We start from the raw sequence: 67,498 nt of genomic DNA on the forward strand, positions 1-67,498 counted from the left end.
TTCACTTCACTTTCTTCATTTTGATTTTGACTTCGTGTTCTTGGTTAACTCTAGTATAGGCATCCAGTTGTTGAAAACAGTCAGATGGCGTCGAGCTCGACCCTTTTCATGATTCTTCATCTTCTTTGTTGATTGCTCTCTCTCTCTCTCTCTCTCTCAGTCCCGGTGAGATTTTCTTTCTCCCTCATTTATATCTTTACCCAATTTAATGTAATTTGTATGGTTCTAAATGGAGTAGAATGAATGCTAATAGATGAGCTTGCTTTTTATTATCTGAGCTGTTTATTGCAAAATGAAGGATTGTTGAATGGATGAAGATGAATCTATTTTTTATTGTCTAAGAGTTGTTTATTGCAAATAGAAGTTTTATTTTTTTCAAGTGATTATGCCTAAATCCTAATGCATTCAAGAATCTAGTATTGTATTTTTGTTAACTTTTTCTTTTATATATACATATATAAATAATTTTTTATTTAATTATTAGGTCACCGGTCCAACCGCCGGTCTGACCGGTTGAACCATAAGACCCGTGACCCATTGATATTTCTGATTCACTGTCCGGTCCGGTTTTAAAACATTACTCTTAGATAGATTACACTGTCACTAATACTAATACTGTATTGACAAATTCAATCAAATTAGTTGGGATTGGCTAAACTTAGGGTATGTTTTGATAACATTTCAACTGAAGTTTGGGTGGTCCAACTAAGGTTTGGAAGAAAACATGTTTGGATAGAAAGTTTTTCAAAAGGAAGAGCTTCGGAAGAAAAAGCCACGTTGAGATGGAAACTCAAAAATAGAGCTTATCACGTCGGGCGGTCACGTTGGGCATTCATCACCATCTTTCCCTCACCTGACGCACGCGTGCCAGTTCACCCTGAAGTCTATCATCTCTTTCATCTTCAATTATACAATAATTTAATGATTGACAATATAAGATATGTGAAAAAAAAACATGTTTCATTATGTAGTTTATTCTTAAATTATTTTTATTATTTCTTGAATAAATTTTTTCTTTATTTCTCGTTTTAGCATTTTTTTAATTTATAAACACAGTTTAACTTTTATAATGTAATATTTATTAATATATTTAATATTTTGTATTTCACAAACAATACTTAATTATACATATATATTTTTAAAATATTTATCATAAAATTCTTGTCCTTTTTGTCCATTATACATCTAAAGTTTATCATTTTTTCTAAAAATATCAAATGAGTCACAAAATATATATGTGTATATAATAAAATCATATCATTTTTGTCATAAAAATATTTATTTTAGCTTTTATATAATTAAATATTTTATTTTTATTATTTAATTCTACTTTTTTAAAAAATAATATTTTTAATTTATCAATGTTTTTTATATTTGTAATATATATTTATTAAAATATTTAATTTTATTCAATATTTTTCAGTCAAAAAAATATACTACAAGAAAACTCACATATATTTTAACTAACTTTTAAAATATATCATTCAAATAAATTTTAATTTATTTAATTGACTTTTTTTAAAAAATATTTAAATATATATCATGTTAAAATTACAAATTTTTCTCATAACCTCATACTATTAGTCTCAATTGATTCTAATATCAATTATGAATATTGTAATTAAAACACACACTTAAGAGCTAGCAGTTCAATGACCAAATCAAAATTGTTTATTCATGCAAATGACTCAATCGAATCAAACGAGGTTAACTACAGTGATATGTAAATGAGGGGGAGGGCAGTGGGAGAATTCGAGTCTGTTTTGGCTTTGCGATTGCTCTGTGATTTCTCCCTCCTCCACGTCTCCGGATAAAGCCCCTCCTGCCACGTCACGTACCCCAAAGCCGGCACCTCTTCCCCTCCCTTCACTTGTGAAGCTCTGTCCCATTTCTTTATTCGAGTTTTCCGGCGCCTCTATCTAAATTTTCTCCGCATTTTTGGATTCCCTATATGGCCGTTAAGTTGCCCCGCAACAGTTTTGTATCCTTCAGGTTAATTTCCATCCTATTTCTCTATTCATTTTGTCTCATCGAATTTTGGTCCGTCAGATTGCTTTGTTCAGTAGTCTTGGACGCTGCTAGGTTTTAACTCGTCTCTTCTTTTATATGCAAGCTGTGTTACTTAGCTTATTAGATACTGATGAGGAAGAAAGAAGGCGATTTTTATATTTTTTCCCTTTTCTTTTTTAATGAAGCTATTGATTGATATGCACATGTATTTGTCTGGATTTCACAACCCCGAAATAGTTTAGCTGCATGAACAGCTGCACTTTTTTTTTTTCCACCCACGGTCTCCCTTGATGTTAGTTATTCCAAAAAACTCTTCATGCGTGCATTCAGTGTATGTCATCATTAATTGCATTTTTTTTGGCAGTTCTTCAAATCCTTCCGCGTCACAGAGTCCACACGATTTCCCTTATTTGGGCCAAAAAGCGTCTGATTTGCATTGCCTTCTTAGTAAGTGGGGTAGTTCAAGAAAGAGTTGCCTCATTAGACACGCTTTATTGTCGAATAATGACTGTGGACCGGGGGTTATAGAAAACACTACTTAACGTCTTCTAAACCTAAAAGGAGAGTATTCCACCTCCCATTTGCATCTGCTGATGATGGTGTGACTGTGAATGGGAGCCCCCAAGCAAAAGCCAGTACAGACCTTGAGAAAATGAGGATGAAACTGAACAAGTCATTGGAAGACGAAGATATTTGTGATGGACTTCTCCAATCTTTATATGATGCGAGCAGGGTTTTTGAGCTTGCAATTAAAGAGCAGAGCATGTTTTCAAGAGCATCTTGGTTTTCAACTGCTTGGCTTGGAATAGATCAAAATGCGTGGGCAAAGACACTATCATATCAGGTATTGTCATTTATGCTATTCAACAGTTGTTCGGGTATATCATGTGTAATGCATGACTTACCTTTAGTGCCTTCGAAATTTGGACAAATATGCCCTGCAATAACCTGGAAATTTCTTGTCTGATTCATGTGACGTGTTTGATAAGTGTTGAAAGTAAGAAGAGTCATCTTAAAAATTATTGTTGGTGTTCTGAGAGAAAACAAACTATCATATGTCAATATCCAAAGCATATGCTTATGGTCATGTGAAGAAGCTCTTCTTAATCATGTGCCTAAGGGCGTGGATATCAAAGTCAATATAGTGTATTATCTATTCTTATTGCCTGTCAGTATCCTTGAGTTATATCTAGGCTAGAATGTCTCAGAAAATTTCTCAGTGAGAAAGCACAGAGTGCATCAAAAGGCAAGAACCTAACTACCATTCTTTACTGTTAACTTTCAAAAGCACTTGTGTGACACAGATACTGACAGGCAATAAAAAGAATGACACGTTTCATCAGAGTCCTTAGTAATTGAATTGACCAAACTTTAGGGGGAATTATTGAAGTAATTGGATTAGCAGTTCTTCATTGAGTCCTCTCTTCACAACTTTTCAAATGTTTGCAAATTCATGCTTGATATTTCCATCTGTTAAAGTAATGCTTTATCTTTCTTGTACAATAAATTGAGTTGATAGTTTTTGCACTTACGAAAACGCTAAACGTTCACATTTGTGTTTGTTCTTCTACTCTGGGTAATTTAGTGTTGTCGTCACAGTTGTTAGAACTTAGGACCAATTAGGTCCATCTCACGTTCTAGATTATCATTCCTTGAGGAACTATCTTACTTGGACAAATGTAAAACATTAATATTGTTTGCATTAAGCTAGGTATTGTTGATGCACTTTCCTTCCATCATAATTGAATGTGGTTAATGTTTCTTCTGTTGCCAGTGTTTTAAAGTAATGTCACAATTTTCCCACCATTGCATTTGTCATTTCTCAGCCAAGCTAATTGTTTTCGCACATTTCTTTTTTTTAAAAAAAAAAAAACTGGGAAAAATTGTTGCAATAATTCTCTCAGGCTGCTGTGTACTCCTTATTGCAAGCTGCAAGTGAAATTTCATCCCAAGGTGATCATGGAGACAGAAATGTCAATGAACTTGTTCAGCGGAGGTAATGTGGTGCTTAGTATTATATGTTGATTTTTTATCAGATATTGTTCGTGTGAATCTTGGGTAAAAAAAACTACACTCCCTTATCAGAAAGAAATAGACATGTTATTTGGCAACATGTCTACAAACTGTTAGTGTGCATCATAATGATGAATCTGTATTTCATAACCGATGCTGCTTTATGTATTCAGTGAAATCAGCTATTTATTATGATAATAACCATCTGGCATAAATTTATGTTTGTATTTGTTGAGGTTGAAAGCTTGTGTTGTGCCTTTCAATTGGAAGTGCTTTTGGAATGGACTAGTACTGAATTTTAGTTACTTCAGGTTGTCACCCTTACTCAAAAGTGTTTGTGCATATGTAAGTTTCTTTATGAATGAATGAATCAGTTTCTATTAAAAAAAAAAGTTTGTGCTGGAATTTGACTTTTCTGCTTGTTATTTATGTATTTTTGTCATGCTTGTGTTCTTAATTAATCATTTCTTTATGTCTTTTTATGTTTAATTGAATATTGTACACTACTTTCTAGCTGATTTGGGGCTTAAACTTGTTTCAATGTGCATTGGTCCAGTTTACTGAGGCTATCTGCTCCCCTAGAGAGCTTAATCAGAGAAAAGCTATCGGCCAAACAGCCAGAGGCACATGAATGGTTTTGGTCTGATCAAGTTCCTGCTGTTGTGACATCTTTCATCAACAAGTTTGAAGGAAAAATTTGCTTCACAGCTGCCACTTCTTTGTATGTGCCACTATTGTGCTTTGATATATGGAGATACTAGCTTTCATTGCTCCCCTCGTTTTATTTTTGAAGACAATGTGGAAATGATCTTTTAACTAAATTCCCAGGTCTGGAAAGAAATTGTCTTCAGGTTTTGACAGCGGACATGATATCTCACTTCTCATGCTTGCACTAACCTGCATTGCTGCAATCACCAAACTTGGACCAGCAAAAGTTTCTTGTTCACAGTTCTTTTCTATGATTACGGAGATAACTGGTGGTTTGATGAACAAGCTGGCTGATTTAATTCCTATAAGTCAAGCTTATAATTCTCTAAAGGAAATTGGTCTACATAGAGAGTTTCTTGTTCATTTTGGTCCACGAGCTGCTGCATGTAGAGCAAAAGTGGAGTGGGGTTCAGAAGAGGTTGCATTTTGGGTAAATCTTGCCCAGTTGCAGTTGCACAAAGCTATAGATAAGGAGAAAATATGGTCAAGACTGACAACATCTGAATGTATCGAGGTTAGTTATGTTTATTTTTAACTTTGAAGGCAGCTGACCTTGGTTTTGACTCCCTTCTTAAGGTAGGTGGTTGGGCGGAGAATCTATGGTAGGGGCTCAAGACAAATATGAAGGAAAAGGAGGAATCTATTAAATTAAATAGAACAAGGATCTCACTCTACTGAACTTAGTAGCCAAATAGGAGAATCTCCAAGGGAAAAACAAGGTTTATTAATTTCAGATGTCCCACTGTCATACCAACCAGGATATTTATAACCAGAAATTACAATTAAATAAATCAAATAGTGCAGATAATTAGCCTAAAATCAGGAAATAACTGACTAGCATGTTGGTACCCCACTAACAAAGTGAAGGTCCTATTATTCAGCTACTAACAGTTACTAATAGTAAAACAAAACAATAATTAATTAAAATAACAGTAAGGAATTAATTTAAATAAGGTAAATCCCTCATAATCTGCATAACAGCATCTGATTCTGTTATCTTCCTTCTCTTTCTGCGTTGATAAGTGATTATAGGCCTGTTATGCTGACTTGGACCCTTATCATTACTCCCCCCTGAAAAAACGACTTGTCCTCAAGGCAGAAAATGGGAAACTGTTGGGCAAAAAGATCATAATCTTCCCAACTTGATTCTTCCTCTGGTCTGGATGCCCATTTGATTAATAGCTCCAACTAAGAACCCTTCCAGCAATGAGATATAACAATTTCAGGTTCCAGAACAAGCTCATAATCAGGGGAGAATGGTAAATCTGCTGGAGGATCAAGAGGGGACTTTCCGTGAGGTGGTCGCAGTAATGAAACATGAAAAACCGGATGAATTTTAGCTATTGATGGTAGCTGCAATTCATAGGCCACTGCTCCAATTTTGCGTATGATTGTATAAGGTTCAAAGAAACGAGGCGAGAGCTTGTCATACTTTTTATAGGACAATGAACGCTGCCTGAAAGCCTTTATCCTCGAGAAAACCGCATCTCCCACCTTAAAAGAGAGCTCACGTTGATGATGATCTGCATAAGTCTTCATTCTTTGTTGGGCTTTGTTCAAATTATCCCTAAGGAGTTGTAACATATGATCTCTAGTTTCAGTTGGTCAGCAAGCTCAGCAATGTGAGTTTCACCCTTGATGAAAGGATGAAGTAGAGGTGGGTCCCTACCATATGCCACTTTCAAAGGGGTAGTATTAGCAGAAACATGGAAACTAGTGTTGAATGAGAATTCAGCCCAACCTAAGAACTTACTCCATGAACGTGGTTTCTCATGCACAAAACACCGTAAATATGTCTCAAGGCAATGGTTTACTACTTTCCATAGTCTCGTCTTCTTCCTCTGCAACAGTAATAGAATTTTCTGATATGGGTTGCCCATCCTTGTCGATCTCCATGGTGAGAAGGATGAGGATTTGCAGCGATGCCTAGGCCGGAAGACGTCTACACAACAGTAACAAAGCCCCTTATCCCTGCGATGCTGCTGTTTGGCATTCGAGAGCAGAGATTGTGGCTGGATGGTGTTCGTTGGTCTCGGATTCGAGAAAGACGCAGGAGAGTTTCTTAACATGTTGGGCGAGAAGGCTGTGGCAGCACCCGGTTGATTATGTGCGAACCTATTGGAGCTGTTAGTGGACCGAGTTTGGGTCAAGGAAGAGCTAGGCTTTGGCCCACGATGCAGCTGTAATTTTTTCTCATATTCTAGTGCTAAACTAGCAGCTTTATACATTGTGCGAGCCTTTTGAATATGCACATCAGATTTCAGGTCATCTCTGAGTCCTTCAAGAAAAACGCCTAATAGACAGTGTTCTAGCCAGTTATGAACTCGTGCGACTTGTTTAGCAAATTCCTGGCGATACTCTTGCACTGATCCGGTCTGCTTGATGGTGGCTAGGTGTTCATCAGGATTTTGATACTTTGGAGGGGCCATAGTGTTCTTGCAGTGCTTTAACTAACTCCTCCCAATAAATCAAGGCATGTTCTGAATTTATCCATGAGAATAAATCCAAAGCATCTCCTTCTAAATAAATGGAAGCCACATCAACCTTCAAATCTTCTAATGTTTGATAATACCTGGAATATTTTTCAACCTTCAGAATCCAATCACGTGGGTCACCTCTACTAAATTTTGGGAATTCAATTTTGTTGTGTGGTGGACATGGACCCCTTCTATAGTCTGACTCTTCATCACTATCTTTGTCCCAGTGTGAGCGTCTATGATAGCTTCCCACGGGTCTTTTTCCTTTGCTGGCAAATAACTCAAGTGCTCCAACCTTCTCTTTTAATAAGTCAAGTGTTTCAAGTCTGGCTGCAATGCGGATTAAAGGGTCTGATGCAAATGGATTTTCAGTATTTTGACCTTAGGTGGGTTGTTAAAGGAGTTGGCATGGTCAGTTTCATTTCCGGAGCGTGTGGTCACTATAATGATCGAACAAGGCTCGGATATTTGGCAGGGGCTCAAGACAAATATGAAGGAAAAGGAGCAATCTATTAAATTAAATAGAGCAAGGATCTCACTCTACTTAACTTAACAGCCAAATAGGAGAATCTTCAAAGGAAAAACAAGGTTTATTAATTTTAGATGTCCTGCTGTCATACCAGCCAGGATATTTATAACTGGAAATTACAATTAAATAAATCAAATAATGCAGATAATTAGCCTAAAATCAGGAAATAACTAAGTAGCACGTTGGTATCCCACTAACGAAGTGAAGGTCCAATTATTTAGCTACTAACAGTTACTAACAGTAAAACAAAAACAATAATAAAATAACAGTATGGAATTAATTTAATTAAGGTAAATCCCTCATAATCTGCACAACAGCATCTGATTCTGTTATCTTCTCTTTCTGCATTGACAAGTGATTATGGGTCTGTTTTGCTGACTTGGAGCCTTATCAATCTAAGCCCAAGATTTAGTTAGAATGTTTAGAGCCACAGCCAAACTATCATGACAAGAACATTCCATATGATGTCCTTGCAATGAATTTTTTTGTACGAATTTTGTTTTTTGTTTTCCAGCTTTTTGTTTCTGACTGTGAATTTATTTTAATAACATTGAGTTGATATTTGTAGTACATGACTTAGTATTAGTCTTGGAGAATTATGCTGTATGAGTGATATTTTGCAGTCTTTCCTAAAATTTGGTGGGCCTTGAAACAGAAATGTGTTGCTAAATTTCTAATATTGTCAATTGTTGATCCACGATAACACTGAAAGGAAGGGGTGATGATGATTTTAATTGACCACCATAGATGACTCTATACCTCTTGAAGCATGCTGTGCTTTGCTAGAATTTGTTATCTGTAAATACACAAGCTGTGATTGAATGTTCGTGTAATGCAGGTTTTGGAGAAGGATTTGGCTATATTTGGTTTTTTCATTGCTTTAGGCAGGAGTACTCAATCCTTTCTTTCTGCAAATGGTTTTGATACCCTAGATGATTCAGTTGATGATTGCATCAGGTATGGTTTTGTTCTGATTTCCCTTTCCCTTTTTATTGCTTTGTGAAATTCTGTGTATTTGCTTAACTATACTGTTTTTGTTTGCAGGTATCTTATAGGGGGCAGTGTTTTATACTACCCCCAGCTCTCAACAATAAGCTTGTATCAATTATTTGTTGAGGTCAGTGTGTATTGTCTTTACATCGGATAGATATTCCTCATGATAAGTTATGTCAACTGAGAAAACCCTTTAATTTCAAAGGTGGTTTGTGAAGAGCTGGAGTGGCTTCCTTTTTACCCAGGACACAACAGCACTGCAAAACAGTTAAATGTGCATAGAAGTAAACCAGAAGTTCCTCCAAATGCTGAAGCAGTGTCCCAAGTATTAGAAGTTTGCTCTCATTGGATGCAGAGCTTTATTAAATACAGTACGTGGCTGGAGAGTCCTTCTAATGTGAAAGCAGCTAGATTTCTATCCATAGGGTAAATGCACCAAGGTTCAGTGATAGTTGAACAGAAGTATGACATTTTGGTTAAAAAAATTGTTATGTGTAACCTTATTTTATGTTAGGCACAAGAAGTTGATGGAGTGCATGGAAGAACGTGGGATGATAAAGTAAGTTTTGGATAAAATCTGCATTTATGATTTCCCCCCTCCTAATCACCCACTGACACTAGGATTCATGCATCGGAATTATGTATGTTATTTGTTCAAAATAAAATACGTGAAATTCTGGAAAACACAAAAACCAAAAGCTTAGTAAAAATTATTGAGAGACATCAGTTTGTTAACTAAGTTGTATGTGCTTCTCTCATGATCATGCAGTATAAAAACATCAAAGTTGTTCATAAAAATGGTAACTTGGATTAATGACTGTGCTGTATATTCTTGTTTATGTCTTACTGGCTTCATAACAAATGTGGGAATTTTCCCAGCTTCACATCAGCTTTCATCGTTGATATTTTACCTTTTTGTTATCAAATATGCTATATTGTTGGATTCTATGCTACAGAAGAATTTTTTCATGGTGAATGTTCATCGTAAAAAAAAAATGAAAAATCCAAACGTGTGAATAATTGTATGGTGAAGATATAATCAAGGACCTGAGTTGAGATCTGAAGCAACATATGTTGCATTTTTACCAAATCCTCTTTGTACTGCGATGAATTTATTTTGTCTCCAGATCTAAGACATAATGATATTTTGAATATGTGCTCTCTGCATGCCCCTCTTAGTAGTATTAAACAAATCCTTTTGGCAAAGTTCAAGACATTCCCTAGAAAATGAGCCATGGGTTCCAGTATCCCCCCCCCCCCCGCCTTAAGGTTTTCAAAGATTCATTCAATACAAAAAAATTGAATCTAATAGATGAGGAATTACTTTGGTATTGAATCACTGCAGTTTTACTTTGAAGCTGGGTTTTGCACCAGAGTTTTCTCGTAAAGCCTGTATACAAGTACCATATAAAGTTGCTGGTTGATGTGTTTCCACGAATTTACTTTTTACAAGTTACGTTGAATTACCTCCAGTGGAATTAGTAAGCTATGTCTTTTTGAGTCTATTGTAATTAACTCAACTTCTAGGGTCAATGTCATACATTCTTCTTATTTGTGGGATACTATACTACTGTAAATTTTGCTTGGCTTTAGGCCTATAAATAGAGGTTCTCCTTTCAGAGAAGAATAAAACACTCTGCCTTTGTTTTCTCCTCACTTTTAGTACCTTTCTTTCTTCCTTCCTTCTTTCCTTCCTTTTGAATGAAAGGGGCATATATTAATCACAGAAGAGTCACATTGGGCAACCCGAAGTGATAACTGGGTTGCAGAAATATTTAGTTTCTTAATTATAATAGTACTAGGTGGTAAAAAAGGGATGTGATTTATGTGAAAGTGAAACTCTCCGCCCCTTTTTACCAAGTTTTGCACATTCCAAAGACTTCCTCGGTTAACTGTTTGGATCACTGATTTCGTTTTATGAAATATGATGCAGGGATAAGAAATTAGAGAATAATTTCAAGAAATTGTTTGAGAGAAATAGATCAGCCATTTGCACAACTTCAGAAGAGTCGGCTTCTTTTGAGGAGGTTTCGTTCTTTTCCCAAAATCTGGTTCGAGTCATATGATGCTTCCAATTCCAAACTGATAAAATAAGTACTTTATCAGCGATTACCTGCAAGCCTGTAAATATAGACGTTCTGCTGCATGGAAAGCTAGGGATATGTTAGTCAGGGGACTATGGGAATTAGTATAAATAGAGGGAAGGGGAAGTGTAAGTGGGGTGACATGGATTGAATACTAATTCTATAGTCTAAATACAATAAACAGGTTTACCATGTATCAAATGATATCACACGAGATGTTCTGGGTCCATTACCTTGCATGGCTAAGTATTTTTTTTTTTTAAACTAAACTATGAGCATTACTAAGTAGCATGCATAGCTGGATGAGTCAGTGACTTGATCTCTTATGATTATATACAATTACAATCACTAAGCAAAATGATGTAAGATGGTTCCGAATTTTTGTTTTGGTGACACCCCATTTATGTCCTTATGTTGTGCCTTCTCAATGGCATTTAATACCAGGCATTGGAGAGCGTTGAAGAAGCTGTGCTAAGACTGGAAAAATTGCTTCAAGAGTTGCATGTATCAAGTGCTAGTTCTGGGAAAGAGCATCTAAAAGCTGCTTGTTCTGACCTGGAAAAAATAAGGAAGCTTAAAAAAGAAGCTGAATTCCTTGAGGCATCTTTCCGAGCAAAAGCAGATTCTCTTCAACTGGTATGCTCTCATCATCTTATGCCTATTTGTCAATTTCTGATAATATTACATAATGTATCAACCTTGTACTTTTACCATAAGTCTTTCGAGCCTGTCCATCTGTTCATGTAAGTCCTTGTTGATTTGCCCTTGAAGTTGGGGTCTTGGTCTAATGTTGAAGTCTCCTTTTTCTTTTGGTGGTTTTAAGATTGGAAAATAAATTTGAGGTATTCAGCTTGCGTTTGTGCTAAAGAAATGGTGAATGCTAACAGAAAATTAATTTTTCTGCTTAAACACTGCTGTTCGCTTCTTACCAAACTACCCAAAGTGTCTTAACACTTTTCTTTTGAAGTAATTAGGTGTTATGAGTTGTTTTAAATCATTTCTCTTTACTGTATTTTAATTTTTTTTCATGCTTACTTCCTATCATCCTTTTCTTGTCGAGAATTTCTTTGTTATCTTGTCAACGTACATTTGTTATATTGATTCAGGGAGTTAATGATGGTCAGTGTCATACTCCGGTTGATGAGATTCAAGGCTATGTTAAAGGGAAAAACCAAAATAATGCTAATGTAAGGGCAGACCGAACCAAGAGGTGTGAAATTTCTGTACTGATTTTAGCTTCACCTATTGTTTCCATATGTCCATATCAAGTGATTAATTTTTCAAGGGCATAAATTTAGCTGTTATTTGACATTTTTAGATTTAACTTTGTTGAAGAGGTATATTTTTCTTTTTCAGAAATGTTGGCAAGTCTCATGGGTTCTGGAGCATCTTTGTAAATCCTGTAATCAGAAAACCTGATCGGGAATCTGATGCAGATACTTCTGTATGCGTAATCTTCATCATAACTATCTTTTTGGTCGATAGTTGGAGTATTGTACTGAACTGTTTGGTGTGCTTGGGTTTTTGTTGCAGGAGAATTATATTGAACTGCCTACTTCAAATGTTGGTGTTGTGGACTTAAAATCCAGTGAAATCCGCCGCTTTGAACTTTTGAGGAATGAGCTGATAGAACTTGAGAAAAGGGTTCAAAGAAGCACCTATCAATCAAAAAACGATGAAGTATGTCTGGAGTTTTCGACAACAAATAATTGCAATTTCATGATTCTATATTGCATGCAAAAATGTCGAATAACAAAGTACTTCATCTTGATGTCTATTTTGTCACCTTGCTTTTTGAGTTGTAGACTTGAAGCTAAACCTTTCCTTTCTAGTAGGGGTTGAAATAAAATTTATGAGGCAGATAATTATTCTGTACTATCTGTTGCTTTGTGGCTTCATTACATGCATTGTTGGTATTAAACTTCTTTCCTGTCCTTGTCATGTGCCATGGTGATGTCAATGTTCTCCTTCTCTGCTCTTTGTTGTCTTAATTTGACTCGTGTGCATGTTCATATCATTGGTATTGACCAGTCATGACGTTTTTCTACGTCCAAAAAAGTATTCCCTTTTTAATCTTTGTACAATCCTTTTATAGGATACGCTAGTTGTGGAGGATGGTGCATATGGTGAGGAATCTGGGGGTATTCGCGTGTTCCAGGCTTCGAAAAGAGGAGATATTATAGAAAAATCTATCAGCAAACTAAAAGAAACAGGAACGGTATGATTAACTCTTAGGCATTTCCTTCTTAAAATATCATCTTGGTCTATTAAGCGTATAAATTGGTCTGTCTGGATTATGAAATTGATGGGATGATGTTAATTGCTCAATTTATTCTTGTGTATTGAACCCCCCCTCCCCTTTTTATTTTCACCTTGCTCTTCCTTTCTCAGTTTCCAAATGCTAAGCTGTGTAGAAAGGGTGGAAATGTTGGCGTTCCCCCTTATTTGTTGTCCCAAAAAATGTGAGCATTGATGAATGATTGCCCAATGAGCAGGATGTCTGGCAAGGAACTCAGCTTCTGGCTTTTGATGTTGCTGCTGCCACAGGCTTGGTTCGAAGGGCCTTGATAGGTGATGAATTGACAGAGAAAGAGAAGAAAACTCTTAAAAGAACCTTGACTGACATGGCTTCAGTTGTTCCAATTGGTGTTCTAATGCTTCTTCCAGTGAGTTTTAGCATAATTTGTTCTCATATACAGTATCTATATTTAGGATCAGGCGACCAGCTGTGTCCAGATTATTTTTGAATGCTCCATCCTGCTTAGCATATTGTGACTTAGTGTGACTTACTAAGGAAAATGCCTAATGTTACAGGTTACTGCAGTTGGGCATGCCGCCATGTTGGCTGCTATTCAGAGATATGTACCAGCTCTGGTATGTACCCATATCTCTGGGGCTGCATTGTGCATTCTCTTTTTCAGCTGCTAATTCTCTACTCGAATGTGATATCTCCTCATTCTGGCAGATTCCGTCCACCTATGCACCGGAAAGGTTGGATCTCTTGAGGCAGCTTGAGAAAGTGAAGAAAATGACAACTGCTGTTGGGGACTCAGATGGGAAAGAGGATGAAGCTGACTCATGAGAAGCAATGCATATTTATGTACAGCTATGATTACATTCTTTGGTGTACAACTCGAGTTCGCCTAGTTCCCGATGCTTGGATTCGGCTTCCACAGCAATGAGATATGTCCAAAAACTGCAAAATTTTCATGGTACATCCCGTTGACAACATCTAGTGTAAATTGTGCTTATAGTCCTTTTTTGTTTACATATCAACTCTGCTCGGTTTCCATGATCATTTAGTCCTATATATATGTCTCCCTGGCGAGTTTCTAACAAGCTGGACGAGTTCAACCTTGTAATTAAGATGTAGAAAGTTGAAGAGCAAAAAATGCTTGAAGAATTTAGTAGAACTTTTTTCTTAAAAAAAAAATACCAACTTGGCAGATTGTAGCATTCAAATTAATAGATTGTAATTTATTGTTCTCTCTTGTATATTGCTACATTGTAATATGAATTAATCTTCTATGAAAAGTCAAATGGCTTTAGAATCTTATTGGAATGTATCGAAACTAAATTCGAAACGTCGGAGAATTATAGCTTTTGGCGCAAATGATGATTCATGGGCTCGTGGTATTTGTACGTTTGAATTTAGTTATTGCCCCTCTAACTATCATCCATTTACTGATTTGGAAGTGGAAGATGGTGACACAGGATAGGTAATTTGTTACTTTGTTTTGAAGATATTTCAGTTTTTATTCCAAAAAAAAAAAAAAGGTTATTGGTGAACCCCGTTTAATTTATCATTGGATATGAAGATGTTAAATCTTGGCGAGTTGATGCTGTGAACCTGTACGAACATGCGTTTTCTCTAGTTGGGATTTGAGTTGTGTGCTTCTGCAATTAACAGGTTGAAGATAATAGGAAATTATGATCAAATTATCTTTACATATATATATGCATATCAATTTGAATTTTGTCCAGCGGGTTGTTGGTCACGTAGGTTTAATAATCAGCTAATAGAAAAACACAATATGGAAGTGAGAGCGCAATATACAATGGGGATGACGCCTTTTGCTTGAAAGTGGCAAAAAAAAAGGGTGATGACATGCAAGGCTCGAATAGTTTTATGGTTTTATTGATGCTGACTGGAACTGACTCGATTAATTTGAAGGATACGACAGAGATCATGGTCCCACAATTTTATAGACTCCATGAATCAGTTTTCTTTTCCTTTTTTCTTTTTGGCATGAATGAATCAGGTTATCATTTAGTTAGCAAATTTCCTTAAAAGAGCTTGGAAATATAGTGTGGTGGTCAAAATTATTGAAGCATAGCTCCTGTCATTTAAGGAAGAATCTGTCGATAGTCTTATCTGTTCAGTACATGGTAGGTAAGATTTACACATCAAGTTTAAGTGGGGATCTTCCAAAGAAGGAATATCGGATCAGCATTGATTCATAACAATTATGATAATTGCTGCCCTCAAGTCAGAGATACATAACAACGTTGCCGAAGCTTTCTGGTTTCATTCTGAGTCTAAAGCGGCAATTATTGGATTCGGTGATTATTGCGCCCATGAATGTAATGCGCTCATCTTTCATGTAAATCACTCAAATTAAATTTACATGTTTTAGAACTTTTTTAAAAATAAATAACGTTATTTTATTTAAAAAGCAGAATATAGGGTTAAAATAATTTTATTTTAATTATCAACTTAATAATAATGATATTTTCATTAAACAAAGTTATATTTTAAGAATTTGAATGGTCCGAATAAAAAATATGAACGGTTGAAAAGAATGAAGATGATGTTGGTTACTTGAATAAGCATGGGTTCAGCAGAACTCTAAATATCATGCAGGTGGGAGGTCTCGTCAGGCATAAATGACGAGTCGCACACACATGCCCATCAACCACGGCTGGTCGGGTCCATGGACTAAGTATATGTCAAAACCAGAAAGGCGTGCGATGCATTAACAGGCGTACATGCGAACCGCTAGGTACTGAACTGTGTTTTGATGCGGTCAAGTGCAGAGAGTGAACCATGGCTGTCTTGTCCGCTCATTGGCTAACCAGGTTGGTTCGGTCCTTCCAAGGAATTGGCCTAGCCACTCGCGCACAACATTACTGTTTTAATATTGTAGAACTGGACCCGGCCCGGCCGGATTAGTGCTCATCAGGAGTGCAGTGGTCGTGTCGAAAACCTCATGACATTAATATTCCAAAAGTAGAAGCTCTTAAAAGTTGTGAAGCTATTGTTCCAGAACAGTGATGGGTGCATTATTGATTATTCTTTTTCTTTTCCTTGTGGTGGGGGAGTGGAAGTACCTGTACCCATCACGAGTGCCATGAATCATTGAACGAAAAGCACTTCGTTGAGAGGTCACGTCCTGATTTGCGCAGCCCTCAGTTGTCGTTTTATGCAACCATATGGCTGTATGTTAGCTGCTTAAAACTAGTGAGAGTCAGTGGAAGTGTGCCCACCTCTCATCCGATATAAACCTCAGCTTTGTCCTTTATATGTGAAATATTTGTCTCCTTTAAGCGTTACCAAGTGGATTAACTGCAGTATTTTCGGCTCGAGTTTCAATGGTAGTGTATTTTAACAGTTTACATCCTCGGACGACTTAGTTGCTACAAGAGTGCGTTTTACCCTGGTAAACTGTATCAACTCCATTTTCTGCTTGCTTTTAAGGGATATGTAGTTAATACTTCGCAAAAAAACTCACAATGTCGGTATTTTTTAAAGAGTGATGACTGATGATAGTCTGACATCTAGTTGGCAACTGGCAAGCAAGAGCAACGCACATTTACCATCAAAAGTCATAGTTTTGATGAACAATATGCAACATCCAATCGCCAAGAAGCTACAAAAATAAGGGACTACGGACTACGGACTACGGAGTAGCGAGTGTGAGCGCGAGCTTTCATTATATATGAAGTACACGAAGTTTTTATCATTTGGTGCAAAAAGAGTATAACCAACAGACGTGGGCCATGGTTCTGGTGACGCGCGTGCTTGTGTATTAAATGTCGTGTTTAGCTTTGCATCTACTTGAATTTCATCCACATGCTTTAATGCTGCCAACAAAAGAAGATAAGCACATCCATAAGCAACCCTCTCTTAAGTGATTACTTTCAGTTTCACCCACTATCATCGTTGTCGTAACATATAAAACTGTGACAAGAAGATTTTTGCAGAGTTAAAGGATCTTGTCAACTTCAGATTACCACTTGGAACGCTGCTGCAAGGAGAAATCTCTGCTATACATATTGGACAAGGAAGCTCCACAGAGAGAGAAATGGGGTTTTTAATTTGTACGAATACCATTTTATCTATCAAAGTCAAGTCCTTTGAAGAATTCAACACAACACACCCACCGCCCCAGACCCATACCTTGTTCCTCATCTTCATCAATTAATGATGACCCCATTCCCAAAATCTTCGTCCACAATCCCAACAGTACTCTATACGACAATATATATGCACGCCTAAATTGTTTCTCTTGTTTACTGACGTCGTTCATCTTCCTCACTCTACTCTCTACCTCCACTTAGGTTACTGCTTACCATTACTGCTATGGATTCGGAGTTGGTATGTGAGAATCAGGGATTTTCCTTTTCTTCCTCTCATCCACTGCAATTTTCTATTCCTCTTGCTTTATTTGATTTTCCCTATTTGCATTAAGGACGGTTAAGTGGGCGTACCTGACAAGTGTGTTAAAAGGGTCAAATCAAAAATGTCACATCCAAAATCTTCATCCTGGGCGATTTCTCATCTCGTTGACAACCTGTTGCAATCGCACATATCCATATATTCTATTAATTACCTGCCACTCCTTTTTCATCATGCGCTCGCATCAGAAACAAATATCCATATCTTCGTCAATTCTTTTGAGCAACCTTTAACGTCGTATACCTTCAACTCATCACCAGGTTCGATTGGATGTATGATCTTACGGGGAAATTGTCTTGAGAGGATGAAATGGTTTGCAATTGTTCAGCGACGACGGTGCTGAAAAGTGACTTGATATGACACAAAAATAAGAATAGTCCGTGGGATGATTTAATCCTTACAGTTTCCAACTCCATGTTGAATCCCGACTTTAGAGTGAGATCTGAATTTTGGAAGTGGCCTGACAACTTTCTACAGTTAATGGAAATAAACCAACCATAGTTGACTTCCTTTCATCACACTTTTAGACCAATTTCGACTCTATGAGCTGGGCAAAAGACTTTTTAATCATGGTATATGATCAATAATGATATGATTAATGGTGTTCATAAAACTTACATGGCCCACAGAATAAATCAAGTTTGTTATACCCAAAAGCCTATTACGTGTCCAGCACAGTTGGCACACCTGACAGACATTTAAAGTGGATGCCAAAACAGAAAATGATTATTTGAAACTAAATAAATATTATCGTCCGTGGGATATGTACATGAGCTGATTTTTTTTTTTATTTTTTTTACCTCTCTCGTGTTCAGCTTTGCATCTTATTTTCTTAGCGATGCTGTTCATTAAATCCGAGAGAGCGAGAGAAAGATAGGGAGGCAAAATAAAACAGAGAGAATCAAGCCAACTGTGTCGGGGTCAAAGTTAACCAATAGTTTCTTGGATCTTGATTGATGAAATATATAAAATATATGCTCTTGCGAGTGTTCTCTGTCTTTCTGAAAAAATGAATCAACTTAATGAAGATGCAAGTACGTGGCCGATTAATTAAACTCCACATGGTTCAAATTAAACGACCTGCTCAAAGTTCCAGTTCACCATATGGACGGCCTTCATAAAGTCTTATATTATTATTCTTATGGCAATATTATATGTATTAAATCCGTTGCTTTAATACGAAGAGCCAAAACGTACCGGGAACATGTCCCTCCTGGCATTCACACCTCAGTTGATATGCTTCATAAAAAGGAAACAACAAAATCCCAGAAAACAAATAAATAAGTTGCATGCATCTTCTTAAATTAATTAAAGACAAGAAAGATACTACATAATCTTCAACATTAACCTATCTACTCTTATAATTAATAACTATTGCTTTCATGTTAATGACAGGAACATTAATGCATTAGCTCTGATCATAAGGGATATCTTACACCTGAAGGAAAAAGGAAAATCTAACTTAGAAATATGATTGTTGACGTACCATGTGGGGTTGAGGACTAGAAGCATAAGAAGGCTGAGGATAATCATATTGGTAGAAGTGGTGATGGGTGGATGATGATGATGAGACGTTGGAGGAGTGATTATGGGATGTGGAAGGTCCCGATTCGTCTGGTTCTGCTTGGCATTCCATGTTTACTCCAAACAGTCTAAGTACCTTACTAGAGCTGTTTCCCGCCGCCGCCGCCCTTTGAGCCGGGGAACCTCTTCCTGCAACAATCACAACGACGACAGCCATTTTGAATACTTCTTCATACTTCATAAGTACATCTCCACCGTGACACCAAATAAGAGCATTCAAATTCGATTAATCGCTGGTGAAGGAAACAAATTAAAGCCAGCGGGTTCAGGTTCTAATAAGATGAGAAGAGCACAGATAAATAATCACGCTGAACAGGACACCGACCAGATTATTGGGTGATCTGATCAGATATACACAGATTAGTCGGTTGCTCCTTCTTAGCTTATAAGAGGGAAATTGAATAGCCCGAACTTGTCGCAATATTAATTGGAAGGTATTCTTGAAATTAAAGCACAATTGCATGATGGTAGATGTACCATAATTATGTTTCAAAATGAGAAGAAAATGAAAGACAGATAATACATATATGAGTGATGAGATATATAGACGAGACCTAGTGCATGAAGAGTTTGAGGTTGGTATGGCAAAGGCTGATGCTCGGGACGAGGCTGCGCAGAATAGAAAGGTGTAGGTGTGGTCCAGCCTACACCCACACCCCCACCTCTGCAAGTGGCATCGCCTGCGACGGCCATATGCATAGGTCTGGTAACTGGTGGACTGGCAAGAGGGTGGCGGCGTCTCCAGGTTATGAAGAGGCGGTGAGAATCTGTGAGGTGACGGTGAAAGGAAACGACGTCGCCGGCGTCGAGGCGCTTGTCCTTGACGTATCGGCTCCAGCCTTTGGTCAGGACGTAACTCTGGCTACTGTTCCAATAGGAGTAACGGAAGCGCCAGCACTTGCCGGCCTCGTCCTCGAAACTCAGCAAGACGCCCTTGGCGTCCCCAGCCCCACCGCTCAGAGGGAAGTACTTCTCTGCGTGCTGCTTCGGGATCACCAGACGGTTCAGCTTCCCCACGTCGCTCGGCGTTAACGCCTTCTCGAACATCGCTTCCTTTTGCTCCTCCTCCTCCTCCTCTGGGTTGAAAGCGCGCGTGCACGAGTTGATGTTTTGGATTGCTTCCATAAGGACGATGCCTTGTAGTTGCTGCTCGCTTCACTGCAGAATGTCCAGGGGGACTATTGGTTTTATGCACATTTTCTTCTGTCCTCTTCTTCCTCAATTAATTATTCACTCGCGAGAAAGATACACAAATTGATGAGGATTTTATGGCGCTGGACAGGTAAGGGGAGGTTCAGATGCGGGAACTATTTGAAGGAGCTAGCTACCCAAGGTATGACGATGAGAGAGAGGCCGAATGTAAGTCAGCAAGTACGAGGCTTTAAGTTTATAAGCCATGAGTGTAGTCTGATATGAGGGCGATGAAAAGGCACATTAAAATTTCTGAGGAATTGCATGCTTGTGCAAGCGTAGCGTAGCTCTAATTCTTGCTTTAAATATATGTCCAACATATGTATAAATAATAATCACAATAAGTAGGTTGGATGAGAAGTTAAGTGGAGGGAGAAGATGGTTCAACATATTTGAATAGCATATTCGTGGGACTCAGACGGATTATAAAAATGAATTATTAGAACTAATTGGACCGAACGTTTACGAATCTTAAAAAGAAAGAGGGATTCTACGGGTGAATAATTTAGCGAAATTGAAGACATCCCCCATGTTACTAAATTGGCAAGCAAATCCATTGGTGGGGTCCTCACCTTGAGAAATAAATAATTTGAAACCCGGTAAGTTTTGAATCTGCGTTAGTCAGAAATACCAGGTACTGATCAAAGAAATATATATTAACCCTGATCGATCACTTAGGGGATCGAAGCTATAAAATAAAGCACTACCTCTGCTGTTTCTTTTCCATTTCACGGCCGGCATCCCTCTACCCACTTTACTCTCCATTCAAAAACATCACACTCCTACATTCAATACTGATCATTTTTACCTAAGTTTCACAACAATCCCAGAGTGTGTGTATATATATGTGTGTATAAATGTTTTGTTGGACCTCGACTATTGTCTGTGAATTGAAATTAGAAAAAGAGATCCCTTTTTCTTTTTTTCTATTTTCTAAGTTGATGTGCAGTGCTTTGAGCCTTTGAGGGGCGGCCAACATGAATTAATATTTTATGAGATGGTCATCAAATATAAAAGAAACAAAACCAGGAAGAGGAGGTATTCCCCTTTTACTTTGAATTTGTACCAGTATTTGATACAAGGGGGTCTAGTTCAGGTCGCCCCAAAATGAATGTACATATAAAATATCTTTAGGGCGGAAGAATTTAATTCACGTGCATGACAGCATAATCGGTGGTTGGCCATTCCTAGTTAGAAAAGAAAGCAACAAAAGAAACGTTGGGCTTGAAATGTGTTGATGATGGAGGAGAAAAATATCTAGCTCCAGCAGAGAGATGCCTTTCCAATAAGCGCACACAGAGATAATGAGATAAGATTGTATTTAATTTGTCCGATTGAAGAGGAGACACCCACCTTCTGGGCAGTCGTGTTTGAATTCCCTCCTTCTTTACACTTCCATTTATCTCTGCCTCACGCTTTCATCACAGGCACACTATTCTCTCTCTGTCTGTATGCACATCTGAACCCATGATTTTTGTCTTCCCATTCATTTTATATTAGATAGTTGTGTATCATGCCATTTGTTTATGTATTTATTTCCGAGTTAGTTGTCTTTTCTACGACTTAAAAGACAAAACCAGCCTCAATTTCCAGGTAGATTCAGACACCCTTTTGTGCCCTACAAAAAGGTTCTTTTAGTTTAAGTCCATGATAGAGAATAAAGACAAAGACCACAATTATAGCTAGAGCTCATGGAGCTCTTTGTTTATTTTCATTATTCTGTAATAATACAGATGGAAAGACGACAGTGTGGTTGCGTCATCATGCGCTCGAGCCTCCAGGTATATATTTGCTCTCCTCTCCGTCATGTCTACCTATATGCAAAGACACCAACACATGGAGTGCATTTAATAGCAAGCAGGCAAACAATAAATAGAAACCCATGTACAGAAGAAAACCAGAAAGGAACTACCAGTTCTGCAAATGATAAGACACTCTTGCATGTAAAAGCGATAACTGAAATTTTCCACCAGTTGTTCAAAGATGTTGCTTGGCTAAGTGCAGGAATCCTTGACCACGAAGAAACGGCCAGGCTGGGCCTCAGTGTGAGGAATCTGCCATGTCATAGCATTTCATGAGTGGTTCATTTCTTTATATGGAAATCTCTGACAGTTTATTACAGGAGATAAAGGAAGAAGACAAGCCCGCTTGATATATATAGAAAGTAGGGTGACTGCACAAGGGAAATAGGGTAATTTACGAAGTGACGGAATCACTGATTTAATATTTTTCAATCCTGGGTATTCCTCATTCCCCAAGTAAAACCCCATCCCAACTGGGGCTTTGCTTTTGCAAGATCTATACTGTCAGTGATGTTTAGTGTAGTCCATGACGACTGTGTCTTAGTTTTAGCAATAAATTATTCACAGCTAGGGGAGGGGAACATATCTAATTCATAAATGTAACAGTTGGCGTAGATTAAAGTGTCTGTTTTTTTAATTACTTATCTAGTTTCTTTCAATGAGCAAAGCCAGCTAGCGCGGTATTGTGAGAAAAGCTATATTATTGGCTTAATGACGAAATCTTTTGTCGTGTACGATATCAGAGAGTGTTCTGGATTGTAACATAGTTGTTTGGGCAGCAGTAGGGATATTAGGATATTAGGGTTTAATTTACGATGTTAGAGTTATCTAGTAAAGATATTTACCCATTATAATGAACTTTGATTATTTGGAATCTCTTGAAAATCTTTCCAACAAATAGATATAGCTGCATTGGACCATTAACGAGCGGAGTGAGCTTGCAAATGAGGAATAGTTGAAGCATGAAAAAACTGATCCTTGCTGGAAATAATTTGAGAAAGAACCATTTATATTCGTGTATAGTGTACATTTTTATCATTGTTTGGAGAATCTTCTACTTGCAAGGGAGGAGCTTTATCATTCTTGGCTCGCTTGAGACTTGTTCTTCCATTTATTTCCTCAATTCATCAACTATCCTTTAACCTCATAGGCTGTCTTCTTAACTTTACCATGGTTCCTCATAAGTTCGTAAAAATAACAATTCTATTCATGTTGAAATCAATCCAATTTATCAATAACTTGATCTATTTCCTCCTAAAAGTCAACATACTCATAATAACAATGGGTACCATCCTCATATTAATCAACATAATCATGTCAATAGCTATTAAGATGCTCATATCATTGTTGTTCAATGGACTCATATCGGTATTGATCTTTATATCCATATTGCTTATGATCAGCATGCTTAGATTAGAGATAGTGATGCTCATAATTGTCACAATCAGTTTGCTCATACTACAGACGGCTTGTGTATTTGCTCTTCATATCCATATTGATAGCTCTCTAGCCAATAAGTATAATGTGATGGATAAACATATTGTTATTGATAGCCATTACATATGTATCACTAAGCATAATCCTCTTGCTATCGAGTATATCATGGTGGATTAACATATTCACACCGATAATCAGAATATGTGTATCTTCTATAGCTCATATTGGTAATTAAACGTCATAACAAGTTTTTTATTTCTTTTTTTTTCTCTTCTTCTTTCCTTTTTCTCTCTTTTCCTTTTCTTCTTTTTTCCTCATTTTTTTTGGAATACAAAAGGTTCATATCAATAAAAAAAATGAAAACCCTACCAAGGATATAATGCCCAAACATGCAAAGAAATTGCAAATATTTAAGATCTAGCAATAAGCAAACTTGTGAAAGGCAACAAAGACACTCTAATTTGTAGCGTTGAACAGTGCATTAATTATTCCTTGTTTGAATCTTTAAATCTTAGTGAAAAAGTTATACTTTCCAAGTGATATTGGCAACAAAAGTTGTAATAGAAACCTAGCTCTAGTAACAATTGATGTAAAATGAGCAAGGAAATGGGAAGAAGAGAAAGCAGAAGGAGAAGAAGGATGGGGAATACTGAAACTCTTATTAATTCTATGTAATAATAATCAAAGTTGAATAAAAATAAAAACTTCGAGCTCTGTTTAAAGGTCAAGTCCTAAAATAATAGAATAATAACTCAAATCCTAAATTTTAAATTTAAATATAATCTTAAAGATGCTAATATCTACAATAACAATAAAATAAATAATTAGATCCAAATCTAATGGATAAATATCCTTGTTTAAATAACCCTAATATTTTAAGTTAAATCCTAATTATATTTTACCATATATTACACCAGATATATCCAAAACATCTTGTAGCAAAAGGCCAGGAATGGTGTATGAAATCTAATGCATGTTGATTTGCATTGATGCTGCACCTGATAGTGTATCGTACTTGAGCATCAATAAACAACTCAATTATTTAATTACTAACTCGAAAACCCCACTGTCTCCTTATTTTATTTTATACAATAATATTGCAGCATAACAACCCCCAACCCCTTCTCACACTTGACCGCTCTTAATCACAGCGCGCGCGCTCATTAGCTTCGAAGAAGTTACGTCATTTCTTAATATATCAGAGAAAATAACAAAAAAAATCCTCCAAAATATATAAACAACAATTTAATCTCTTAAAATGTCATAATTTTCATAAAATCTCTAGAGACTTTGCTGTCATTAATGAATTTATCTAAATTATCAAATTAATTTTGTTGAAAATAATCAATTTACAAGTTTTGTTTAAAATTCATAATTTTTCTTCTTATATTTACAACAATATAATAGTAATTTGTTTAAAATCCCTCCAAATTGCCCTTCTTATATTTGTTGTTGCATTATTGTGAATATAAAAAAAATTATGAATATTTAAATAAAACTTGTGAATCATTTATTTTCAATAAGGGCAATTTAATAATTTATATAAATTTATTAATGAGAAAAAAATTCTTAGGAACTTCAGAAAAATTATGACATTTTGAGAAACTAAATTATCATTTATACATTTTAAAGGGATTTTATTGTCATTTTCTCTTATTATGACTTAGCATGTAAGGGAGCATCTAAGGGAAAAATATTTACATCGGCAATGCAATTTTAGAGAAAAACTGCTATTAAGGGAAATCTGATCCGTACATGTTACATCATACGCCAATTAATGGTTATATGTGTAGACTTTCGTTCATTAATCAAGATTTCACAAATTAAATTATTATCAACTCACTCTTAATTAATATACTTACATATGTTACTATGTATATATGCATGAATTAGCCTAACTATTTTGTTTTTTTTTAAGTATATATGGCACTCCTATGAATTTATTTATAAGTTATTTTTCATATGTTTCACTAAAACTAAAAAAAATCTTAAACTTTATTAATCTTATCCATACCAAATATATGTGTTTTAATAACATATTTCTCTTACCATTTTTAAGAGATGGTAAAAGAAAAAATTTGTGATGAAACTTTAATAATATGACTTATAAATATGATTAAAAAATTTTATTTCTCTACAATTGGTGGGGGTATATACTAAGACTTTTTGTCTACTACTATAGCTAGATATATCCATAAAAAATATATATGTTTGGGTTAAAATATGATTCTTTCCCTGAGCCTAACTATTTACACTCAAGTCCACCGAAATCTCTTAGAAAGAATGAAGTTATAGAAAGATTTGGTCAAGTACCCACCACTTTGATCAGAAATGCAAAAGTGGAAAACATAGGAAAAAACTACAATTTGTGGCCCTAAGAAAGCGGAGCATCAACCATGAAGAAAACTACCACTTGGTGCCTATTAGATGAAGAAGCATTCAACATATTCAAATCCCCATCAACTTAAAAGCATCCCAAATGCCTCAATACTTAATTTAACTAAACTAAACACATTTTTCTTCATGCATCTAGTAGAAAGTATTGGAGTAGAGCACCAACAGCTCCTAATAGAATAGTAACAACGTGCAAGAGCATTTTTTCTTTTAGTTTTTCATCTTATACTTTCTTTAATTTCTCTTTTATCTAAGAAAATTGTTGTTAAAGACCTCGGAAACTTACCACCATTTAATTTGAAAGTCAAGTATATCACACCTCTTGAGGACATGCTTTTTTGGCATGCTCGCACACTACAAACAATATACATACTTTATTTGTTAGTTACTTCCAACATGTGTACAGGAAAAAACTTCATAAAACTCATTAATTTTATTTAAGAATTCAATAAAGCTCTAACCTCAATATACATAATTTAATAATGTACCTTTACTGACCAAAATTAAGGAGATAAAAGGAAAAATTTATGATAAAAAATCAATAATATTATAACTTATAAATAAGACTAAAAAACTTTTAATATATCTGTCTTACAAATAGGATTAAGGGAGTATAAGGAAAATTAAAAGTAGTTGAAAGGTGCAGCTCCAAGGCAAGCAAATGACCAAAAGCGGAAAGATGGTGATTTGCAGAAGTTGAATGAAGTGAATGCCGCGTGCAGTAGAAAATTTCCATTTGTGTAGCTCCAACACTTGAATTTAAAACGAGAGAGTGTGGGGGACCCAAGTCTTTAGTCCATCCACTTTGAGGGATGACTTACTTGTCTTCGTTCGTATGTGGACCATTATGGCTTTGGTAATGGCGCTCCCAAATTAATGCAAACTGGCCGATATGTTGGACTTTTCATCGTCTGTACGTAGCCTTGGGGACTCAATTCTACAGCCTCACCGTCCCACGCACCTTAATCACTTTCATATATCTCATCCCCAAAATCACTTTCATCGGTTTACATTCAACTAGCTGCTACTTGCTGTGTAGATTTCATTCATTCAATCAGATTGCAGTAGCAGCGAAAGTACGTGGAAAGCGTTAATGTTGGAGTGAATTTGAGCAGGCCAGATGGCAGGAGGCGAACGCGAGTGCTTGAAATTACAAGGCATTCAAAGGGTTGATAATTACAAATAAATAATAGTGTTGAATCAAACTAAAGAATGATTTAGTAAGTTAGAATGCAAGCGTTTATTAATCATCAAGTGGCTTATACAGGGGTTGATCCGTTGCCAGGAAATAGATTTTGTCGATATATGCATGCTATAAGGTGCTTTCGGCTGATTGGAAAGACCACTAGCCCTGGGTAAGCATCATTCAAGATGAGATTAATTAAGCATGTGAAACTGTTTCTTTTTTTTTTTTTTAAGAAAATTGATGCCGTGATATCTCCTTTTGGATACACAAAGGGCAGAGACAGCGATTCACAGCTCCGGTGGATTATGAAAACTATTTAAAGAAATTCCATTTAGCCTGGGCTTTAACAGTTGACCTCTCTATTTGCCTATCACCAATTATGGATAATATTGCTTTTTTTTTTTTTTACAGATGTTTCGTACTTAGCTTGAAGTCTTATTGTTATTAGTGTTTCTCACACGCATATTTTGAAATATTCAAAATAAATAGACGTTAAAAAGGAAAGATATGCTCCAGAGACAGCATGTGATTATATAAAATATGCTTCAAGTTGGTTGCGGATTCGCAATTGCCGAACGTAAAATGCTTGTCATTTTACGAAGTAAAAAAAAGAGGGGGCTCAAACTGAGGGATATTCTGATTAAATATATTACTCAATAAATAATACCAGATTATAAAAGGTAAAATTTACCACCTGAAATTTTAGGTACAATAGTATTATATATCCTGAACTTTTTTATTATGTAAATTAATCTCTCAACTTTTAAAAATAGTGTTATCTACCCATGTCATTAATAAAAGTTAACTTTGACCAAAAAATAATAAAAAATAATTTTAAAAATTACAGATATTGATCCCAAAAATCATTAAAATTGATCAAGAACTTTTTTATACTTTTCTGTAATTTTTGATATCATTTTTTGATTAATTAATAGTTAAAACTAACTTTTGTTAATGGCAGAAGCAAATTGCATTGTTTTTAAAAATTTAAGAAATAAATTATATAATAAATGAGTTTAGGATCTATAATACTACTGGATCTAAAATTTAGGATATAATTTATACAATAATTCAATTATAAATGATAACTTAAATGTTTATATATTTATTCATTTTTAATCGAATAATGTAGTTATTCCGATCAGTATGTTATAATTTAGTGTAATTTTATGGTAACATGACCTCAACCTCCGCATCCTTTTACGGGGCAAAAAAAAAAAAAAAAAACACACACACACACACACACAATATTTTATTGAAAACATAAGATTTTACAAAAAGATATTCGTTAAAAAAATATTAGTTAACCTAAAAAATAATAAACTAAAGTGGGGTGATGCTGTATGATTGAGTTTGCTAGCTGTTACTATTCTTGCGATCGAATTCAGATAAATGAATGCAGATAAAATCGAGACCATATAAATATAACGATCACACATTTTTTTAGCCAAAAAAAATTAATTAACGAGCACACTAATAATTTATATTGACGCGCAGTTAATTTAATTTTGAAATGTAAGTTACATACCTTTCGTTTTATGCATTTAATTACTACCTTGGAACATTTTTATGAGAGACACTTGACAACTTTCACATGAATTATTAAAAAAAATCAGTTAAAATGTGAAAAGTACTCTTACTCAATAAATTATCAGATTCGTACAGTCTTGTCTCTCCATACATAATTAAAGGTATTTAAGGGGGAAAAATAATAATTAATGCCTCTGGAAATGTGTAAAATCTGTCTTAAAGGGGACTTTAAAAAAATTCTAAAAAATTATACTCCCTTCAGTTTTATTATCACTTTCAACATGTTACATTAAGATTAAAAAAAATCTTAAATTTAATTAATTTTTTTTAAATTTTATAAATGTCTACCTTTACCTCTTAAAAGTGAAGATGATCATAAAAAATAGTGAAGTGTTCTATAATAAGATGAAAATTAATTTTTTATATACAAATAGGACAAATGAGTATATAATTATAAATTATATGGCATGCATTTTGGGTATATTATTGCTGCCGCGGATAAATCAAAGCGTCAAAAAGAAGGTGCATGTAACCACTGCACCCAAATGATAGTAGTATAGGTCCCTTGAACATAATTCTAAAATTCAATTTTTAGAAGAGTGTGTATAAAATATCGTTTATAAGAGAATAATTTTTTAAGTGAGGCTTAGATTCTTTTTAAAAAATAGCCTCATGACTGCCGGTTTCTGGGATATTTGAAGAGTGGGGAAAATGACGCATGTGAGGAGCAGGTGCCGAATAAGAATAACACGTGGAGGGGGGCACGTGGTGAAGGAGGGTAGGCATCGTGTAGTGCGGTAGTCGTGGGGAGTGGACCTACTTGTGGGACCAGGCATGGACCGACTCATTCACTCTTAAGGCCCACCACCACATCAACTTTCCAACCCGGCCACCACGACAACAAGAAGCTCCTTTCATTACGTGGGTTGGTTGTACAGACTGCATTGTATCACTGTGTTACAATAATGTTTTTTGTCTATAGAATTTGACAAGAGTTTTATGTTGTCCAGAAACTAACAATACACAATCCTCCTCTTTAATTTTATTCCAGTTTGGAATTGACTATCTGGCGGAGCTTTTTTCCACACTCAACACAAATATATAATAATACCAGTTTAAAACGAAGGCACGCATTTGAGGCTGTTGTGAAAAAAATTAGATCCCGACTTGGAACTCGTTGAGCAGGTAAACTCGACTAGTGGATTAGACAGGCACGCCAGCTGCATCCAATTTTTTTTCCCCCTTTTAGCGAATGATAATGAAGGGAATGCCGCGTTTGGTGAGGGTACTTCAACATTGCGCCTATGTATGGAAATACTTCTGCGCGTCCTCCATACAATGAACCGGCGGACGCATGTTAAATTCTGTCTTGATATCAGTACTAATCATGCTGTCTAAAATCCTTGAGATGCCTCTATTATTTTACTAGATGTAGACAGATTTAGAATTACCCCAAGATAACATTCAGGAGTTCATGCTGGCTCTTGAGATTAAATTAACCGTGTTCTGTCTTCTTCCAAAACGAGGTCAGTGAAAATGATTTTCTTCCACCATGCACGTGCACCAGTTTTAACCACCGATATAAATGTCCAGCTACTCTCACCATTTCACCCACTTGTTCCTCCTGGGATTACGAGGCAAATTTGATTACGGAACCCCATTGTTTTTTTTTTTTTTAAATTCATGTTTCTATCTTTTTATCTGCATCCAGATAGATCATGTTTATAGCACATGTCATACAAATTATTCCATCAATGACTGTTTCAACGCAGTTGCATGTCGTGCGAGTTTGAAAATATGGTGCCTCACTGGGCCAGGTCTTGATAATACTCTGAGATCCAGCTCGATATGATATCTACCTCCTGCTCCCTCACGTCTTTCAACCACTGTGGATCTTCCTTGGTGGAGAACCTCAGGTCCACGTGATGAGCCCCTGCTCCCAAACACATTATATACATTACAAGCCAGCACATTGCCCCAAAAAAGCAAAATGGAAAAGGAAAGAAAACGGCTGGTGGAATATACACCTTGGTTGGCAACAAGAGCGACCACAGTGTGTGAAATATTCTTCAATACACTGCGGAAAGAATTGAGGTTGATTAGAGTTAAAAGAGGGAGGAATGTGAGAGTGGATAGTGAAGAAGGAGAAAAGGGAGGGTACCCTCCACCACTCCAGGGGTCTCTCAAGCCATTAAAGAAGATAATGTTGCTGCCTGACCTTCTCAGGACTCTCTCTATGCCCTGCACAAGCACAAGGAGGTCATTGAATAATAGAAATTAAAGTGAACAAGTGAATTGAATTGAGAAGGAATTACGTACGGGGCCGCCAAACTCAGTAGTAATCCAATGGGGCCTGGGCTCAACGCCGAAGTTTGTGTTGCAGTAAGATACTCTGTCTTGGTACTTCCACTCGTAAGCCGGGAATATGCTCTTTTCGTTGCTCCCTCCCTCCGGCATTACCATTTCCGTACAGGCCTGCATTTCATTCATCATCCTACTAAATGGGCCTTTTAATAAACTTCACGCCCCAAAATGAGACCCAATACTTCTAAAATTTTATGACAAGACAGGCGCATCCCTTAATTCTGAACGAAGTTTCTTCTTCATATTTTGACTTTATCAGGTTTTCACAGACTCAGAGTGTACTTACTAGTGTTATGTAATGCTGTCAATTAAACCGGCTCTTAAAAAGTCAGAATTTAAACGAGCTAATTTTATAAAGCTTAATTACACTTTATGTTTTATTTTGATCAACCGAACATTAACTTTCAAGGGCCTTCAAAGCCTTAGCCCTAAATATTTTTTTATTTTTTAATTTAAAATTTTAAAAAACATATTTAAAATTTTGAAAAAGCTATTACACATGACATTAAATAAATTTAAGTATAATAAAAAATATCATCACAAAATTAACACCGATAACAATCAGATTTTGCCGCCATCATCAGCGAAATCTTGATAATTTTCATTGTCATTAACATCAATATAATCTCATCCTTTTCTTTGTGGAGCCTCAACAATGACAAAGATATTGAGCTTTTCATATATTCTTTTTTCATTCCCATGAAATGAGGTTAGGGTTTTAAAATTAGTATAGTATTTAATTTTTTTTAATATTAAAAATTTAAAAGGATTAGCCTTTTTAGCCTGAATTGTCATTTTATACTCTAAAATAGTGACCCGGCCCTAGATTTTATCTGGCCTAAAAGGATTGGCTCGACCCTTATTGACGGCTCCAGTATTATGTAACACAATTATGAATCTTATCATTATCATTATAATATTTTTGTCTTAGAATAAATCGTTTCAAATTCCGAGGCTGAAACTACTTATTCTGAGACTTTAAAATTTTTTTATTATATAAAACAGCTATCCTTTAATTATTATATTTACATCAAATTTTAAATTAGACCTCGTAATTAAATTGAAGAGAAAAGGTGATCGTGTATAAGGTCTAAGGATTGGACTAACCAACCATTGGTCACGTTATTGAGCTTACAAATTGGGAGTGACCATCGGCACGACAAATCCAAATAACTGAATGACTATGGATCACTTTTCGTATACCATCCAAGTGATCCAACCCAATCTTCATTACCCATTATTTGCAGTTCATGTGTCCAGCCATTCTGGTCATCAAAACCTACAAACTAGTTCGACTCATCATCACACCAACAAAGATCGATCCAATTGATAAAGATTTAGTTCATAACTTATAAGATTATAGAATCAAATTTCACCATCGATGTGAATATTTTGTTGGTAGGCGATCTATAAGTGCTTTTTGAGTTTGGAGGCATGTTGTAACTTTCTAATTTTTAAGTTATAAATTAATGTTGGAAATTGATGTTTTATTGACGATTTAAAATTTGGGTTGATATTATTTTGAGTTATAACAGGGGAATAAATTTGTATTTGAGGTTAATCACGTGTTTATGTACTTAATTTTTCTTAAATTAAAATTAGGCCTAGGATTATATATTAGAGCTAATTGAGGTCCAAAATAGGTATTACATAGGATTGAGTCCAAAAAGTTGGGTTTTAAGTAAGGAAACTTTATCTGTGCTATATACCGTGATACATGGTTATAACATTTAAACACTCGTTCTATCATTCAACAAAACTGAAGAGGGAGAGTTTGGTGAGGCTTGAGTGTGAAATTTATGAGGCTCTACTAGGACATTAATTTCATGGAGGTTAGGGCTTGATCTTAGTGCCTTAAAGGCTTGAGGTAACCTTCCTTCTACTTTCTATTATCTATTCCTAGTTAGATTATGCAATGAGTAAGCTAGGGTTTTTGTTTTTAGGGGTGGCTAGCCAATGGGTTTGAGTTTAAAGGCTTGTTTGAGGCAAAATAAATGTAGTTTGAGTTATTTTAATGTTGTTTATGACCATAGGTAGCTTAAATCCAAAATCTTAGGCTTGATGGATAAACTTTGATGATAATTTTTGGATTGTAGAGGTTTAATTCATGAATCAGATGTATAATGATGATTAATGGGACTACGTTGATGATTTAAGTATATGTAAGTGTTTTAGGTTGATGAGGTTAATTAGCCTAACCATAGAATTAGAGTGTGGTTAGTCTATAAACACTTTGCTTAACTATCATTAGCATTGTATTAGCAGTAATTAGTGTCAAATTATATGTAGATTGTGGTGCTAGTATCGTTGGCAGTACTAATTCATTTGTTTAAGGAGCTCTAATAGCAATGAGCAAAGGTGACCATTATTAGCACATGGTGGTGTATGTGTTTATAATTGACTATGTGTAATTTCATTGTGTTTGGAAAAGGCATGTTTTAATGTTTAGTAAAACTATTGCCAAATGGGATAATATGTATGTATATATTATGTTTGGTATGAAACTTTGTGTTTGAAGTATGAAAATTTGTTCGAATATGTTCTTTTGTTTAGATATATTTGTAACATGCATTACATGTTAGGTTTTGGAAATTTATTGTTAGGGATTTTGTTTGGAGATTACTTACCATATGGTAAACCCTTATTGGATCCAATAAGTGACTACTAGCTTAAATTAACTTACCTTTAGCTAGAGGAGTTGGTTCTGAGCATAGACTATGGAAGAATATAAGGTATAGTCATGCACTTTCATTGTTCAATTTTTTGGATAACGTGTCTGGAAACATATTGTATGTCCCACTTTGTAATAGCCTTATTAATTAGTTACATCACATGCAACGATGCATATTAATTTTGGTTATTGAAATATTTGTGTTTCATTCTCCATGATTACAATTTTTATAAGAAAGAATCCAATTGGAGAAGTGCCAGTATATGGACACCATTAATTTAATTGGCCTCTTTTGTTTTGGGGACATGTGTAAATTGCCAACTTTAGAGCATTTCTTTTATATTATGAGCATGTGACTCCTTACTTTGACTAGACATGTAATTAGCTGCTATTAATTAGTTTTTAACATCAATTCCCTCTTTTGGGTATGCTCAAATGATTAAATATATGTTTGAAGTAAAAGAGTATTTTTTGACTATTTCTGTTATCATTTTCTATATTAATTGTGTCAGGCAATTGTAATTCAATTATAAGAGTTTTGAATGTATGTGTCATTGTGTGGATTTAAATTGTTGTTTAAAATGCTGTGATGTGATCAAGTGTTCTACACTTTGGCTTGTGGCTTTGGGTTTTGGTTTGAGAAGTGTAAAAGTTGTTTGAAAGTATATTTTTGTCCCAAAATGTGATTTTGTGAATAAAGTTTTCATTCATAGGAGTTTTTGTATCAAATTAAAGCTATTAGTTAGATTATTTAATAAGTTTCATGTGAATACTTGAATCACTTGAATCAAATATATGGGTGAAAAGGTATGCACACTTAAAGTTAAATTTTACTATACATATAGTCATCATACTGATATGGCACTATGAATCACGACGCAGGTGTTGTTGGCCACTGTGCATGGCATAGGGAGGAGAATATCATTTCTATGTCATGTGCTGTGGCATTTGGCTATTTTTAAGGGAGAGCCTTTTTGTCTATTATGCAGCGAGGATGGCCCCTTTTTGACAAAAATGCCCATGTCTTTGAAATTTATTTTCAAAAAAGTCCTTTAGATCCTTTTGCCCCCTTTTAACTGATTTTTGGACAATGGAACCTTATAGGAACCATGCTTCCCTTGTATTTACCTCTTTTTATCATTTCTTTGGATTTAGACACTTGTTTTCAATGAGATCCTATTAGGTACAATTTAGTTAACTTAGTTTTTTCACTTTGGACTATTTATTTCACTTATTTAATTCTTGAATTACTATGGTAGTTTTATTTACTATGTGTAATCCTTATTACCATGGTAAATCCTTGTCTACTATAATGTTTTAACTATAAGAAAAGCTCATTTTATTATGATAAGCTTTTATAAAATGATATTAACTATCTATTTATTTATTATGGTATTCTCTTTTCTACCACGGTAAGATTTTAAATTAATACCTAAAGTTGATGATCTTTCCATCATGGTAAACCTTTATTTACCATGGTAGCATTTGAAAAGTATAATTTTACTTTTTATTATCATGGTAGATATTTTTTATCTTGGTATGTGTTTAATGTATAAAGCTTGTTTTTGAAATTATATAATTTGTGAAAAATTAGTATACTTTTAAAGTATTATACATGTCTTGACTTTGGTGAGCCCTTAAACCCAACTCACCTAAATTTTTATTTTACCAAAAAAAAAAAGTTTGATCTCGTCATTGGACTTGTTTCAAGGATGCCCAAAAATATTTTAATATAAATTTTAAGGTTATTGTAACTTTTATCCAGTTAGTAGTTTAATCCTTTAATTTAATTTTTATTTATTTAGTTCTTATTGTTTAAAGAGGAGGTAACACTATTAAAATTTGTTAACATAGATAAGAGAATGTTGATGGTAGCTTTATAGATTAATGAAAAGAAATGTAATTATTTAGGTAAAAAAAACATACTAAAAAAATTTTAAGAATAAGAGAATAAAACACAGCAAAAGAAATCATATTAATAAAAATTAAATTAGTTTGAGGATTAATTTATTCTTATTTAACTGCATAAACATATCAAATTACTCATATATTTTATTTATTAAATTAATTTGAGACCTAATTTGTGTTTTTATAATTTAAATGACTAACTTGATAATCTAAGAAAATATAAATACTTAAATTAATGAAAAAAGTAAATTTAAAGAAACAAATGAATAATTAAAATAAATTTAAAAGATTAAAAATTTTATTATCCGTGAATGTAAAAAAAAAAAAATAGGGATGAAATAAAGATTTTGGTCATTTAAAGTTGGGAGTGGAGTGGAGCACCTGCCATTGCCATCCGGCGAGACCGTGAGGATCGGAATCATCGAGGAGGTCAAAACACGTGGCAGTGCCCGTGTAATTGTAGAATATATTAGCCGCTGCATACAACTTGGCAAACGTGTCGTTTCCTCTTGCTGAATTGTCAATTGCCTCGCACATCTGCGCTCACGTACAATTTATTCTCACAATTATCTATGTCTCTGAATGTGAACTTTCATGCACGTACGTGAAAATACAAGTAATTCCATTAGTTAGATTGATTAATCATGGTTAACGGGCGGTACCTTTTTCACGGGATAAGCTGGCAGGGGATTTATAAAATTGGAAGGGGCAGGATAATCCATCATAGCCGTGAATATGAATGCCTGACGAAGCCAGCCTGTCAAAGCATCCGAGCTTATATAATTCCTGCACCCGCACGCGCGCAGATATATCACTAGGAGACCAAATCGTAACTGGGCTGCATCAATAGAATGACGTCGAACTCACTTGCATATTCCGAAGGATTTGCGCAGCATTTCTGTCCCCCCGGGCTTGTTACCTGCCTCTCGTATGTCTTCCCACGAGCCTTTTATCACCTTGTAACAGTTCTCACTCTCGCTCTGTGTCAACGTTTCAAATTAAAGCGACAACAAGAAGTAAGTGATAATGAGACATATATACACTGAATGGATACGATATATATAGAGAGGGAGGGAGGGAGGGAGGGAGAGGGAGAGGGGAGAGACCCTGAAGTCCTGTGTGATGATATCGTTGAAGGTATACGGTGAAACCAAATCCTGAAACTGGAGGATTGGAGCAGAGGATGCTAAGGCTCCAAGGGCAACGTGGGGATACTTCATCCTGAACCAGGCAGCCAGCACTGCCAATATCCCCATTTGTGAGGGGTCAAACAGGAATAATTAAATAGGTAGAAAAATGAAAAACAGGATTAATTGATAGAAACAAGTTGATGTACTTCCTCCATAGGATCCTCCGAACACTATAACAGGGGAGTCACTGGCAGACAGATTCTTCTTGAGATCAACGATGAGGGTGGCATAATCGGCCAGGGCCTGCGTGCTGCTCAGATATCCGACTTTACTGCTATTCCCGTACGCTTTCTCTCTATTACCCCCGAATGGAATCGATTTTCCATAAAATCTGTGCTGCTTTTTGTTTTCTAAATCATTCACTATGAACCCAAAAAAAAAAAAAATCATGTCTTATGAATCACTGACTCAGTTTCTTCGCGGTCATAGATTTACCTCGATGAAAACTAGAAGGGCTTCGAAATGGGGAGCTGTTTCGAACATGAAGCCTGTGTTCTGAGCGAACCATTCGATGTCTCCTTCATTTCCTGTGTAGACAAAGATGGGAGCTTTGTTGGAGGCACCTCCCCAATGAGTGTCGTTGATGAGATATCTTTGCTGAAACCTCTGGTAACTCTGGGGATTGAAATCGAAGTGATCCAGTATTTGAGTGTAGAACTCTGTTCTGTAAAAGTATAATCCATTGTTCTGGACAGGATCAGCAAGCGACTTTAGACGAAAGGCTGAAGGGAATCTTGGTGTGAAATAGGCAAAAGTAAATCCGAAATACAGCGAGCAACAAAAAGATATCCAAAAGACTTTCTGCTCAGGGCCTATTGCCATTGCTTTTCTGATCACGCGGGGGATGAAGGAAAAAAACGCAAAGCAAAATATCCCAGAGGTGTTCGAGTGGAGGAGAATGGACCGAAATAATGCCGGGTTCGGATTAAGCTCTTGAGAAAGAGAGAGACGGGCCACCTATTTCCCTTTTTTAAAAATATTAATTCCCATTATTTTCTTGGTTCCAATTTACTTGCATTTACTTAAAAATTGATGACGACTTGCGCAAAGTCCACTGTATATATTGAACATTCTCATCTAGAATATGCTTTTTATTGTTTACAAACATAGAAGATGCTTTTTTCTTTTATTATTTTTATCATTTTTGACTTGTTTTCTATGTTTTTTTCTAAAATATATCTTTAATTCTTTAATTTTTTTAATTTTATTTTAAATTAATTTCATAAAGTATCTTTTAAATTATTTAATCTTTAACACCATTAATTTCATCAACAAAAGTCCCTATATTAATTTTTTAAATATTGACAAAATATTATTAAATGTTAATATATTAAATTTAATTTTTTAAAATAATAATGATTGATATAAAATTTAATTATTTGAAACTAATAATATTAGAGTTAAATAATTGAAAAAACACTTTATAAAGTTAAAGAATTAAATTGAAACTTTATATAAAATTAAATAATTAATTATATACTTTAGCTCTTTTTTCTTTTTGCCAGAACTGATTTCTCTTGTTCCGGAGTCTTTTCAAAAGCGCATTATTGTATATTCCTATTTACGCTTAGATGATATATCTTATATTATAATTATAAATATGTATAAATATCTTGTGACTATAATTAATTAGGGAGTTTTTACATATATAACTCATATTGTAGGATCAAACTAAATAAACAACCTAATATTTATTATATTTTATATTATAATCATTTTATTATAAGTGTCAATGATATATCATTACATATCAATTATAAACTCCTTATAAATTTTTAATGATAAATTCTTTATATATCAATATGAAGTGGCTATACTCTCATATTTTCAAAAATTTGATCCATGTTTCTTGGATATAAGAGTTTTTTTGGCTAGTTGGCCAATTTATCTTAATTAGTATACTAAAAATAATAGGAGTATTAGTTTTTTGTTAAATAAAATAATTTATAAACAACTTCCGGGGAATATTGTTTATTTTAGGTCAAACTTAGAAATTATAAATTTCATTTTGACCGAAATACATGTAACCTTATAAGTACATAGCATAAACATGAGTATTTTTTGTTCTAACAAAAGAAAAAGTTATACTTCTTTTGTTAAAAAATATAAGACATTTTTAATCAAATCTCACCCTTAATAAAGTAGTTACCTACTTTTAAACTAAATCTATCTTTTTATATTTATCCCTATTAAACATCCAATAATAAATATAGAGTCATTATTAATAGAAGCACTTTTGAAAAAAGGCAATGATTAGACCTTAAAAGATTAAAAATATCTTACATTTTTGAATATGTAACTTTTCAAAAAATGCCTAATATTTTTTAATGGAAGGAGTATATGATTATGTATTTTTTTTGGGGTAAAAGAGTAAATTAAATTTTAAATTATAAATCCAAGAGTATGTGGGATCTTAAATTTGTTTTTGTGCAGTGTTTTCTTTCAATTTTAAAAAATGGTGTAGTTTGACCTTTATCATTAACAAAAGTTAACTTTAATTAATTGACCAAAAAATAATCCAAATGACAAAAAAAATAAAAGACATAAAAATTATAGACAACAACCCAAAAAATTACAAAAGAGGGGCACAAAAATTTATTGATCTTTTTCAGTAATTTTTGGAGTTTTTTTCTATCATTTTTTAGTCAATTAATGATCAAACTTAACCCTGTCAACATTGAGAGCTAGATTGCTCCATTTTTAAAAGTTAAAAAAAATATTATACAGAAAATAAGTTTAGAATTTCAGATGCTCTTAGACATATAGTTAAAAAAGGCAATTTATTCTTTTGCCACTTTTTATTAATGATTAGAATTATAATATATTTTTTCCTGACTTTATCATGAGGCAAGATTTAAAAGTGTTCTTTTAGGTCTTTAATATAAAATAAGGTTAGAATAATTAATGATATTTTTTATTTTATTTCTTATTTATTTATTTATTTATTATCAGTTGACTTCTTATATAGTAATTTATTTTAATTATTATTAATTATAAAGAAAAGTAAAATTAGAAAGTTATATATCTTTTTTTTAGGGTTTTAAAGTTATAACTTCGCCTTGCACTAAGGCATTAAGCATGGGAGGGAGTATGATTTTTTATAATAAGGTGAAAAATATGTGTTTAATAAAAAAAATACTAATTTAATTAAATAATCTATTTCAGTTTCTTAATAAAAAACTAGAAACGATGCTTTGCTAAGGAGAGTAGTGAGGAGAGCGTGATCGTCGAGGGCCGTTTTCTCGTGCAAACATTGTATGTTGTGCCGAATTGAATTGTTGAAACGCGTTATTTACTAGGAATCATTTAACATCCTCTTGACGTCAATGAATGTGTGGGGTCCATGTACAAGAATTCTTTCCCGTAGTGCAAAAGGTTCTGTGGAAGTGCTCGTCCCAATATACCACTTTCTAATTTAGATTTTGATCAACTAGACCCTCCTTCTCTGCCCGTCTGTTTAGGCTTGCCTTTTGATCGACGCAATGGGGTCAACTGATGACTGATCACATGCGTGGTTTGTCATCAACACCTCGTTTTACACACAATCGTGTTCCTAGCTAATTGATCTTTTTTGTCACCATTCACTGTAGGATTAGATATGTGCGCCTTTCCAAGTGATCATCTCATACTTATCCCTCACGAGATAGCGTCCTTCCCATCATAATGGAATTGCTTAGTGCTAACGCGACTTAATGATATCCACTTTCACTTTGATGGATTAGTGGGCGACAAAAGATCTACAATAAGTATTTTTATTTCGTTCACAAAAAGAAGCAAGTAAACTTGAATAAATGTGTAGCATGTGAGGAAGAGATGGATAATTAACCCTGGGTTGTGCAGGGGTCTGTTTCTCTTAGAAATAATTTGAAGTGAAAGTATAGACATAGGTGCTGCTAAAATTGGGTTTCAGCTCAAGTGCGAAAACAGGACTGTCCGAACTTTCCTTGTATTGAGGCTGCAAATTAAACCTGGAAAAGCCGGCCAACACAGGACCCGGTCGAGAAGCAATGGTGCCAACTGGAAAACCAAACATGGATTCCCAGAATAGCTTGCACATCTCACGAGAATACTTTCCTTTAATATTTTGGTGTGCCCGTCTGAATACAAGTTTAACAGTGCTCTTTTCACAATCAAAACAAGTACTGAAAGATATATTTACATCAGTACCTTCCATCTAAAAGTGATATCTTTAGTTTTTGGCCTTGAAAATCACTACTTTTGGTCACGTTTACTTTAAAGTTGTGCATGCGTTAAGATTGGAGGTATTTTGGTTAACAAAGGTTGGAGTGAAACAGCAGTAATCAAGGTTGAAGTAATTTAGCCTATCAGTCCTTGGTATTCTTTTTTGCTGTTGTTCCCGTGAGTAGGGTCGGTCTGCACGCAAGACATTTAGTATGTGTTCAGTTTTTAATTTTTCAAAAGTTTATTTATTGAAAGTTGATCATTTAACAAAAGTCAATTATTATAATAAAATTTGTGTTTAAATATATTTTTTTAAAAGTCAATTTAGTAAATTAAAAATTGTTTGGATTAGTGATAATTTGTATTTTTGAAATGTGCTTTTAAATATACAATGACCAAGAAAGATATTAATTTATGATTATTTATAATTTTTGTTATATAAATATAATATATTATAATTAAAAAATGTGAAAATTTTAAAATAACATAAAATTTAATAATTTAAATAATAAGAATAAAAAAATAAAGTTTAATATGTTGGGAAAAATTATGAAAATTCACTTACAAAATTAGGTAGCATGGTCATTTACAAGATTAGGAAATCCACTTACAAATTTAAAGAGAGAAAAAAAAAATAAAGGATATCATAGTCATTTATAAAATGAGGTCCCTTTTTAAATGCTTCAACTTGTATTTGGCATTTCAAATCTAACTCTCACTTGCTTTTAGAAATTCACCGTCAAACCCTTTCTCAATCTACATTTTAAAAGTTATTTTGCCTTATTAAAAAAATTCCAAACAACTTTTAACACTTTTTCTTATTGAAGCTGAAATTCATTCAATAACTAAAAAAGTCACAACACAAGAACCTAAATAAACAAAGAAAACAAGGAGCAATCAATCATTATTCATCTCTTGTCCTAAAGTGAGGTGGGGAATGATCAAAAATACAAACATGGCTCTTTATCAAATGGGCTTCCTTAGTAAGATAATGAACATGACTAATAACATCTTTAAAGATAAATTTAATAGACAAAGACCACTTCCTAAGAAATAAATTACAATTATTTTGAACAATCTTGTAATATGAATATTTTTCATGGTGACCTCTAGTGATGAGATTGATGGCTTCCATACTATTTGAGTAGACCTCAATATTTTTGAAAACATTAGAAAAACAGAATTTTAAGCCTTCAAAATAGCCAAGACTTCAGCAACGATAGATGGATAGCTTCCAAATTCACAACATAAACCCACTAACCATTTCCCTATGTCATCAATGATGCATCCTTCACATGTAGCTATACCACCAAGTCTAGAAGATCCATCAACATCAAGTTTGACAAAGCCTTGTGAGGGCTTATGCCATGTATTTGCACAAGTATTGTCAATATGAGATAACTTTAGTTTACCTGCGTATTTATGGTTAGCCATAACTTTAAGGAAACTTTTGTTTAAATCCAGTTGAGTGAGTTGAGCTTGATTGTCAAAAGGATTTTTGCATCTTAATGTCTAGAGTTCCCAATATATATATATATATATATATGCAAAGATTGTTGCCCACGAGAGTTTGATTGTATAGGGGTGTTTAACTTATACTTCTCTCGATTGGCCCGATATTGTCCCGATCATATTGGGATGGCTTTCGTCTCGGCTTGAAAATCATCAGAGACAGAAAAAGGTTTTGGGATGAGACTAGACACGAAACCACTTTCGAGATGTCTCGTCCCAAATTTTATATGTATATATATTATTTTTTATTTTAAAAATATAGATAAAATAACTATATTAATATAATTTATACTTATCTTAATAATATCAAATATAATTTCAATACGTGTAGTTCTTATTTAGAACTAAATTTTTTATATTAATAATTTTAATAACATAAAATAAACAGGGTGATATCTTTGTTTATGATATATTAATTATACTAATATAATTTATTCTTATATCCATCTATTTAATAACTTTTATTTATATCATATTTTTTACTTTATTTTTAGAAAAGTAATTAGCCTAGCACATCTCAACCAAAGTAGAAGAACAATGATTTAATATTGTACTTGGCTTGCTTGTTGTTGTTATTCTTATAGCCTAGAGATTAATTATAATTGCTATTATAATATGTAGTTGTGATTAATGTAATTCAATAATTGACTTTAAATTATTGTGAATTATGTACTTATGTTGTTTTGATTTTAAACTTAATAAATTATATGATTTAAAATTTTAATAAATGTTATTATTCAGATCTTGTTCCAGAATTGTCTGATTTATCGAGATAATAGGACGTCCCAATCTAGTCCTTGTCCCATCTCGATTCTTAACAAATGGGACAACTTTTGGATGGGATGAGTGGGGCAAAAATTTAATCTTGATCTTTTTTTCAAGACAGGACATGAGACAAAGGTGTCCTGATCCCATCCTGTCTCGTGAACATCCCTAGATTGTACTGCTATTTTTTAGGGAGTTCTTTGAGTTCCATTTGATCTACTAAAGGTAATCATGCTGTAAAAATTCAAGCCAACACTCAGATTTCACTACTTATCTCCACGTGTCTTGGCTAATCTGCAAAAACAATGTGCACTGCATCATCCTTCCTATTGCATCTTGTAACTCCTGGGTTAGACTAGTAAGGTCACCCTTACTAATCCTCCCAAAACCCGCAAAACAGTAAGATCAATCATTTGACAAATGTTTCAATTCAAAATAACCAAGTTAGCATAACTCCAAATGGGAGAAACACTTGAACAATTGGGAGAAACAAATTCCAACCATTTTAAAGTTACAATTTAACAATAATATATATTAAATAAAAACTCATTATGTTATTTTATATATTCATTATAAAATTACAATAATACAACAGTATTAATGTCTTAAAAAGTTAAATATTAGATTAAACAAAAATAAAAAATTATGATGAAAATACAAAATTAAATTTTCAGCGGCAATTTTAAATGTTGCCATTAGAAGTCTCACTTTTAGCGGCTACTCTAAAAAGTCATTTCTAAAATTCTCACTTTCTATAGTGACTTTAAAAAGGCACTGCTGATTGTCAACTTTCAACGGTGACTTATATGTCGCCGCTGAAACTTAGAACATATTTATTATAACAAAAGTTTTTAAAAAATTATAACATATTTTAAAATATGTTGACAATCAACGACGATTTTAAAAAGTTGCTGTTGATTGTTTACTTTCTTAAGTCGCTGCTGAAACTTAAACCTTTGGCAGTAACATGCATTTGTCATCGTTGAAAATCTGACAATCAATGATGACTATATATTTTTATTGTAAAAAGTCACCCTTTTAATGGTGACTTTTATTATCACTGTAGATTGTTTATTTTAAACTGTGATTTTTAGAGTCAATGTTGAAAATTATTTTTTTTGCAGTGTTTGTTGTGATTCTCAAGATTCTATTGCAATGTTTTTAGTAATACAAATATTCTGCAGGGATGATTCCACAAAGCTCATGAACTATACAATCTAATCAACAAAATTAATTCCGCAATGCCTATAATCAAAACAGGAACTTAAGGAAAGGAAGTGATTGATCTCAAGAAAATAGTTCATTTTGTCCAACAAATCTAATAAGTAAAACTATTCTTTCTTTCTTATTTTAAATTAATCTCCTACATCATCAGGCAAATTTTCACCACTCAATCTAAAAAGTGAAAGATATTCTTTTTTTCAATTTGTAATAAACTTTCTAGATGATTTATTAGAGCAAACCAATGTAAGAAAGAAAGGACATAAAAAGTTCAAAACTAATGAACTTAAAGAATGTCACTGTCTGGAATCAATTTTTTTAGCCAATCCAAGATATACTAGTGTGTTAAAATGTTTTTTCCTATACCAGTGAATCAGACTTCTTGTCTTGAGTTCCTGGGCGCTTCTTTCTTGGTCTATGCAGAGATCATCAGATAACTTGTAAGGAAGACAAATGACGTACGTCTGCCACTTGAAAGCAACGTGGAAAGTTATTGTTGGGGCTTCAACGAATAGGAGAGGCGCGAATTTCTTTGTGGTTTTTTTCTATCCTGCTCCGTGAATGGTGTTGGAATATTGGCATTTGAAAGGCAAGTACCAATTTAAAGTCGTTCAGACTGTCGTTGGATTAAGGCAAGTTTTTATATTTATATTCCAGCAGGACATTGTTTACACCTTTTTTTCCGTCCCATTTTCACCATAACTTGTACTCGGCGTATTAGTATCAGCGTCTGTTAGATGACATTAGAGATCTCACGACAAATTTCAATGTTTCTTGTACTATTGCATAAGCATGTGTACTTTAATTAGCATTGATAAAACCCTATACTTTAGCTTATGTTGAAGAGATGTTGGACAGAGGGTAATTCATCCGTGCTGATTAGCCAGGGTGGATATATTATCTGTCACAGAACTTAGAGCCGAGCGATCCCGGATTCCATTTTGATTATTCCTAGAGCCCACTGCCGCATCCACATTTGGCGTCACACACACACACACACACACATATATATATATATATATCAATTATACGTGATTTGTTGACTAAAAAACAAAGCCGACACATGAGCATCAAACGAAAGCGCCACGTACTGGCCTAGGACGGGGACCGGGCGTTTCTTTTTAACTACTATTAAGTTAAAATATATCAATGTATCTGCAAAACCCAAGATGAAGTAAGCCGACCCCGTAAGTTAATGGTTGTCTGTATTAGGGGAGACTAACCATACCCATCGGCTATCGCAATATGAACTAAAATAAAGGTGGGTTTCCGAACCCCGTGACATCGCATTGAATTGTTCTAAATAAACGAGTAGGCTAGCTTTAGTTATCATCATACTTCATACATTGAACTAAACCTCTTGTTTACATTCCGACAGATCTAGAGACCAAGTCCTGTCCCGATTTTATCCATATCTCAGGCCATGGCAGCCTCTCCTTCACTCTCCTCAGTCAAATCAAGGTACATAACAAGCCCCACGTGCAATAATTTTCGAGTAATTTGATGTTCACCTTCGCAGTAACTGAAGTGCTAGAGCGATCTTGCTCTCTAAATACTCTACATTTATACATCAATCAACTAGTAAGCATGCGTTTTATGGTGAAGGGCAGGTTGGCAGGGAAGGTGGCCCTTATAACCGGAGGAGCCAGCGGGATCGGTAAACGCACCGCTCAAGTGTTCGCTGAGCATGGAGCCAAGGTAGTCATTGCGGACATTCAAGACGACTTGGGCCAGTCCGTAGCCCAGTCGATAGGCCCATCGCACTGCCTCTACGTCCACTGCGACGTCACTGACGAGGCCCAGGTCAAGAACGCCGTGGACACGGCGGTCAAAACTTTCGGGAAACTAGACATCATGTTCAACAACGCGGGCATATCCGATCCCAACAAGGCCAGGATCATAGACAACGAGAAGGCCGACTTCGAGCGCGTGCTGAGCGTGAACGTCACTGGCGTGTTCCTGGGAATCAAGCACGCGGCGCAGGCCATGATTCCGGCTCGTGCCGGAAGCATAATATCGACGGCGAGCATAAGCTCGTACGTGGGAGGGGCAGCTTCGCACGCGTACTGCTGCGCCAAGCATGCCGTGGTTGGGTTGACTAAAAATGCAGCAGTAGAGCTAGGCCAGTTTGGGATAAGGGTGAACTGTTTATCGCCATACGCGATGGCCACCCCGTTGGCGACCAAGTTTGTTGGGGTCAGCGATGAAGAGCTTGAGAATGCGATGAACTCGCTTGCTAATCTGAAGGGGGTGACCCTTAAGGTTGATGATGTGGCCAACGCGGCGCTTTATATGGCTAGTGATGACTCTAGGTATGTGAGTGGCCATAATTTACTCATCGATGGGGGCTTCAGCATTGTTAACTCCTCCTTTCACATGTTTCAGTACCCTGCCCAGTCTTAATTTGTGTCTCCAATCGCTGTTACATTATTGCCTGTTGGCTGTTGCTTAAGCTCTGTTTACTATGGTTGCGGATTATTTGAATATTGTGGTCTTTATATTGATCGTGGTCTGTGGAACTAGCTAACCGACTTTTGCTTTATTTTTCGTTTTTCACTGTATTAGTATTCATGTACAATAAAGATTCTTTATTTTGCGCATGATAATCTTGGCCACAGCCCTCGAGATCAAAAATTAAGCAGTGCTGGTCTTGTAATGCAGAATCTTTGGAGGTTACTCGGAAGTCCAACGCTTTTGGAACCAAATGTCTGTGAATAATATAATGGAACCGGAAATTACATGGTTACGTTAAGCTGCGCTTTCTTCTCGAAAGTGATCCCACCAGCACTTAGCAATAACAGCAATGACAGTATGGGACTTTCATAAGTGTGACATGGTGGGTCTCCTAGCTCTAGAAATATTTCTAGGTAGATTTAGATTAATCGATTTCTTAAAAAAGAAAAATCAAAGGACATATATCTTTAAATAAAAAAGAGGATAATGAGAAAATATAATTAAAAGGAAAATAATCTTGCAAGTGCACGTTAAATTTCAGCATCTTTAAATCTCTATATATGTACTTATTTACTTCAAAAAGAATTTTAAAGAAGAATAAAAGTGCGCAGCATACCCCCCCTTTTTTTGTCTATCTAAAATATAAACTTCATTATATCAATCGTTTTCTTCTTTATTTGATGAAATGTTATGTTGATTTTAAAAAAGAAGAATAAAACTTCACTATCAATAACACTCATCCATATCATGAAAGGAAGGTCAACAATTTTACCGGGGCAGATGTTGCATCCCTGTTTTTATTCGCCTAGGATAATTAACTTGTTCTGGAGATATGAGTTATATTGTCCTGTGTCCACGAGCAACTTCCTGCAACATTGATAGGATACCTTGAAGTTGAAGGCAGCACTGGTGGAATACATGTTTAATAGGTAAATTTGGTGTCATACAATTGGGACTATACATATGTATGGACTGTGAGCAATTAACTAGCCAGTAACCATTATGCGTAGTAATTTGCCTCTTTTCCACTTCCGGGGAGAGCAGTACTCGTAGAGATCCTTTTCTTTTCTTGCATAGCATGTAATTATGTCGTATCAAAGACAATTTTAGAGGTATAGTTGAGCTTAGCTAAACATGGGTATATCTTTTAGAGATAATTAAAACATTGATTTATTATATTGTAAGGGACTAATTATTTTTATTAGAATCAATTCCCAGGTGGCATCAGAGTTCCTTATATATATATATATATATATATAGAAAGAGTTCTTGTTTTTTCTTTTTTTCCTACACAAGAATATTTGCTTTATTGTTCGTGAGTCATATGGACGATGCACATATATGCTAAATCCTCCCAAGCTGTCTCACCTTTTTACAGTGAAGCTGAAGCTTTTTTTTAGTGTGTTTACAGGTGTGTTTCTTCAGGTATTTCTCATGTGCCTTTTCTTTTTGACTTTCTCCCTCTGGTTAAAGCTGTGCAGAATCGTTCCCCTTCCCTTGATTGGGAAGGTTTTACCTCAGTGGATAGTATTTTATATCATGAGCAAACACTAAGCTTTTGTAGCTTTCAATGGATCCCACGAAGTTTGAACCGTGCTATAGATTGGGTCTCTCATGCAGTGGGGAAGGGGTGTGCTCTTCGGATTGGGTACTCAGCCCCCACCTCCATTGGCTCTTCTCCTAGATTGAGACTTTTTGGAATCTAGGATGTTTTCTCTTTTTAGCACCTGAGTCGTTAGCTGCTTTTTTCTTTGGTTGCTTCTTGTCTGTACTGTGCGTTCTGTTGGTTTTAATGTTAAGTTCTCTTGTTGTTGGCCAAAAAAAAAAAAAAAGGAATACTTGTTCAAATGCAGCCAGAATTATTACTATCCCATTGGGCTGAAAGCCTAAAAGTTCATCAAAGCAGAGTGATACTTTTTTATTTTTCTTTTTAATACAAGATGATGCTTCTTATTATCTATATCTATATAAATTTGATATGTCTGATTAACCATAAATGAACAGTGATTTAACAAAAATGCCTTTGGATTTTTCCTTTTTTTAAATCTTGTACTATTGTAACATTGTCAGATGGTACTTTAGATTTTTTTTCTTTTTTTCTTCTATTTGTTACCATCGAATGGTATAGTACCATTTGACATTTTTATATTTTTAAAATTTGTTATGAATGTAACATTTCCTTTCTTTTTCTTCTTTTCAGATGAGTACGGTACATACGAGACTTATACTTGAAAATGAGAAAAATATTTTATCTATTTTTTATCTTAATTAATGATACATCTCTTCTATTTTTGGAAATTTATATGAATATTTTTTAGTATGATAGTTATAAAATACAAGCCTTTCTTTTATTTTTAAGATTTTATTTTCAGCCACTTGACCATTAGTCGATCATTAAATCACATGTGTTGGACTAAAATATCCTTATTTAAATATAAATCATGTCCAAAAATCATTTAAATTACCAAAAAAATTAATTTTTATTATTTAAATGTATTTATTTTGTATCTTTTTTTAAAATTAAATATTTAAATTGGCCAAAAAATATATTCAAAGATGTAGTGTATGGACTTAATGAAGGAAAAAATAAAATAAAATAAATTTTAATAATCTGGGATAGTTAAACCATTTTAAATAAACCTAAAAGCAAAAAGTGTCAAGAGTCATGCTTGACTGAAAAACTTTTATATGTTTAATATTTTAAACTCGATATAAATTGAGGCTCTATAAATAATGGAGGGAATGTAATATTTTCATAAACTTCATTTTTTAAAAATTGAAGTAGTGTGGTTTAAAAAAGTGGTGTGTAAAATCTACCATTAAAAAATATGAGTGGAGTCTACATTTATAAATTTTAAAAATTTAAACAAGATGTAAAAATAATAAGTTTTTTCTACTTTGAGAGATCATGTAGGATTTTATACTAAAAATTGATGGTAAATATAATATTTTTAATAAAATAATAAGTGTTAGATATACAAAAAAAATTTTATATACTCTCTTTATTATATAAGACATTTTTTGAAGGATTGAATGTTAAAAAATATAATATACTTTTAATTTTTTAAGGTGTAATAATTATCTTTTTTTCAAAATTACTTTATATTTATTTTAGGGTGAAATATCGTATTAAATAGGAATAAATATGAAAAAATAAAATTAATTTAAAGATAAGTAACTATTTTATTAAGTGTGATATTTAGTTAAAAATATTTTATATTTTTTTAACGGAGGGAGTATTTATTACCAACACATGGTTACAAATCAAAATAGTTTAAATGAGTATATATAGAATAAGTTTTTGTTCATAATCTTCAAATACATAAGGAAAAAAATCCATTGTTCTATTATATAAAAGTTGATTATGATTTAAACACCCATGACAAAAATTGACATAATTATGTGCCTCAAGTATGGGCTATAAATTAATCATATAATATTAATAAATTTATCTTTGACTGTACACCTAATCATTTCTCAATAATCATTGTATTACTTGCATATACATATTTGAAATATTATTTTAGTAAACTTACTTCTTTCATTAAAAAGGTAAAATATTTTTTTTGGGTTATTTTTTAAGAGTTAGATGTTAAAAAATATAAAATATTTTTAGTATTTAACGATGTAATCATTAATTTTTTTTAAAAATGCTCATAATAAATAAATTATTTTATATTTATTTTAGTATAAAACACCCAATTAAATAATAAATATAAAAAATGATATTATTTTAAAGATAATTAACTATTTTATTCAGTTGAAAATATCTTACATTTTTTAAAAGATGGAATATGTATTTAGTTTTTTAAAAATACTAAATAAATTAATTTATATGACCAATAAATTTAAAATATTAATAAAAATTTAAAATAATACATTAAGAATAGTAACTATTAGTTAATAATTAGATAGGTGAAAATGAAAATTTAAAAATAGAAGACATATTCGCATTTTGTAACTCTTAACAATTAATTTTTTGAGAGATTCATATAAATTTTTAAAATAAAAAATATTTATAGTTAAGATAAAAAATAATATATTTTACTTTAAGAATATTAAAATAATTTTTTAATATTTATTTTTATTTTTATTTTTAAAACTAAAATATTTTCATGCATCATCAGCGCACATGGCATAAATTTAGTTCTTAAGGTGCTTCTCGGGCTAAAGCCCGTTGATATAAATAATACTTGGTTGTGGCCCGAACAATTATTGTTTTCTTGATCGCACAACGGCACAAGCATTGTGAAAATTCATTGGGCCCATTTCTGTGAGCCCAGATACGGCACGTTGGGAATAGGTCGAAGCTCTTGTCCGACCCCTCATCTTGCAGGTTTCCTATAAGATGCGAGAAAACCCTAATCGTTGAAGTGACGGAGCAGCAGTAGGTTAGCGGATCAGTGCCTCTCTGCCTGCACACCTAGCGATCATCGAACAAGCAGTGTTTCGCTCTCTCTCAGACTCACCATGGGACGCGTCCGCACCAAGACTGTGAAGAAATCTTCGCGCCAAGTGATAGAGAAATATTACTCCCGAATGACCCTTGATTTCCACACAAACAAGAAAATCCTGGAGGAGGTGGCTCTCATTCCCTCCAAGAGGCTCCGCAATAAGATTGCGGGATTCTCGACCCACCTTATGAAGAGGATCCAGAAGGGTCCCGTTCGGGGCATATCCCTCAAGCTTCAAGAGGAGGAGCGCGAACGCAGAATGGATTTCGTGCCCGATGTCTCTGCCATTAAGACAGATCAGGTTGAGGTCGATAAGGAGACTATTGATATGCTCAGCGCTCTTGGCATGAGCGAGATTCCAGGGATTATTCAAGTCGATCCTGTGCCCGTTCAGCAATCCTTCGGATTTGGCCGTGGTGGTTTTGGCGGAGCCGGCAGGAGGTTCTGAGGCCTTTGTGTTGCTCACGCTGGTTTGGTCAGAGTTTCAAGTTCTTTTTGTCTTTTGTTTGTTTAATTTATGTAAGGAATTTGAAAGTACTTTGCGTTTATAGTGAAGGATGTTTGTTAGCTGTGGCTGTTATCAGTTTTTGTGAACTGTAATACTTTTCCTCATACTGCTCTGTTTTATTTTACATTCTTCGTTTTGTTCCTTTCTGGGGCTCTCATACATGGTATTTGATTGGTTAGCCTCTTAGTTCACTAATTTAGTGCTCAATAAATTTAGCTGCAGAATTTTTATTTATTTTTCGTATTCCAGTCAAAGATATAATACTGAGTTGATTGTATCCTGGGGTTGAAAAGTGTTACAACGTTCCTATGTTGAAGAATCTGATCTAAGACCCTCCCAAAAGCATTTAGGCCTTAGGGTAAAATATCTGCATCATTTCATTGTTCACTTTGTAAACAAATGGCCAGATTGATATTGCCTTGCTCCATAACTATTTGAGAATTTGATTTGAATTATTTTTCTTTTTATAACTGTTTGGATTGAGATTGAAGTTGCAATTCATTCATTTCTTTTTTTTTTCCTTTGAGCGCGAATCATTTTTTGTTAGATCGATGCCAAAAAAGAAAGAGCAGGTGAAACATTGTGGCATGGGCAAGACGCAGCCCATCCTATTGATTTAAACACTAAACCGAAATGGCATTTTTTTATAATACAAGGCCATGGAAAATCCTTGTAAGGGAAAGACGAAACAGGTCATAGCAGAGAAAGTTTCTACATCATAGTGGGGGATCATTGTAAATTACAATATTGAAATTGCCTCTAGATGTTTGGTGAGCAAAAAAATGGGCTACGTTTATTTGCTCTGAGATGACAGTTTAAATTTACCAAATTGTCTCTGTCTAACTGTTAGATGTCACATCATGTGTCAGATTAATAATCTCTTAAAAGATTAGTCAGGAAAGAGCATCTGAATCTGGTGGCATCGGCAAGCTTCCAAGAAGCTTGGTCGCAGAAGGGAGATAGACACGCACATTTCAGCTTAGGCATGGTTGAAGGATGCTGCGACCTTCAGAACCATGCTGACCATTGCGGCGATGCTATGGCGTGATATAGGGTAAGAATCCTTAATGCAAAATTTATTGTTTAATCTGAACAAAGCGCTCTTATAAAAGCTTACTAAATTTAATCGAGAAAGTGGCCAAGAGCTGATCATTTTGCTGTCATATAGTAAGAGCACTGTCTGCGAATGGCATTGCGTGAAGAGACATCTGACTCTTCGTTCATGGTGCCAAAAATCAGGCGCCGACCGGGAATTTAATAATTTACCCCCACACACTAAAAATTCCAAGATGCAAGTTTTTATGACGGGTAAAAAAGGTTAATCAACTCGATCAGTCCAAAATATCCAGCTTGTTTTCATTTCACTAATGGGCAGATTATTCTCTTGCAAGGGGGAAATTTTCGTAGATTTAGTGAGCTTGGTTTCTACGTGAATGCTTGTTGTAGTGCGGCACTGAAAAGTGTAAACTTGGCATTTAATTCCACCACGCCCACTATGGAGGCATGGAGAAAACTTGCAACAAGAAAGGATTTTCGTTGGGGTGGACATCGGTGCGTGGTTCTAAACTTTGTTCCTTTTTAGGTGCTTGCATACTCTGCACTATTTTCTGTTTTGGGAGCTAGCCTAAGGAGGCATGAGCCCAAACATAAGTTTGAAGCAGCTCCAAGTTGATATGAATTGTTTCAATCGATCCTGGTGGGACCTAAAATGCCTGAACCTGTTAGCCTTCAACCATTAAAGCCTCGACCTGTTATAAATAGATCAAGACTTTTATCGTGAGGCCTGGGAGCAGCTCAATAACTGCTTGCCTTGTCGATTTATCAATTATCAATTTATGAGCTGCGCCACTCGGCTACAACAATACATTAGATTGCCGTCAATTTTTTACTTATGTAAGATAAACAGGGATCCTTTTTTGGTGATTAAATGAATCAAGTATAGTTCTACATCAGACGCAATAAGTTTAAGAAGTTACGTGTATTTTAAGCTTTCCTCGTCGATATTGACCTGTACATCTGCTAATGGGAGCAGAAGGCAACTATATCGGTGGCTTAATAGTACCTAATGACAGAGAAGCATATGCACTTCCGAACCGTATTCGTCTTACATCCCAATGAAAGGTAATTCTCATGGAATGCTCCTTCCGATCACTTCCTTAATTCCTCTATAATGCACGAAGATCGGACGCTCTTAGCTGTTAGCCTCCATCTCTATCACACGGATTGATTATCGTCCTTTCGGATTTGCTCTATCTTTTCATGCTTCCATGCTTACAAAATTTAGTAGAATCGCCACCATGTCCTTCCATTTCAACACCGGTGATATATTCATTTTCACCAACGGACTAATATGTGATCATCCTCTCACATGCTAGTGCACTTGACATGCTGATGGAATTGGTTGCTCCTAATCAAGCCATAGAATTGGTTACAATCAAATTCATAAACTTAAACAAAATCCTATGTCAATTCCTAGGAATTAGAAAGACAAAAGCAGTATGGTTGAATATATTCGTGAGTATCACCGGATTCCTCGAGTTGATGGGCTGGAATTTTGATTTTATATATTTTCATTGTATAGCTATAGTACGATTAGTTCCTAATGCTTGCTAGGAAGAGGATTGCACAAGTAAACGTTTCACACACATTATGTTTAGGCACTACAACTTCAATTTATAAACATAATTTGTAATATTTACAATTTGTTCCCTGAATAAATTGAAAATATCAATATGATTTTATACATAAATTTCCTGACAAATATACCCCAAAATACCTAAAATTTTAATTTTAATTGGGTCATTTTATGTAAGCTTATTAAGTACTAGTTTTGCATAAATTTCTCCAAATCCCATTTTCTTTTTATGTTGAGTATTTTCCAATTGGATAGCATGTCCTACGTTGTTCCCTTCATTTTTGGGATAGCATGTCCCATGTTATCCCTTCCCTCTTATGATGAGATCATGACTCACAACACAAAAAACATAGTGCTATGTTCACTCAAGCTTTAAGGATGTGAAAAGTTTGATTAGTAAGTCAAGAGTTAAAGGGTAAAAATGCCTCAAAAATTTTCTTAAAGAAACATTGAGTACTCTTACTTTTTAGGGGGAGCAATGTTATTATAAAAGTATTAAAAGTGGAGAAATCTCATTCTTTTTTAACCTTTGACTAATGTTTGACTAATGTATATACAATTGGTGAGCCTTTTTGCACTAGATGGACTCCATGTGGATTAGCATAGAACACCTCACTTGTCCTAGTGTTTTCCGTCTCCCATATGCCTTCTCTCATTTGCAACTAAGCAAGCCTTCTTCATCTCCCTTTTGCTTGACCCTAGATTCACCGTCAAGTTCTCAAACCTCAACCTTGGTGATCGTGAATCTTTGATCGATGGAGAGGTAGGGGTAGATCCGTCAAGTTCTCAAACCCCAACCCTGGAGGTCGCCAATCTTCAATCGATGGAGAGGCAGGGATAACACCCAATCTGAACTCACTTTCATCAGCTTGTTCGTGAAGCTGAACAAAGGTAAAGATAATAGTAGGAGGATGCTGGCTATGATTGCATGGGTGTTCATGGAAGCTTCATTCTCACCTTCATTGTCGAATGCTACAATGTACACAAAAGATTGGCCTTGAATGGGAATTTATCTTTTTTAAGTTTCTAGCTTAGTTTTAGCTTAAATTCATCATCTTCTATGCAATTTATTCATTAAAAAAAAAAATGAGAACTTGGTATCCTGAAGCTCGAGAAGAGTCCTCAATCCCATCTATGGGTTCAGGTAATCTCATCGTTCTTGACGCCGATCCTCTATCTCAATCCTTTTTTTAATTGTTTTTTTGTTGATGCACGTTAAATTCTGAGGACTGTTTTCATATATTGAGTTGAGTTCGTGGTATATTATTGGAATGTTGATTCATATTTCTGGTTTAATGATATGTGTTTATGCATAATCCTTGTTCTCTTAATATCTCTCTTTTCTGCAATCGAATTTCCTACTTGATGCCATAGGTTGTGGCGCTTCCGATATCTTTCGCTAAAGAAGAAGACGATGAAGAATTGTGTGGATGTTTGGAACAAGATGGTGTTTGGTGTGAGGCGTGTTTGGCTTGGTCTCTATGCTTGTCTTAGAGCTCGCAAAAATGATAGTTGAATTAGCATCATCAGCAACAACAGAAAATCAGCATCAACAGAAAATCAGCATCTCTCTCTCTCTCTCTCTCTCTGTATTGCATCATCTTCTTCCTCCTCCTTTTTTGGAAACATCAGCTTTGATTTTCCAATTTTGCTACGGAGGCCACTACATTTTTAGTATATATTCGACGTTTAGGTGTTTGTGGAACACATGATATTGGATACAGAAAGAGAAGGAAGAAGATGAGTGCCACTAATCTCAATGAGCCACCTATATTTCATTTTGTCCAACTTTGATTTTAACGGTCAACGTTCCTTAAATTTTATGATGGGGTAAAACTATTAACTTTTTTAAAGTTTTAAGGCAAAATTGCTTCACTTAAAAGATAAAGATGTTGGCTGCTTCTTTGAGATAACTTCTAAAATATTTTTGCTCTTTAACCTTAGATCTAATTCATAGACAAAACAATTGCAAATCAGAATGATGGGACAGAATTTAATCACAGTATCAGGATAAGTCTAATAAACTAATTGCATGGCTAAGCTATATGGGTGGTTGCATTTGTAATGCATATTATTCAGGGTGAGTTCTTTGTACTCATATAAAATCTGACATGGGTCACATTATTCATGAACTATAGGCAGTGTAACCTTCTATATTTATTGTAGATATATTGATTGATGATATTGATATTAAGTATCTTTAATGTCCTTCATACTACTATGCGGTATCCATAAAACATTAAATCGTTGTGCTCCTATAGATGGACTATAAGCAACCTCAAATTAGTCCAATAATACCTGTCAAGTGGAAGGCTCTTCTATCACCTGAAAGGACGTGGATTGGCAAATCCTTGGGTTCTTATTGTGTTTTTAATGGAAGCATTGAAAGATCGATCTCACTAGGAAGTGCAGTTGATTTTAATTGAGGATGCTATTATAAAAATAATGATTAAACACAGCCCCTCATTAAAGACCAATTTTCTGCGGTGGTTTGCTTCTGCAGCAGAAATTACAAACAAGAAATGGGTGCTAGGTTTAAAAATTATTAGTAAAGCAGAAGGAACTTGAATGGTGTGTTAATTGAATTCACTGCAGAGGCATTTGATGTTGCTGAGAATTTTCTGGTGAGTTAATGGATTCTTTAATGGCCTTTGAATGCTTGCCTCTGATCCGTTAGGGCAATCAAAGCAAAAACACCTTATTCATAGCCCTCTCTACTTCTCTTCCCCAAGTGACACCCGTATTTAGAGGCTAATCTGTAGCTATGCAACTAAATGCTTTCCATGCATTTCAATGAAAGGAGGTTGGGAATTCAATTCCAAGGTTTCGTCAGCAGGGTATTCCAATTTATGGCTTAGATCTGCCTGCTTGTACTTAACATTATGTCAATGCCACTAGTACCTTTTTTTTTTGTTGGAATTCTTTATTTTGGTTTTGACTACTCTTAACGCAATTAATTTCACTTTTGAAAATCTGTGTCTCTTGGAAAATTTTGTACGAAAAAAGATCAAGCTTTACATTACTGGGAGTTACGTTTGGTTCAATGGGATTATGCAAATTGAAGATTCAACTTTCTCACAAGTGAAACGGCAACGACGACTCGATTTTGTTTAATTTCAAAACTGCATCCACCAAATTGTTCACTCGCTCATTAACATCATTAACTATGGCCCACAGGTAGATCATTTTCCGCTGCGTTATCATAAACTAAGAATCTCTTATGTGGCAAGTTCAACTTGATCTCTCTATCTACTAAATTCAGGCTCCCAAAAGAAAAAATCTCTTTCTGCCAACTCTACTTTTTCGTTGAAGAAAAAAAATACGGACAGACTCTATTATTCACATGTGTGTTTTTTGTTTTTTTTTACTTTTGCTGGTCCAACATAAGATGGCCTTACCCTTGTCGTGATATTGAATATTATCTCTCAAATACCGCGAACTCGATTGTGTCTTTGAAGTAAACAAAAGTATTACGTTTTACAGGTAGACTGTAATGAGAAATTATAATACTCCCTCCATCTCAAATTAGATAATTTAAAACAAAATTTTATATGCTAATAAACCTCATTAAATACACCTAACATCTTTATCTTTTTAAAAAAATATAAATTTTTAAAAATACTCATCATTTAATATATAAAAAAAAGGGACGAAAATTAATTATAAAGAGAAAAATGATAATATTATAATTGATGTGTTTAATAAAATATTAATTTATCTAAAACGTTTTTTATTTTAAAATAATTTTTTTTAAAAAATGTTATATAACTTAGGATAGAGAAGTACTATAAATTAAGCCAGTGGCTGATGTTGGCTTTTCAGTCTGTGGTGTTTGAAACGAAACTTGTGAATAGTGATTTCAGGCAGAGAACCAATTGGGGATGCATGATGCACTTGATTTAGACTTATTGGTAAAACATTTATGATTTGTACAGTCTTCCACGTAAAATTAACACTTGACCATAGAGCTAGGCATAGAATAGTAGGCAATCGCTCTCCAAACTTTAATGGCTCTTCCATTTTCTTTGACACAACAATTTAATTGCTTTGAACTAAGATTTGATCAAACAGCAAACTAGAATAATTAAATGCATGCGATCCCACTCTTCCCGTATTTGGCGGCAGGAACGAATCCAGTAACCAATACATAGAGGGAAAAAAATTTGAATCTACTTAAAATATGGGGACTAACACTAATTTTTACATTTTTTATGAATAAAATAAAAAAAATCTAAAAAATTACCAGTGGACAGTGAAAATGGGGGAGCACCCCCCCCTTCCCCCTACATACGTCTCTGTTTGGCGGTGCATTTGTAATTAATTAATTAAAAGCTCAAGACTATTAGTTCTATTTTATCATATGGCCACTGTCGTTATCTTGAGCTGTGTGGTGCTATCAATGTGCAAGTTAATGGTTCAGTTTTACATATGAAGTACAGCTTTGAATGAAGCTCAGTTATATATGACAATAAAGCACTATTTTCCTTCGTCGTTTGACCCTTTTTTTTTTCGTACGAGTCGTTCGACTTTTTTTGTTTATACAGAATATAGTAACTTGTTATTACCTTACATGTATTAATTTAAAAATGATCTGACGGACAAAAATCTCGACATCCTTAATCTCAATAAATAGTTTGAACATTTGCGACAGTAGAATAAAATCATTCTGTCTTATAAATAAAATAAAAAAAAATTCTGTACTTCTCACAGTTTGTTCTATCACATGATTCACCATCCAAATTATACGTGGAAAACGCTTATGAGCCAAAGCTATGAGAGCCAAGGCTTTTAAATTTTGCTCGTGTTTTGTTTGTATGATCTGCTGCTTATCCATTGCCTTTCAGGCTTCAAGGTGTACGTCGAACAATAGAATCAGCATTATAAGATGGAGAAATTCAATTAAGGGTCAAACGAAACGATGAAGTGTGGCCAAATTGTTAAGCGTTTCGAAGCGTCAAGAAATGAAACTATTGCCTTAAAGTTGAGCACAAATACTGGTAACGATTTTCAGACAAATTGAGGCATGCCAGTTGGAAGGGAAGATACAACGCCTAATAACAATAAAAGGCTCACGCTATGGCAAACATATGCTATGCTTCCAAAATATAAAATATTTTTAAATATAATTTGAATATTAATAAAATTCAGTTATATCATTTTCTTTCAATTATAAATATCATAAGTTTTTCTTTTTACCCTTTTTCCTAACAGTCAATTATAAATTAAATGAGAGAAATAATGTTTTTTTAATGAAGTATTATAACATGAAAAAGTGTAATTCTCCTTACAGACCAATAAACTTTTAACTATCATGAAAAGTGAAAAAAATATAATAAATACCAATCAAGTTACACAACAAACCAAATTAATAAATATAAAAGTAAAATAGGTAAAAATTTTAAAATTTATTAAGTGTCTTATATTTTAAATCAAGATAAGTTTAAAAAAAATGTCTTATAATTTAAATTTGAAGAAGTACATACAAGGCCAAGCCTTTTCCGTGAAAGTGATTAAATGAATTGAGAGTTGAATTGCCTATCCATCTTCATACCACCGCACATTGGTTTGCTTTTTCAAGCCAACCTTGGCTTAAAGCACACAATTATGTATATTATATACACGCTCCGATCCCTCCTGTTCTATAAGATAAAGAAAGAATATTTTTTTTAATCCTATCTACAAGACATATCATTGATTTTTTTCATCATTAATTTCTTCAATTGCATCCCATTAAATGTTAAAGAAAAAAAATATATTATTAAAATAATAAGTATATTTAATAAGGGTAAAGTTAAAAGCTTATTAAAATTTTAAATAGAATTAATAAAGTTTAAGATTTTTTTTAATTTTAATTAAATATATTAAAAATAACTTATAAATAGAATTGAGAAGTATATATAACTAACATCTTCTTGCTAATTGTGATGATCTTCTCAGAAATCTGAATGACTTCCTTCAATTTGCAATGAGGCTCCCTCAAAGTCTCAAACTTTGGATCTGCAGAAAACGCTCCTCATCACTTGGATGATCTGCGAAACAAAAGGTCATCAATTTCTCATACTTGAGCATTTTAAACAGAAAATCGGTACCTTCCTTTGCAATGAGATCTCATTAAAGCTCCAACTCGTTATTCAAGCTCCAACTCGTTATTCAACGCACCCATTAAGTGAGAGCACCTTTGTATTTATTAAAATGACGAAAGCCAACAGTCCTGCACTGATGATATTATCATCCCCGATATTCAGTACCACGCAAAACAACAAATAAGCTCGGCGAAAATTCGCCCTCTCGTATGGACATATTTTTTGTTGTTTAGCATAAGATAGAAATCTCTTGTACAGGGGAACTCATAAATCGTAATGATGATAAAATCAATCTGATTACACAAAAATAAGAGGTTGTTGCTGGTTTTTATATCATGTTTCTTTACAGTCTTTTGTGAGGCCAGAATGCAACCCTTGTTCAGGATTAGACTATAAATACTCTCTCTTGTTCGTGACTCTTCAAAGTCTATACCCATGTTGAATATATACCCTAAGTAATAATGACTATGCATGCACCTAGGATGATTTTTTACCCCCTTCAAATCAATGTGAATCTCTCATGCCGACAGAATTTGAAGTCACATATACATTCATCTAAATAGATAAATAAATAAATAAAAATCTGAGTTTAAATGGGGAGACGGGTAAGTGAAATAGATAGAGTAGAAAATAAAGGGAGTGCGTGAGAGAAGTGAGAGGTATATATAATAATTTGTGTTTTTAAATAATAATTATTAAAGATTAATCATATGCACTAATTATAACCATATTTAAAACTTGGAAGCATTTAATTAAAATATACTTATATTAATAAGTTATTTCTGAATAAAAAATTAAGATCCGCCTACATTTAATTTCGTTATTTAATTTGATAAAGGTAATATGGTGTAAAAAAATGAATGTTTTATTATTGATTGATGATTAATTTGAACCAAAATTAAAATCCTAAAATATTGTGTGGTAAATTGCAATTTTTTTCATCTTGACAAAAAAAAAATCATATAAAACGTAAAAAAAAAAAAACTAATGAGGCTGATTCAAGGTGGGAGTAAAACATTGATAGATATATACACACAGGCTAATCAATCTCCTCGAGAAAAGTTACTAGAGGCAAGCAAGAATGATATATAGGTGGCCTTCTGCGTGACGAGAGAGTAATGCTCCCTGTTTAAATTGTGAGATATTTTTCATTATATTTGAAAAATTTTTACATTAACATGATACACTACAACATTCACGATGGATTCAATAAAAATATAATATTTCAATAATATTAAATATAAATTAATTTTAATATTAATAATAATACTAATTAAAAAATAAAAAAATTAAATAAATTAATAAATTCATTAAAAATTATGACATGTAAAATTTTATTTATTTAAATTAGTGTAATTTTATTAGTTAGATTATAAATGATGTAGTATATTGGATCTATATAAAAGTTTCTTATCATATTTTGCATCCTAGTAAAATTTAGAATATTTTTTTATTCTGATGAAAAGATAACATGTCTTTCTTTTTTTACTCTTAACCTCAATTACCATCTAATGAATTGACCTATAAGGAGGTCATGAAGAGTGAGAAGCATATGACGATATTTTCCGTACTATGCAAGAAACTCACATTAATAAATATCCTTTTGAACCAAAATATGACATATTATAACTAATTCACTTTTTTCAAAAAAAAAAGTTGAAATCTTAATTTTTTTAAAAAATTATTTTTTATCATATTCTCATTAAATACCCTATATAAAAATATTAATAATAATAATTAAAATTTTAATTTTTCATTTTAAAAAAATAATAAATAAAATAGAAATATAATTGAAAAAATAATTATAAAAATTACTCTTTTTGGACAAAGTAAGGCTTTTAGAAAAGTCTTATATCGTAATTTGAAGGAGCATCAAGGTACAGTAAAACTTAAAAAATAGTTTTGAAAATAATAATTGTCTTATATCATCAATATATATATATACACAAATCTTGTAGCTTTAATTTGATTGGTCAAACAACATTAACTCTAATTGATTAATCGATTTAGGCTAGCTTCAGTTTGATTGGCAAAAAAAATTAACTTTCATTCATTAATAGATTTTAAACTGACGTTAATATAAAAATTTTTTTAATTCATTAATGAGATTTAATTTATTTTTTATTTTTCATGTATTTTCAGTCTACTTTCATGGGAGCATTGATTAAAAAATAATTTCTTTTTTAATTTTTTTATTATTAGCATCGACTCAATTCGACTATTCTTTTCCATTCGTTATACTTTTCTATATCTTTTCAATTTTCCTGATCAATGAGATTTACTTTATTTTTCATGTATTTTCAGTCTATTTTCATGGAATTATTGATTTAAGAGCAGTTTTATTTTTAAATTTTTCTAATCATTAGCATTAATTCCATCCGGCTATCATTTCCATTCGTTATACTTTCTTATCCCTTTTTAATTTCCTTAATCAATGAGATTTAATTTTTTTCCTATTTTTTATTCGCTGTACTCAATATCAACGGGATCCCTTTGAATTCTTTCTTATATCCATATTTATAAAAATACAATTTATGTTATACTTCATAAATTAGTATCTAATTTTTTTACATAATAAAAAATAAGGAGTTATTGAGAATTCTAAAAAGTATTTTTTCTTTTTGCCAATATTCTCTAAGAACTCTAGGAATATATATTTTTTAGACATGTTTTTCACCATAGGCTCAAGAAATAAAAACAAGATGTGAACAAATGAAATATTTAAGGAAAAATATAATTGAATAGAGAAATTCTTAAAAATTTAAACATCTTATATATAATGATATCAATAATATCAATGAATTTGTTTTGAATTGTTTAATCTCAATCTTGCAATGCACGAAAAACTGTATAATTTAGGATAAAGCATGTGTGCACAAGGGAGTGATTTTTATTTTAAGATTTTAATATACGGATCACCGGTTAAGTGATCCATTTGTGGCATGGGAGAGACGACGAATCGAGGAGAATGAAAGTTTCTACTTATAGAAAGCCGTAATCCATCATTCAATCTTGTACCCATGTTTCTTCAAATACTGCCACGTTGACCAACAAATTCTACTTCTGGAAAACGCCCCAGCTCCTATGCGCTTGAATTTCTCTCTCCTCGAGAGTTCTAAATTTTGGTTAATTAATGAGCACCGCGGAGTGGCTGGCGCAAAAAACAAACAGTGGCGAGAATTATCACGACAGCGACAATAATACCCAACAAAACTGTTCAACAACATCCAGCCGACTACAAAGTTAATCAAGAAATTAGTACGACTAAATTCCGTGGGACAACTTCGACTTTTCCACATTGGAAACAGAGGGTTTATACCTTAAAGATCGATTTTAGTGAATGCTGCAGGGCAGCGTGGTCTCGGCTGTCCCCGTAATCCCATTTTCTTCCTTTTTTTTTTTTTTAAAAAAAGGCAGCCTTTTTTGATCATGATGCTTTCAAAAGATTTAGCACTTGCTCCTCATGAAACTCGGCGAAGGCTCCGTCTGTGACGTCTATACTTCCTAATTAAAGCATGTGAGAACTCTGAAGATTCCGTGGTTCTGCAACTAGGACGTTATTCATTTGCAATATACGCAGCAACAGAAACAATTGAAGCTAACATGTTTCAATTGTGTGTGTGTATATATATATATATATATTTTAAATTGCAACAAGAACTAATTTATTTATTCAGCGTAAAGAAGGTGATGTTTAATCTGTTGAGCATTTGAACATCTGTAAGCACTTAGTTTTCCCTGACTACGATCTGAAGGAATTTGGTGCCAGCCATTAAATTCGTTGGTGGGGTTTGAATTGTTGATACATGGGTATGTATAATTTTTTAAACGAGAGGGTTTAGCTTTAAAAGCCGTTGGGGTTCCCCTGTGCTGTATTATGGCTGCGCGATGGACTCTTAAAACACCGATCGACTCCCCCGAGCAATGAATGAAGAAAGGCCCTCTTCCTGCACTTCGTAATTGCAATATTTACTGCAAATTTGCCTCTTACTCTATATATATTGGAATATTTTTGCCGGCCATTAATTCATTTCCTGGCCTCAATTTACGCTCTTCTTCTACCCAATACATCAATTCAATTCAATTCAATTCCATCCCCCCTCTCTTTCTCTCTCCTCTCTTTTCATCCCCTCTCTCTCCCTTAAATTAATAAAGCTTTAAATCACCCCCCTTCGTTTTCCTTTTATAAATTCAGCTCGAACCTTCTTCTCCAGCACCACCCATCACTCTCGCTGCCGCCGGAGTTTCTTATGCTTCCGGCTATCCCCTCTCCTCTCTCTGTGTTAGCTTTCCCAGAAGCTGCTTCAAGGTACAACATTAGTTTGTTTCATTATTTATATGGATCACGTGTTTTGTGGTGCAACGGAGGTCGCTGAAATAGATTTTTCTTTCTGTTTCCTTTTGTGGCTCGTGCTTTTCGTCAAAAAGGTGACGGGTCTCACAGGATCGGTGGAGAAGCAAACCATGAGTCGCAGAAACGGGAACGGCCCGAAGCTCGACTTGAAGCTGAACTTATCCCCGCCGAGGGCTGGCCGGGGACTGGAGTCGCCGAACGGATCGGCGACGTTGTCACCGATTTCGACGCCGAGCTCTTGCCTGTCGTCGGAGCTGAACCAAGAGGACGGGCAGCAGAGATACTCGCACAGCCCGGAAGCGACGTCCATGGTGCTAGTAGGCTGCCCGAGATGCCTCATGTACGTGATGCTCTCCGAGGATGACCCGAAGTGTCCAAAGTGCAAAAGCACCGTTTTGCTTGATTTCCTGCAAGACAGCAACAACCCCACCGTTAGGAGGACCTAGAGTAGGCTCTCTCTGTTTTATTTCCGCTTCTGCATTTCTCTGCTGCTAGCAGGACATCTTTGTTTTTAATCCTAGGAATCTCTTTCTGGACTTTTTGCCTTTGCCCTCTTTATTCTATATTTCCGTTGTATGATTGCTGCTACGGTCACTTCCCTCTTATCCTCTATTTTCTGCGAACAAATCCCACGAGTTTTTGACAAAGCAAGGCTTGTACAGAGGGCATGAGAGAGTTGATCGTAATATGCACTATCCTCATCTTATATAGAAAAGCTGTGGGGGGGGGGGGAGCTAACTAATGGTAAAACTTGAGCATGCTACGGGTGTCTAAGAACTGAGATGTTCTTATCATATGTGGCTTCGCTTTTCATCCCCCTTAGCAGCAGACAGTGTAATAGAAATAGGGCATAGACCCTCAGATGCCCTACTTTTACCCGCTGAAATAGAAGTGAAGCAACCTTCGCGTTCCATGCTCCCCCCCCCCCCCGGCGGCGCGGCTTCATATGATCTCACTGTTTCATCCAACTGAGCACCCAAATCGAAGCCCATAGCTACCACGGACAGAACTAAAGAGAAAAATGATATTTAAAACGTAAAAATGATTGCGCCAGTATGTCGATCCTCCTTACTTGATCATCATAAGAAATGTTTGCGAGCTAAGGCCCAAACAAACATGCCATTTACTCACGATGCAGCTCAGTGGGTGGACCAATCTATCTGATTACCCATTACTAAAAATCTCAAGGATGGGGGCGTGGACAACAAAACTTTGTCAGTTGACTTTAGTTTTGATTCCAATAAGATGAAAATTTTAGACGGAGCAAGATAGAGTTTAAAGTTTTACTTGGATCCCGTGACACGATCCGTAATGAGGAGGTAACGAAAAGCAAATTTTGCCGATAGTAGGTAAAGAAAACTCAAAGCAAGAATTGTTGAGTCGGAACTGTAACATTAATAGGTGAATAATAATGTTAACGGTGTGTTAGATGGGAGGAGAGCAAATAGAATGGAAGTTAAATCAAAGTGTGGCAGCATGAGAAAATTTAATTTCGGGTAGGGGGAAAAAGAAACGTAATCAAGGAGAATTAAGGATGATAGAGGGTGGGTTGGGTAGTTCCGGGCATTGAAAAAAAGACCATTCTATTAAGACCATTTAAAACACATAAATGCAAGAGTAATTGAGACAGTTGAGAATAATGAGGGACGAATTACGTCAGATGATAAATACCGTCCTTTTTATCAATCCAAAATTTTCCCTCCCTGCTCTCGATCTAGCAGTATTTCCTTCTGTCTTTCATTTACGCTCTGATCACAATCAATCAAAATTGCTCAGCTTGGCGTTGAGCTGGCTATCCTCCAAATATTTTTACACCACTGGGCTGTCCAGCATGGAGATCCATATTTTTATTGTAACAAGGATGCGTGAGTTATATTTTAGGACTGCTTTTACTCCTTGTCCTTCCTTATCAGGTATGCGTGCACCACCAATTTCTCAGCCGAGGCTCACATGTCAATGTCAGTGTATCGTAGGGCAGATGAGTATGAGTTGATGCACTCCAACCTTTATCAGACGTTGAAAAATATATGAATGAAAAGCAGAACACTTGGAGTAGCGATCAAATAAATTCTCTAGGCTCACCAGTACAGGTTTAATTAATATCAAGAAATTTACGGAAAAATAAAAATGAGAGCACAGCTAGTAGTCAGCAAAATTAATAAGCATGCAAAGGACGATAACATTAACCTTCGGGGGTGCTTAAAAAACAGGGGACGTTGGGGTTGGTTTAGAGAACATAACTCTGGTGCTTCCATAAATGTCGATTTGCTCAGGTACGATAGCGCTTTGGATACAACTTGGGCAAGAACACCTGCCTTGGAGGGTGGGATCATCAAGAAGATGGGGCCACGGTGTAGTCGGAGCAGAAATCTCTGGCAAGGAGCCGACCACGAGTTGGGATCGCCGGCACCTCCATTAATTAATGCTTTAATCACTCGTCCCTCCGTCACCGTATGAAAAAAGGTGCCAACATTTGCAACATATATACTTATTTAATTGTATGTGTAGTAATGGTAAATTAAGTTCATGATGTTTTGTTTTAAATGTATGATGCATGCTTCAGAAAAAACCAAATGTTAT

The 67,498-nt window shown here is 34.5% G+C and overlaps 6 protein-coding genes across 8 annotated transcripts; 4 read left to right on the plus strand and 2 right to left on the minus strand.

The window, feature by feature from the left end:
• Positions 1-2,521: 2,521 nt before the first annotated feature.
• LOC129302182 (uncharacterized) lies at positions 2,522-14,368 on the plus strand (the record flags this gene model as incomplete). Its single annotated transcript, XM_054940876.1, has 17 exons — positions 2,522-2,854; positions 3,915-4,006; positions 4,580-4,744; positions 4,852-5,245; positions 8,576-8,694; positions 8,782-8,854; positions 8,936-9,156; positions 9,245-9,289; positions 10,664-10,781; positions 11,259-11,450; positions 11,921-12,024; positions 12,171-12,258; positions 12,348-12,494; positions 12,910-13,032; positions 13,310-13,480; positions 13,629-13,688; positions 13,780-14,368. Coding segments are annotated over 17 exons (2,562 nt in total), but the record flags the coding sequence as incomplete, so codon positions are not given.
• Positions 14,369-18,770: 4,402 nt separating this feature from the next.
• On the minus strand, positions 18,771-20,644 carry LOC129288219 (B3 domain-containing protein At2g36080-like). The gene is made up of 2 exons (XM_054924723.1): positions 19,632-20,644; positions 18,771-19,206 (listed from the first exon to the last, which is right to left on the minus strand). The coding sequence occupies exons 1-2, from the start codon at positions 20,200-20,202 to the stop codon at positions 18,956-18,958; spliced, it is 822 nt and encodes a 273-aa protein (XP_054780698.1). The 5' UTR covers positions 20,203-20,644; the 3' UTR covers positions 18,771-18,955.
• A 9,364-nt stretch (positions 20,645-30,008) lies between these two features.
• On the minus strand, positions 30,009-37,675 carry LOC129303895 (uncharacterized). Of its 3 annotated transcripts, XM_054943481.1 has the most exons (10): positions 37,186-37,672; positions 36,897-37,086; positions 36,667-36,800; positions 36,428-36,540; positions 36,223-36,346; positions 35,942-36,097; positions 30,937-31,092; positions 30,779-30,858; positions 30,645-30,694; positions 30,009-30,550 (listed from the first exon to the last, which is right to left on the minus strand). In XM_054943481.1, the coding sequence occupies exons 1-10, from the start codon at positions 37,570-37,572 to the stop codon at positions 30,423-30,425; spliced, it is 1,518 nt and encodes a 505-aa protein (XP_054799456.1). In that variant the 5' UTR covers positions 37,573-37,672; the 3' UTR covers positions 30,009-30,422. The 3 variants fall into 3 exon arrangements, with proteins under 3 accessions (XP_054799456.1, XP_054799447.1, XP_054799466.1); XM_054943472.1 differs by having other exon boundaries at positions 30,009-30,694; positions 37,186-37,675; XM_054943491.1 differs by having other exon boundaries at positions 30,009-30,694; positions 36,897-37,112; positions 37,186-37,392.
• An 8,050-nt stretch (positions 37,676-45,725) lies between these two features.
• On the plus strand, positions 45,726-47,030 carry LOC129294196 (secoisolariciresinol dehydrogenase-like). The gene is made up of 2 exons (XM_054932385.1): positions 45,726-45,891; positions 46,041-47,030. The coding sequence occupies exons 1-2, from the start codon at positions 45,854-45,856 to the stop codon at positions 46,831-46,833; spliced, it is 831 nt and encodes a 276-aa protein (XP_054788360.1). The 5' UTR covers positions 45,726-45,853; the 3' UTR covers positions 46,834-47,030.
• Positions 47,031-51,242: 4,212 nt separating this feature from the next.
• On the plus strand, positions 51,243-51,970 carry LOC129305838 (40S ribosomal protein S17-like). Its single transcript, XM_054945986.1, has one exon. The coding sequence runs from the start codon at positions 51,355-51,357 to the stop codon at positions 51,784-51,786; it is 432 nt and encodes a 143-aa protein (XP_054801961.1). The 5' UTR covers positions 51,243-51,354; the 3' UTR covers positions 51,787-51,970.
• A 12,238-nt stretch (positions 51,971-64,208) lies between these two features.
• Positions 64,209-65,606, plus strand: LOC129294373 (protein GL2-INTERACTING REPRESSOR 1-like). Its single transcript, XM_054932697.1, has 2 exons — positions 64,209-64,873; positions 64,993-65,606. Exon 2 carries the CDS (start codon positions 65,029-65,031, stop codon positions 65,362-65,364), a length of 336 nt encoding a protein of 111 aa, XP_054788672.1. The 5' UTR covers positions 64,209-64,873; positions 64,993-65,028; the 3' UTR covers positions 65,365-65,606.
• The last annotated feature ends 1,892 nt before the right edge of the window (positions 65,607-67,498 follow it).

This window comes from Prosopis cineraria, unplaced genomic scaffold (assembly GCF_029017545.1).
Source record: "Prosopis cineraria cultivar Desert tree isolate PC_DT_omini unplaced genomic scaffold, ASM2901754v1 PC1, whole genome shotgun sequence".
NCBI classification, from domain to species: domain Eukaryota; kingdom Viridiplantae; phylum Streptophyta; class Magnoliopsida; order Fabales; family Fabaceae; genus Prosopis; species Prosopis cineraria.

Bases quoted from the DNA above. Each gene is read 5' to 3' on its own strand.
- LOC129288219 (XM_054924723.1), bottom strand. From the start codon at position 20,202: ATGGAAGCAATCCAAAACATCAACTCGTGCACGCGCGCTTTCAACCCA. The intron at 19,207-19,631 runs GTCTCGTCTATA...TGATTGTTGCAG, and splicing joins TCAAACTCTTCATGCACTAG to GAAGAGGTTCCCCGGCTCAA.
- LOC129303895 (XM_054943472.1), bottom strand. From the start codon at position 37,572: ATGGCAATAGGCCCTGAGCAGAAAGTCTTTTGGATATCTTTTTGTTGC. The intron at 37,087-37,185 runs GTAAATCTATGA...AACAAAAAGCAG, and splicing joins CCCTTCTAGTTTTCATCGAG to CACAGATTTTATGGAAAATC. The intron at 30,695-30,778 runs GTACCCTCCCTT...TTCTTTCCGCAG, and splicing joins GACCCCTGGAGTGGTGGAGG to TGTATTGAAGAATATTTCAC.
- LOC129294196 (XM_054932385.1), top strand. From the start codon at position 45,854: ATGGCAGCCTCTCCTTCACTCTCCTCAGTCAAATCAAG. The intron at 45,892-46,040 runs GTACATAACAAG...GGTGAAGGGCAG, and splicing joins CTCTCCTCAGTCAAATCAAG to GTTGGCAGGGAAGGTGGCCC.
- LOC129305838 (XM_054945986.1), top strand. From the start codon at position 51,355: ATGGGACGCGTCCGCACCAAGACTGTGAAGAAATCTTCGCGCCAAGTG.
- LOC129294373 (XM_054932697.1), top strand. From the start codon at position 65,029: ATGAGTCGCAGAAACGGGAACGGCCCGAAGCTCGACTTGAAGCTGAAC.